The sequence below is a fragment of the Mustelus asterias genome, chromosome 16, assembly GCF_964213995.1.
Source record: "Mustelus asterias chromosome 16, sMusAst1.hap1.1, whole genome shotgun sequence".
NCBI classification, from domain to species: Eukaryota; Metazoa; Chordata; class Chondrichthyes; order Carcharhiniformes; family Triakidae; genus Mustelus; species Mustelus asterias.
The window spans coordinates 61,283,984-61,356,072 of NC_135816.1; the positions used below are offsets into that span (position 1 = coordinate 61,283,984).

General features: G+C 41.5%; 1 protein-coding gene across 1 annotated transcript; it reads left to right on the plus strand.

Annotated features, from left to right (window-relative positions):
* Positions 1-25,257: 25,257 nt before the first annotated feature.
* On the plus strand, positions 25,258-55,791 carry LOC144505202 (pantothenate kinase 3). Its single transcript, XM_078231173.1, has 7 exons — positions 25,258-25,754; positions 39,322-39,674; positions 42,171-42,424; positions 43,254-43,430; positions 45,454-45,577; positions 51,534-51,659; positions 53,191-55,791. Exons 1-7 carry the CDS (start codon positions 25,727-25,729, stop codon positions 53,239-53,241), a joined length of 1,113 nt encoding a protein of 370 aa, XP_078087299.1. The 5' UTR covers positions 25,258-25,726; the 3' UTR covers positions 53,242-55,791.
* The last annotated feature ends 16,298 nt before the right edge of the window (positions 55,792-72,089 follow it).

The window sequence follows — 72,089 nt, forward strand, 5'->3', positions numbered from 1 at the left end:
CAACATTTGGAAAGCCCAGGAAGAATTTAAGAAAACAAAAGTTTCATTTAAGAAAAATATACTCTAGAAGCTCAAAACCATACAGGAAAACAGTCCACTTGACCGCCAAACAGTCTGCCAGCTTAAACATGCACCACAGCATATGAATAGAATAGAACAATACAGCACAGAACAGGCCCTTCGGCCCACGATGTTGTGCCGAGCTTTATCTGAAACCAAGATCAAGCTATCCCACTCCCTATCATCCTGGTGTGCTCCATGTGCCTATCCAATAACCGCTTAAATGTTCCTAAAGTGTCTGACTCCACTATCACTGCAGGCAGTCCATTCTACACCCCAACCACTCTCTGCGTAAAGAACCTACCTCTGATATCCTTCCTATATCTCCCACCATGAACCCTATAGTTATGCCCCCTTGTAATAGCTCCATCCACCCTAGGAAATAGTCTTTGAACGTTCACTCTATCTATCCCTTTCATCATTTTATAAATCTCTATTAAGTCTCCCCTCAGCCTCCTCCGCTCCAGAGAGAACAGCCCTAGCTCCCTCAACCTTTCCTCATAAGACCTACCCTCCAAACTAGGCAGCATCCTGGTAAATCTCCTCTGCACTCTTTCCAGCACTTCCACATCCTTCTTATAGTGAGGTGACCAGAACTGCACACAATATTCCAAATGTGGTCTCACCAAGGTCCTGTACAGTTGCAGCATAACCCCACGGCTCTTAAACTCCCCCCTGTTAATAAAAGCTAACACACTATAGGCCTCCTTCACAGCTCTATCCACTTGAGTGGCAACCTTTAGAGATCTGTGGATATGGACCCCAAGATCTCTCTGGTCCTCCACAGTCTTCAGAACCCTACCTTTGACCCTGTAATCCACATTTAAATTTGTCCTACCAAAATCAATCACCTCACATTTATCAGGGTTAAACTCCATTTGCCATTTTTCAGCCCAGCTTTGCATCCTATCTATGTCTCTTTGCAGCTTACAACAGCCCTCCACCTCATCCACTACTCCAGCAATCTTGGTGTCATCAGCAAATTTACTGATCCACCCTTCAGCCCCCTCCTCTAAGTCATTAATAAAAATCACAAAGGGCAGAGGACCAAGCACTGATCCCTGTGGCACTCCGCTAGCAACCTGCCTCCAGTCCGAAAATTTTCCATCCACCACCACCCTCTGTCTTCAATCAGATAGCCAGTTACCTATCCAATCGGCCAACTTTCCCTCTATCCCACACCTCCTTACTTTCATCATAAGCCGACCATGGGGGACCTTATCAAACGCCTTACTAAAATCCATGTATATGACACCAACTGCCCTACCTTCATCAACACACTTAGTTACCTCCTCAAAAAAGTCAATCAAATTTGTGAGGCACGACTTGCGCTTCACGAATCTGTGCTGACTATCCCGAATTAATCCGCATCTTTCTAAATGGTCGCAAATCCCATCCCGAAGGACCTTTTCCATCAATTTACCAACCACCGAAGTAAGACTAACCGGTCTATAATTACCAGGGTCATTTCTATTCTCTTTCTTAAACAGAGGAACAACATTCGCCACTCTCCAGTCCTCTGGCACCATCCCTGTGGACAGTGAGGACCCAAAGATCAAAGCCAAAGGCTCTGCAATCTCATCCCTAGCCTCCCAAAGAATCCTAGGATATATTTCATCAGGCCCAGGGGACTTATCGACCTTCAGTTTATTCAAAACTGCCAGTACATCCTCCCTCCGAACATCTATTTCCTCCAGCCTATTAGCCTGTAACACCTTCTCTTCCTCAAAAACATGGCCCCTCTCCTTGGTGAACACTGAAGAAAAGTATTCATTCATCACCTCGCCTATCTCTACTGACTCCATACACAAGTTCCCACTACTGTCCTTGACCGGCCCTAACCTCACCCTGGTCATTCTTTTAGTCCTCACATAAGAGTAAAAAGCCTTGGGGTTTTCCTTGATCCGACCCGCCAAGGACTTCTTATGTCCCCTCCTAGCTCTCCTACGCCCCTTTTTCAGCTCATTCCTTGCTAACTTGTAATCCTCAATCAAGCCATCTGAACCTTGTTTCCTCATCCCTACATAAGCTTCCCTCTTCCTTTTCACAAGGCATTCCACCTCTTTCGTGAACCATGGTTCCCTCACTCAGCCATTTCCTCCCTGCCTGACAGGGATATACCCATCAAGGACACCCAGTATTTGTTCCTTGAAAAAGTTCCACTTTTCATTAGTGCCTTTCCCTGACAGTTTCTGTTCCCATCTTATGCCCCCTAATTCTTGCCTAATCGCATCATAATGACCTCTCCCCAATTGTAAACCTTGCCCTGCCGTACGGCCCTATCCCTCTCCATTGCAATAACAAAAGACACCGAATTGTGGTCACTATCTCCAAAGTGCTGTCCCACAACCAAATCTGACACTTGGCCCGGTTCATTTCCCAGTACCAAATCCAATGTGGCCTCACCTCTTGTCGGCCTATCCACATATTGTGTCAGGAAACCCTCCTGCACAAAAACTGCCCCATCCGAACTATTTGACCTACAAAGGTTCCAATCAATATTTGGAAAGTTAAAGTCCCCCATGACAACTACCCTGTGACCCCCACACATATCCATAATCTGCTTAGCAATTTCTTCCTCCACATCTCTATTACTATTTGGGGGCCTATAGTAAACTCCTAACAACGTGACCGCTCCTTTCCTATTTCTAACTTCAGCCCATATTACCTCAGTGTGCAGATCCCCCTCGAAGTGCCTTTCCACAGCCGTTAAACTATCCTTGATTAACAATGCTACTCCTCCACCTCTTTTACCAGCTTCCCTACACTTAGTGAAACATCTATACCCCGGAACGTCCAACAACCATTCCTGTCCTTGTTCTACCCACGTCTCCGTAATGGCCACAACATCATAGTCCCAAGTACCAATCCACGCCCCAAGTTCATCTACCTTGTTCCGGATGCTCCTTGCATTGAAGTAGACACACTTCAACCCACCTTCCTGTCTACCGGTACCCACCCTTGACCTTGATACCTTCCCCAATACCTCACCACCCTCAACACTGACTTCTGGACTACAACTCCTTTTCCCACTCCCCTGACAAATTAGTTTAAACCCCCCTGAAGAGCCGTATCAAATTTCCCTCCCAGGATATTGGTGCCCCTCTGGTTCAGGTGCACCCCGTCCTGTTTGTACAGGTCCCACCTTCCCCAGAATGTGTTCCAATTATCCACGTATCTGAAACCCTCCCTCCTACACCATCTCTGCAACCACATGTTTAACTGCACTCTCTCCCTGTTCCTCAACTCGCTATCACGTGGCACCGGTAACGTACCAGAGATGACCACATGTTTTGTCTTGGCTCTCAGCTTCCAGCCCAGCTCCCGAAATTCCTGTTTTAAATCACCGTCCCTTCTCTTACCTATGTCGTTGGTACCAATGTGTACCACAACTTGTGACTGTTTCCCCTCCCCCTTAAGAATCCGGAAAACACGGTCCAAGATGTCACGGACTCTGGCATCCGGTAGGCAACATACCATCCTCGAGTCTCTTTTGCTGCCACAGAACCTCCTATCTATCCCTCTAACTAACGAGTCCCCAATAACTATTGCCCTCCCACTCTCCCCCTTACCCTCCCAAGCCACAGAGACGGACACAGTGCTGGAGATCCTCTCACTGCGGCTCACCACTGGTATGTCATCCCCCTCAACCGTATCCAAAGCGGAATACTTGTTGCTAAGGGGAATGACCACAGGGGATCCCTGCACTGACTGCTTCCTCCCAGCCCCTCTCACTGTCACCCATCTATTTTCATTCCTCAGAGTAACTGTATCCCTTAAGCTTCTGTCTATGGCCAACTCTGCGTCCCTAATGATCCTAAGTTCATCCAACTCCAGCTCCAGTTCCCTAACACGGTTTTGGAGGAGCTGCAGATGGGTGCACTTCCCACAGGCGTAATCAGCAGGGACACTGACGTTGTCCCTCACCTCAAACATAGTGCAAGAGGAACATTGCACTGCCTGCACACCCATCCCCTCTAAGTACCTTGCCAGTACCAGGTAGAAACAGCAAAAATGAATTAAACTCACCCCTGCTCGCCCTTTCTGCCTAAGCCCTGTGAGCCAAAGCCCTTACAGCTTTCACTGGGTGCAGCATGTACCATCTACAGTGTGCATTGCAGCAACTCACCAAGGTTTATTTAACAGAATCACCATGACTTCCCAGAAGGACATGGGCAGTAGGTACACATACATACCATCAACTCCAAGATTTGGTCCAAGTCACACATCATCCCTTCTTCACTGCTGTGCCAAAATCCAGGACCTACCTCTGTAATATCCTTGTATCTTCAAAAAACACAAACACACACGCGCGCATGCGCGCGCACACACTGCAATGGTTCAGAAAGCCATGCACCATCACTTTGTCAAAGGCCAGTGTGTGTGTCTGGTGAAGATATTCCTACAAGAATGTTACAGAAAGATGGGCAACAAATGTAGGCTTCGTCAATATCACCTACGTATGACTATAACAAAAAGCCCTGGAAGATAAGGTTTGATGCAAACAACAAGTCATGACAAAAGCACACATTCTTTTAAATGTTCTATATCTAGATCATAATATCATAAAGGCAGGTCCATGCAATGCCAATCAGAGATGGCCTTGAGTACCCAGCTGTCCTACTTTTAAAAGGGGAAATATAACATTATGGAAAGAAGAGAGTCAAACTGAATGTCGCTATCCTCTCATCATCTGTCCGTAAGCAAAGGTGTTTTTGAATTATTTTTAAAGTAGGCTTGGCTTGTTTTGCAAAACCTTTGTGTGCATCAATTTTATAAGTAAGATGTAGCAAACTCTCTCTGATTTTAATTCAGAAGGTTAGTTTATTTCACATTTTAAACACTGAGGATGGGGATGTTTGAAATTCAGACACATACAGTGAGGGGACAGAAAAGCAAGAGTTTCAGAATTATGGATAACAATAGCAAAAGAAATCCAACAGAAATGAATATTGGTTCACGAGATTTACAGAATCCAGAAAGTCAAAGTCAAGAGGGTGTTCTCTTTGAACACCAGGTTAAAGTCCAACAGGTTTATTTGGTAGCACAAGCCACAAGCTTTCAGAGCACTGGTTGTTCATCAGGAGCAGCGCTCTGAAAGCTTGTGGCTTGTGCTACCAAATAAACCTGTTGGACTTTAACCTGGTGTTGTGAGACTTCTTACTTTGCTTACCCCAGTCCAACGCCAGCATCTCCACATCATGTTCTCTTTGTGGCAGAGTTCAGTTCAGATGAGTTCCTTGTTGGAGATAGCAGCATGAAAGTCCTTGACAATGGATTGAGATGTTTTAAAAATAAAACAGTCTTCACTAAGATGAATGGTAGAGCAAAGTGTGCAGAGAACATTGAATATCTGCAAAGGGATATGGATAATTTGCGTGGGCAAGGTTCTGGAAGATGGAGTACAACGTTGGTAAATGTGAAGTCATCCATTTCAATAGAAATAACAGCAAAATGGATTATTTAAATGGTAAAAAATTGCAGCATGCTACTGTGCAGAGGGCTGTCCTTTGTGCATGAATCACAAAAGTTGGTTTGCAGGTACAGCAGGTAATTAAGGCAAACGGAATTTTGTCCTTCATTGTTAGAGGGGTGGAATTTCAAAACAGGGAGGTTATGTCGCAGCTATATAAGGTGCTTGTGAGGTCACACCTGGAGTACTGTGTACAGTTTTGGTCTCCTTACTTGAGAAAGGATATACTGGCACTGGAGGGGGTGCAGAGGAGATTCACTAGGTTGATTCCAGAGTTGAGAGGATTGGCTTGTGAGGAAAGACTGAGTAGACTGGGACTATACTCATTGGAATTTAGAAGAATGAGTGGAGAATCTTAGAAAAACATAGAAAATTTTGAAGAAATAGATAAGGTAGAAGCAGGGAGGTTGTTTCTACTGGCGGGTGAAACTAGAACTAGGGGGCATAATCTCAAAATAAGGGGAAGCAGATTTAGGACTGAGTTGAGGAGGAACTTCTTCACACAAAGGGTTGTGAATCTGTGGAATTCCCTGCCCAGTGAAGCAGTTGAGGCTACCTCATTGAATGTTTTTAAGGCAAGGATAGATAAATTTTTGAACAGTAAAGGAATTAAGGGCTATGGTGAGCAGGCGGGTAAGTGGAGCTGAGTCCACGAAAAGATCAGCCATGATGTTACTGGATGGCGGAGCAGGCTCGAGGGGCCAAATGGCCTATTCCTGCTCCTAGTTCTTATGTTCAGGGAGTTAAGAGATGGTGGCCATTGCTTGGTCAGCCAGGAGCCCTGCTGTTGTATTTTTGAGGTTGAAAGAATTAGCAGACGGATCTGTGAGGTTAGAAGTGTAATATTAAAACTGTCCAAGAGGCTAGAAGCATGGCCTATGATGTGACCCAGTAATGAGTTAATTGCAGTTTCCGTGCTTCTGGCCAAAGTCCATTGTTTCTCTGAGTGTCTGTTAACATCTCTTCAGGTATCACTCATTTGATGTCTCTATCTTTGTATTCATCTCACCTGGGGAACTAATTCATCTGTTAGCCTTCCAGTTTCATGATTATAATGTGGCCTTACAATGAGGTGTGAGCCTGCACAACAATGATGGTGAAATTCCTTTGTTCTTGTAATCTCTGTTGGAAATTTCCAGAACAGATGCACAATCTTGAGTTACGTGACTTGTTGCAGCCATTTTTTGATTCAGCAAAAGTCCATTTTAAAATAACACAAAAATAAAGTTTTGATATACACAGTTTTGATCTTCCTTCATCTCTTATTCGCATGACAAACAAGTTACCAATGTGATGTCAGACTAACTTCCAAGTCTTTTTGTTAAACTTGAAGGTGAATCAAAATTTTGAATAAAGTATTAGATAGCTGTTTTTAACAAAACTCCTGCTAATTAATGGTGCCATCATTGATTGAAGGTTCAGTCATATTCAGGTCCAGTCATTGCATCACAAATGTTAAGTGATATCAGTTTGGCTTAGTAGTGCTCATTCCTCTGTATGAGGTCACAGGTTCAGGCCCCACACCTAAAACTCCAGTGCAGTACAGAGTGAGTGCTGCATTAACAGAGGTACCAACTTTCAAATGAGGGATTAAACTGGTCTTTTTTGAATGTTCAGGATAGAGTAAAAGGCCCAGTGGTATGATTCAGAAAACAAATTAGAAAACTCTTCCAATGTCTTGACCGCAAATTATCTCTTTGTCAACACCATCAAAAGCAAGCTAGTCATTTAACTTGTTTCACTTCATAGGACTTTGATGCTGTATCGGCCTACATTATAACAATGACTAAACTTGAAAATAATTATTTGGCAGTAAATGCTGTGTATATATAAATGAAATTTGTTTATTATAATAATACCAATTGGAAAATCTAGATAATCATCCAGAATCTTATCTAGATTAAGATATCCATTGTCTGTTATGATATGACATCAGGTTAAATTGATCGGAAACATATATTCTGGATATTTAATCCCATACAAACTAGCTAGTACTGGTTTCAAACAACAGTGAAATCATAGTTATGTCTGATGCCAATTAGTAATGGGATGCTATCGGAATACAGTTGAGATTGAGATTTTTAGATATTAAAAGACAAGACTTCATGCCAATGAAGACAAGGTTGGCTTTAGCATTTACTAATTACAGAAATTTGGATTAAATTGTTAAGTCATTTTAAGGCAAAAGCAAAGTAGTATAGATGCTCAAAATTTGAAGTAATGTTGAAAATGTTGAATTAATTAAATTAAATTTGAAGTAATGTTGAAACACATAATGTTGAAAATACTCAGCAGGTCAGTAGAGTCTGTATCTGTAGAGGAGGAAACACAGTTAAAATTTCAGGGTATTGACCTTTCATCTGAAACCTTAACTTTGCTTCTCTCTTTACAGGTGCTGCCAGACCTGCAGAGTACTTCCAACATTTTCAGTTCTTTGTAAACTCCTTTGGTATGGGTATGACAGTACAGGTTAGTTGGCTGGACGGTTGGTTAGCGACACAGAGCAACACCAACAGCGCGGGTTCAATTACTATACCGGTTAAATTATTCATGAAGGCTTTCCCCTTGCCTGAGGGGTGGTGATCCCCAAATTAATCACCACCAGTCAGTTCTTCCCCCTAAAAGGGGCAGCAACCTATGGTCATCTGAGACTACGGCGACTCTACCTTATCTTTACATGTCCCAAACTAAAACATTTTTTTTTTAATGTAATCTTTGATAGATTGTAATTATTTCTGATCTGGGGAAAGGTTATGAGTAATATCCCAAGGGTCAACACTGGGACATTTAATGGATTCAGAAGCGCGCCTCAAATCACACTGAAGAAGCAGGCCAGCTGAACCTCAACAAATAGACTGAAAGTACAAAGTTAGACTAATTAGGGAAACTTAACACAGACAAGAGAAAAGTGCTCCACTTAGGAAGAAAATTTGGGCATTATAAATATACTCTGAAATGTTCTGAAATAGTTTTGGATCAATTGAAAGAAATCTGGGGTTTATTCAATAAGTCTAATCACTGCGGAACAACAGACAGAATAAATACACGACTAAAAGCAACAAGGGGAAGATATGTTTAACTCTAATGTCCTGGTCAGAATCTTATCTTCATCATAATATCTGGAGGTGGGAGAGAAGATAGGTCCTTAGGATCAAAGAACTGAGGTATGAAGGGCATGGATAGTTACGTGGGACTGGGATATTATAACAATTACTGAAACATGGCTAAGGGAGGGACAGGACTGGCAGCTCAATGTTCCAGGGTACAGATAGAGTCATAGAGGTTTACAGCATGGAAACAGGCCCTTCAGCCCAACTTGTCCATGCCACCCTTTTTTTTAAACCCCTAAGCTAATCCCAATTGCCTGCATTTGGCCCATATCCCTCTATACCCATCTTACCCATGTAACTATCTAAAATGCTTTTCAAAACACAAAATTGTACCCGCCTCTGCTACTTCCTCTGGCAGCTTGTTCCAGACACTCACCACCCTCTGTGTGAAAAAATTCCCCCTCTGGACTCTTTTGTATCTCTCCCCTCTCACCTTAAACCTATGCCCTCTAGTTTTAGACTCCCCTACCTTTGGGAAAAGATATTGACTATCTAGCTGTTCTGTGCCCCTCATTATTTTATAGACCTCTATAAGATCACCCCTCAGCCTTCTACGCTCCAGAGGAGAAAGTCCCAGTCTATCCAGCCTCTCGTTATAACTCAAACCATCAAGTCCCGGTAGCATCCTAGTAAATCTCTTCTGCACTCTTTCTAGTTTAATAATATCCTTTCCATAGTAGGGTGACCATAACTACACAGTATTCCAAGTGTGGCCTTATCAATGTCTTGTACAACTTCAACAAGACATCCCAACTCCTGCATTCAATGTTCTGACCGATCTTCACCACTCTGTCCACCTGTGACTCCACTTTCCAGGAGCTACGAACATGTACCCCTAGATCTCTTTGTTCTGTAACTCTCCCCAATGCCCAAAGAGGGTGGTTGTAGAGGGTTGTTTTTCAAACTGGAGGCCTGTGACCAGTGGTGTGCCTCAGGGATCAGTGCTGGGTTCACTGTTATTTGTCATTTATATTAATGATTTGGATGAGAATATAGGAAGCATGATTTACTAATCATGCCTCGGGCAACTAGGGATGGGCAATAAATGCTGGCCAGCCAGCAGCGCCCATGTGGCTCTGGAGTCTTATGTAGGCCAGGCCAGGTAAGTCCAATGCCGGTATCTCCACATCATTGTTATTTATTGAGTAACATCAAAAACTGTATTTTCCTCACATTTGTTCAGAAGTGCAATAGTACACCATGTTTTATGTATTACAAGCACGAATAATCTCCCCAGAAATCTTTCATTTATGTTTCAGCTTTTTTATTAGCTATCTTTCTTGGAAACCTAATAAAATACGCTGATCATTTTAGTGTACCAAGGTCACTGCAAATAAATCAATTGTTTCAAAGATCCTGAACTTTACACATGGATCACATTCCACATGCTTGATTGCTACTGTTTTGTTTACCAAAGTGCATCAATGCCAATGGAAATTGCTGATATTTTCACTCAAAGAACCAACCCACAGATAATCACGAGCATTGCGAGCTACAGTATTCTGTAGCGCTTCCCTAAAGGACATTAGTAAACCAGATGGGTTTTTCCAACAATTGACAATGGTTTCATGTTCATCAGTAGATTCTTAATTCCAGCTTTTTTGTGCAGGTGTGGCCGATTTCATCTATTTTACATTGATAATACTAGCTCAAACAAGCAGAAATGCTTGTCCTGGATGGCTGCATTGAACAATTGTGCTGGCACATTTCTTTCCAGGTGCAGAAAGGGAGAGGAAACATGGACAGATCCAAGGTTGGCCAAATATTTTGATTTTGTCAAAATTTGAATTTCCCAAAATTTTTCACAAAAGAAATTTACTTTTTGTTTAGTCCGTCACCTTTCCCCACCCCTACACATTAAAATTAGGACCAATGTCTCAAAAATTTCATCTGAACGTGCGCACCCATCAGTTTATCAATATCATCCAAAAACATGTTTTGTTATTTATCAAGTCTCACAACACCAGGTTAAAGTCCAACAGGTTTATTTAGAATCACAAGCTTTCGGAGCACTGCTCACCTGATAAGAACGTAAGAACATAAGAAATAGGAGCAGGAGTAGGCCATCTAGCCCCTCGAGCCTGCTCCGCCATTCAATAAGATCATGGCTGATCTGATAGTGATTTAGTTCCACTAACCCACCCGCTCCCCATAACCCTTAATTCCCTTATTGATCAGAAATCTATCTACCTGTGACTTAAACATATTTAACGAGGTAGCCTCCACTGCTTCATTGGGCAGAGAATTCCAGAGATTCACTACCCTCTGAGAGCAGAAGTTCCTCCTCAACTCTGTCCTAAGCTGACTCCCCCTTATTTTGAGGCTGTGTCCTCTAGTTCTTGTTTCCTTTCTAAGTGGAAAGAATCTCTCTGCCTCTACCCTGTCGAGCCCCTTCATTATCTTATATGTCTCTATAAGATCTCCCCTCAGCCTTCTGAACTCCAACGAGTACAGACCCAATCTACTCAATCTCTCCTCATAAGCGTAACCCCCTCATCTCCGGTATCAATCTGGTGAACCTTCCCTGTACTCCCTCCAAGGCCAATACATCCTCCCACAAATAAGGGGACCAAGATTGCACACAGTATTCCAGTTGTGGCCTCACCAGTACCTTGTACAATTGCAGCAAGACCTCCCTGCTTTTATACTCCATCCCCTTCGTGATAAAGGCCAACATTCCATTTGCCTACTTGATCACCTGCTGCACCTGCAAACTGAGTTTTTGTAATTCATGCACAATGACCCCCAAGTCCCTCTGCACAGTAGCATGTTGTAATTTTTCACCATTTAAATAATAGTCCAGCATGAAACAGCAGTGCTCCGAAAGCTCATGCTTCCAACTAAATCTGTTGGATTTTAACCTGGTGTTGTGAGACTTCTTACTGTGCCCACCTCAGTCCAATGCCAGCATCTCCACATCATTGTTATTTATTGAGTAACATCAAAAACTGTATTTTCCTCACATTTGTTCAGAAGTGCAATAATACACCATGTTTTATGTATTACAAGCACGAATAATCTCCCCAGAAATCTTTCATTTATGTTTCAGCTTTTTTATTAGCGATCTTTCTTGGAAACCTAATAAAATACGCTGATCGTTTTAGTGTACCAAGGTCACTGCAAATAAATCAATTGTTTCAAAGATCCTGAACTTTACACATGGATCACATTCCACATGCTTGATTGCTACTGCTTTGTTTACCAAAGTGCATCAATGCCAATGGAAATTGCTGATATTTTCACTCAAAGAACCAGCCCACAGATAATCACGAGCATTGCGAGCTACAGTATTCTATAGCGCTTTTCTTTGCTGCAGATGGCAGCGCCAACTTCAGCAGGAGTTCTGTAAAATATATAAAAAGTGCTTTTTCCTGGAGCAGCATCCAGTGGCAGTAGCCATTGCCATTATTTGTTATACAGCGGTCCGAAGATATTAAAGTTCCACCCTCACTTTCCAATATTTGCGTTTCATTTGGTCAAATAAAGAAGTCACAACTGGAGGTCATGGAATACACAGTCAATACAGAAACTATTTTTATGAACTTACATAAAATGTTGCATTATGCAAATCATGTAATGCATGCTAATGAGCTGGATTCTCCAATCTCATCTGTGGCTGCCCCCCCCCCCCCCCCCTGCAAGTGAAAGGGGAGAATTTGACATTCCAGTCAAAATTCCATTCAGCAGCACCAGAGAATCCCAAGCTGTGAAGGAGGATGGAGATTTTCGGTGAATATTTATCAAAACTGTCGAAATCTCGACTTCCGAGTTTGATTTTAACACAAACACACATTAACACAAGATACTTAACCAACAGATTGTCTTTACTTACTTGCTAGCAAGGGGAGAGTCTTGACACAATGAGTCAACAACACCGCTCCACCGGACAAAGAAATCATCCTGGTTTATACAATTCTGCAGCTCACAGTCAGTTAGACACAATCCAATCAAAAGTGTTACAAATGATATACTTTACATATTGATCCAATAGAAAAAATACTGAACCACACTGATCTATGAGATCACGATACCTCGTGGGACACCCCATTATATCATCCTTACGCCTGTCCTCTAGTCTCTTCGTCAGACATCATGTCTTTATTTTGATAGCAGCCTCACAAAGCATCTTCACTAAAACCGTCTCACATTGGCATCCTTTAATTGACAAAGGAGGCCTACAAAAGCCATTAGTATTTTATGGCCTTTTCAGTGAAGTTAACTGAATCTCTAAGGAATGTGGTCAACACAACTTGCCTTCAGGATGTTTCTCAATTATAGCCCTGATACGTTTGTTTATTGCCAACATAATGAAACACATGTATATATTGGTTAGGTTGATTGGCCATGCTAAAATTGCCCCTTAGCGTCCTGAGATGCGTAGGTTAGAGGGATTAGTGGTAAATGTGTAGGGATATGGGGGTAGGGCCTGGGTGGGATTGTGGTCGGTGCAGACTCGATGGGCCAGATGGCCTCTTTCTGCACTGTAGGGTTTCTATGATTCTATGATATTGCTTATCGATTCAATTACTGAGCTTTTTATCACTACCTACAATTTTAAGGGGTGTATCATGTTTCTATTAATTCTTGTCAGTTCCCACTAAGTCCTCTACCATCACTCTTTCATTAGCTAAGACATTAACATGTTTCTGAATCTCTTTTGATTAGAAACTGTGAAGGCAGCTTCATTAAAACTCACTCTTATATCAGTTGTTTCTGATAAGGTGTCTGGTGAGGCAATTAAGTGTTCTTTATGGCCTTGTGATTCCAACAGTTGGGTGCTTTAAAGGACTGTACATAACATATGTTTAGTATCAAAGGGCACTCTGTAACTGTGCATCTAAGTTTCTTTGTTTAACTTCTAAAAATGTATAGAAAATATATTTATATTTATGGACTAATTAAAGGTATTACATGTACCTTTAAAACTACAAAGTATTTAAAACACCTCTCATTACAATTGCGAACAAACTTGCTCCCCATCGATGTAGAATTCACTTGAAATCAAAGTTGATTAAACAAAAACGCTACCAGAGTCTGGCAATCTTATAGCAGTAAGAAGTCTAACAACACCAGGTTAAAGTCCAACAGGTTTATTTGGTAGCAAAAGCCACTAGCTTTCAGGGCGCTGCTCCTTCATCAGGTAAGTGGGAGTTCTGTTCACAAACAGGGCATATAAAGACACAAACTCAATTTACAAAATAATGGGTGGAATGCGAGTCTTTACAGGTAATCAAGTCTTAAAGGAACAGACAATGTGAGTGGAGAGAGTGTTAAGCACAGGTTAAAGAGATGTGTATTGTCTCCAGACAGGACAGTTAGTGAGATTTTGCAAGCCCAGGCAAGTTGTGGGGGTTACAGATAGTGTGACATGAACCCAAGATCCCGGTTGAGGCCGTCCTCATGTGTGCGGAACTTGGCTATCAGTTTCTGCTCAGCGACTCTGTGCTGTCGTGTGTCGTGAAGGCCGCCTTGGAGAACGCTTACCCGAAGATCAGAGGCCGAATGCCCGTCACCGCTGCAGTGTTCCCCAACAGGAAGAGAACACTCTTGCCTGGTGATTGTCGAGTGGTGTTCATTCATCCATTGTCGTAGCGTCTGCATGGTCTCCCCAATGTACCATGCCTCGGGACATCCTTTCCTGCAGCGTATCAGGTAGACAACGTTGACCGAGTTGCAAGAGTATGTACCGTATACCTGGTGGATGGTGTTCTCACGTGAGATGATGGCATCCATGTTGATGATCTGGCGCGTCTTGCAGAGGTTGCTGTGGCAGGGTTGTGTGGTGTCGTGGTCACTGTTCTCCTGAAGGCTGGGTAGTTTGCTGCGGACAATGGTCTGTTTGAGGTTGTGCAGTTGTTTGAAGGCAAGAAGTGGGGGTGTGGGGATGGCCTTGGCGAGATGTTCGTCTTCATCAATGACATGTTGAAGGCTTCGGAGAAGATGTCGTAGCTTCTCCACTCCGGGGAAGTACTGCACGATGATGGATACTCTGTCCGCCGTGTCCCGTGTTTGTCTTCTGAGGAGGTGAGTGCGGTTTTTCGCTGTGGCGCGTCGGAACTGTCAATCGATGAGTCGAGCGCCATATCCTGTTCTTATGAGGGCATCTTTCAGCGTCTGAAGGTGTCTGTTGCGATCCTCTTCATCTGAGCAGATCCTGTGTATACGGAGGGCTTGTCCGTAGGGGATGGCTTCTTTAATGTGTTTAGGGTGGAAGCTGGAGAAGTGGAGCATCGTGAGGTTATCCGTGGGCTTGCAGTACAGTGAGGTGCTGAGATGACCGTCATTGATGGGGATGCGTGTGTCCAAGAATGCAACCGATTCCGGAGAGTAGTCCATGGTGAGTCTGATGGTGGGATGGAACTTGTTGATGTCATCATAGAGTTGTTTCAGTGATTGTTCACCATGAGAACAAAGGAAGAAAATGTCATCACTGTATCGAGTGTATAGCATCGGTTGAAGGTCCTGTGCGGTGAAGAGGTCTTGTTCGAACCTGTGCATGAAGATGTTGGCAATCTTATAGTAGCCCTTTCTTTTCTATCTTTCTACAAAATACATGAACAATGTATATAAAATGTATGAATATACAGTTCTTGTTTGTTATTTATTGTGTTGTGTGAACATAACTAAAAATTTAAATGATGATTTTTTTACTTTTATAAAACCAAAGCACCACCATTTCAACACAAAACATGTTAAACTTCCTTTGAAATTGCTCAAGGAGCCTTTAGTCTGACACCATCATGAGTGGGGCCACAGATTACAAGCAATCTCCAAGCAAACTGCCAAGCAAAGTTATCATGTTTCCTGAAGTACAAACAAGATGGATATCAAAAAGATGTGCATTTACAACTGAGAAATGCATTTACCACAATTTATGAAAAAACTTATGCCCAAGATTGTCTTGAAAATATAAGGGTATGCTCAACGAGGGTGGCACAATGGCTAGCATTGCTGCCTCACTGCACCAGGGACCTGGGTTCAATTCTGGCCTTGGGTGACTGTCTGTGTGGAGTTTGCAAGTTCTCTCTGCATGGGTTTCCTGCGGGTTCTCTGATTTCCTCCCACAGTCCAAAGATGTGCAGGTTAAGTGCATTGGCCATGCTAGGTTTCCCCACATTATCCAAAAATGTGTAAATTAGATGGATTAGCCACAGTAAATCATAGAATCATAGAATATGTGGGATTTCAGGGATCAGGTGAGGGAGAGAACCTGGGTGAGATGCTGGAGATGTTGGAGAGTTGGTGCAGACTCGATGGGCCGAATGACCTTCTTCTGCACTGTGAGAATGCTTCTATTCAAATGGGCAGGAGGTGGACAGGAATAGTTTGTGTGTGTGTGTGTGTGTGAGAGGCACAATAAAGATATTCAATTCCATTCTTGGCTCATATTTCAGTGTTGCGTATTCTAGGAATTAGCAATTTTCGCAATTTTAAAAACCCAACAAAACCTTTCCCTCCCCACCAAGTGATTTGAGCAGAAACAATGTGCAGCGAGCGGTACCAGGAAAAAACAGAGGAATGGCACTAAGCCATGATGCTCATTTTGGACAGCCAATGCAGACACAATGCGCTAAATGGCCTCCTCTTGTGCCACAAAGATTCTGTGATTTAGATCACTTTCTTCCTGTCCCCTGTTACAATCTAAGCTATGAGAATACTGTATGACAGTACACCGGACAAACAGAAAAAAAAATTAGAACAAAAAATAAACCCATAGTTTTACACAGCCCTATTACGTGTGCTTCCTTCTGCTGCTTTATTGATTTAACCTTCTCCCAGATGGAACTATTTTTATTCTTTCTGAATCATTCTTTTTGAAAGAAATATCACTGACAACTGTGCAAGCTGCATTACTATTAAAAATGCATTAACTCACAAGGCAACCAGCTGCTTCACTCAATTGCCATGGCAGCACTTGTGACTGACACACGTTCTGTTGTTCAATTGCTCCACAACAACTGGGATTATAAAGACTTTCTCAGTCAGTTCAGCAGATGCATTCGCTATTTTGAAAACTCTTTTGCACATTAGTAATTGATTTTCCCACCATCAATTTATAAGGCAGACACCTAGACTACCTTAACCTTTGCCTGGGAAATAAGTGCAACAACAAACTGATACTTGCAGCTCCATTTATTTCAAGGGATAGCAAAATCAGATTTGGTGTAAATCAGCATTCTGCCAATGTGCTTTTGGACCCAATGTGTCAGTGCTTGCCTATCGGTGAAATTAGACTTCCTGAGGTCCAACAATTTGCACAGGAATGGAGATATAATATAAGCTGGGTATGTCAGGCAAACCGCACACACACTGCAAGCTTCAGCATCCTGACAAAACTGGAAATTATTGAACCTGAATTTCGCGGAGTGGGTAGTTCTGCAGGGCGCAAGGCCGGGTGGTGCAGTCAGGGGCGGGTAGAGGGAGAGACAAGGGGGCAGATGAGGGGGGCAAAGGTGGGTTTTGACTTTACCAGGCATGTGCCTAACTTAATTGGTACTAAACTGACTTTCTACTCAGTAAAAAGGAATTGCTGCAGGAGGACCTTTTAGTAAACGTGAAGCAAAGATAAAAGTACAAGTTTTAAGTTTATTTATTCGTCACAAGTAGGCTTACATTAACACTGCAATGAAATTTCTGTGAAAATTCCCTAGTCGCCACGCTCCGGCCTGTTCGGGTACACAGAGAGAACTTAGCATGGCAAATCACCCTAACCAGTACGTCTTTTGGACTGTGCAAGAAAACCGATGCACCTGGAGGAAACCCATGCAGGCACGGGGAGAACGTGCAAACTCCACACAGTGACCCAAGCAGGAATTGAACCCAGGTCCCTGGCACTGTGAGGCAGCAGTGCTAATCACTTTGCCACCATGCAAACCCATAAAAATCAAATTAAATCTGGCAGCGGTGGGATTAGAAACCACGCCCCTGCAAAGACTGGAACCTTAATCAACTGCTTTAGACCGCTCGGCCACGCTCGCTTGCCTTGGAGAAGTATAGAACTTTACTAGTATAGTACAAAGTATAGTACTTTGTTTCACGTCCTTTTTTTTATTATAGAAACCCTACAGTACAGAAAGAGGCCTTTCGGCCCATCGAGTCTGCACCGACCACAATCCCACCCAGGCCCTACCCCCATATCCCTACATATTTTACCCACTAATCCCTCCAACCTACACATCTCAGGACACTAAGGGGCAATTTAAGCATGGCCAATCAACCTAACCCGCACATCTTTGGACTGTGGGAGGAAACCGGAGCCCCCGGAGGAAACCCACGCAGACACGAGGAGAATGTGCAAACTCCACACAGACAGTGACCTAAGCCGGGAATCGAACCCAGGTCCCTGGAGCTGTGAAGCAGCAGTGCTAACCACTGTGCTACCGTGCCTGGGGCTAATATATTTTGTGCCATTAGCACAAAATAATTACAGGAAAATTGGGTGAAAGGAATGTACGTATGAAAGGGAGACAATGTTTTTCCATTACCAGTTCCTAAGTGAAATCATATTAAAAATCATTTTCACAGATTTACAAACACAAACATGATCTAAATCAATAACAGCTCTACCTTGACTTGGGAACTCTTTATGTTGCATGTGGTGAAACAGGTAGAAAATGCTCTACTCCCTGATATTATTTGCTGTGTGATGTGCCTGCGTGCCATTGTAATATTAAAGTGCTCAGTAGAGCAAGAGCGAATGTGGGGCTGAAGAATAGCACCGCCCACAGTATGATGTGTGCAGTCACGTTGTAACAGACTCTCAGAGAACAGTCTAGAAACACAACTCTGTAAGCAAACAACCAGCCTGCATACTAGAGCAGCAACATGCATGACCATGCATTAGAACTGTAAATGGTAAAAGATTACCAATAAAGAGTTCATGCTTAAACAAACACCACAGCAGTAAGACACTATATTAAAGAACCCACCATATTATGACACTTTTCACTTCAAGCAACAGAAATTGCATACATTTTTAAACCACATATTCCATACGCAAACGGCACGGTAGCACAGTGGTTAGCACTGCTGCTTCACAGCTCCAGGGTCCCGGGTTCGATTCCCGGCTCGGGTCACTGTCTGTGTGGCGTTTGCACATTCTCCTCGTGTCTGCGTGGGTTTCCTCCGGGTGCTCCGGTTTCCTCCCACAGTCCAAAGATGTGCGGGTTAGGTTGATTGGCCAGGTTAAAAATTGCCCCTTAGAGTCCTGAGATGCGTAGGTTAGAGGGATTAACAGGTAAATATGTGGGGGTAGGGCCTGGGTGGGATTGTGGTCGGTGCAGACTCGATGGGCCGAATGGCCTCCTTCTGCACTGTAGGGTTTCTATGATAACCCTGTCTCATTCTATGATACGCGAGGCTGCATAGTTCTGGGCAAAAAACTGAGTAATACAGAGAATCAGAGTGCTTTTAAAGTTAGGCGGCTCAGGAGAATCAAGTTCGACTTTACACATCCTGGTATTTTATACGTGTTGCTTAAGCAATAACTACTGGTATTTGGGTAAATTTCCCAACAATGAAAATGAATAACAGTGAGTCATTAACCCAATGTCCTGCACCAACTTTATCACCTCATATTTCAATTTATACTCCTCCAAATCTGGCTCAAACTTCCGGGGTCTAACATTCAAAGATATTACACATTTAATTATTAAATATTGCGTTTTCATTTATAGTATGGCAAATATTAGTCATACATCAAAGCATCACGCACATATTCAAAAGTAAAAGCTGTCTCACCTAATTAAGTTCAATGGAAGAAACACATTGTTAACTAAATGATGTCAATTGCCTGGAATATCAAGTAAATAAGAAATTCTCCTGATGAATAACTGCAAACAATTATAACTAAATTGACAAAAGGAGAAAGTGGATTACAAACTCTTAATTCCCAACTCCCTCTGCTCTGATCCTCCATTCATTATACCCACTGTGCTGCAGTCAACCTACTAAACTATTTCATTGAGCCCGCATAGATTCATAGTACAGTAGTGCAGCACAGCAGGATGACATTTAGATCATCATAGCAATCCAATTTGTCCCACTCTCTCATTCTTCTTATCCCTGTAAATCTTTCTCCTTTATCAAGGTACCTTTTGAAGGTTGTTATCAAACCTATATCCAACACCCCATCAGGCAAATCTGAACTACTGATATGAAATGGTTTCACCTCATATCATCTCTGCTTCTTTCATCTTAAATCAGTGCCTTCTGGTTATCAACCCTTCATGTCATTGGAAACAGCTTCTTTTTATTTGCTCTATTTAAACATAACATGATTTTGAACATCTCCATCATGTCTGCTCTAAGGAAAAGAACCCCAGCTTCTTAACCCCTTATCCCTGGAACAATTGTAGTCAATCTCTTCTGCCCTCTTTCCGAAGCCTTCCCTTTCATCTTAGAGTGTGGTGCCCAGAATAAGCTCAATACTCCAACTAGACAGGCTTAAACTGGCATTTTACATCAATTTAGCACAACTTCCTGATGTTTGTACTCTATGCCTCTATTTATCAAGACTAGAATCCCACATATTTTATTCACTGCTTTGTTGACATTGTCGTGTCATCTTTAAAGATTTGTGCACAGATATCCCCACTGTGTCCTTTTCTTGTGAAAACAAAGTTATTGCAGATATCAGAATTCTGGATTACACACAAAGTGCTGGAAATACACTGGCAGAATCCATGAAGAGAGAAACAGAGTTAATATTTCAGACTGATGACCTCTTTTGAGCCTCTGCTAAAATTGTAACATTTTATTGTGTTTCCTTATTTTTCTTAACAAATTATATCACCTCAAACTTTTCCACTTTAAATGTTATCAGCTATGTGGCTACTCATTCCATCTGCATTCAATCCCCATCCCTGAATTGACCCTTGCTCCCTATAAATTGATCGATTGATTCTCAATACCAAGTGCAAAAGGAGTACAGCCTTTTTGCATCTAAGATTAAGGCCATCTGTGCAATTCTCTGTTTATTGGCTTTCTCTCACCCAATGCTCTCAACTTCCACTTCCCCCAATAGTGCACCCTTCTAGAGCCTGACCATAATTGCAGCCCTGAACCCCCAGTCACTTTGACTTTCTATCCTACTTCCCACCCTTTCGTTCAAACTTACCCACTCCCTCCCAATTCCCTGAAACCCCCCTGATAACCTAGCTAGTTCTGTTGGTCCATGCAACAATTGACATTGCTAACAGCTGTTTTCTTTCTGCCTTCATTCACTTCCATTTAAGACTGTGGTTTAGCTCGCCACTCAAAAATAAATCTACCATTAGCCCATCTGTCATTTCTATTGACTATCCCATTCCCTTTTCTCTTCAATGTCCTTGAGTATGTTGTCATGTCTCAGCTCCATGCACATCTTTCCATAACCATATTGGAATGCTTCCAGTCCAACCTTTGCCTTTATCACAGCACCACATTTCATCCTGACCGAAGGAGCGGGACCTGGGAATAAAAATTCAGCTAATTCCAAAGCCCCCCATGCTGACTTTCAATAATTTCTGTCTTGCTCAAAACACAGCTGCTTATATCTTATCCTGTATTAAGCCCTACCTGACTGTCACCTCTCTACAAACTAATCTACATTGGTTACCCTTCACCAATTTAATATCCTTGTATTTGGTCTAAACCATCTCTATGACCTTGCTCTTCAACCTTGTTTAATCTTGTAATATAAGCCTTACTTGTGACTAATAAATAAACTTTACTGTATTCCTGCCCACACCTAACCAGCCATCTCTCCTAATCTTGTTCCCATGGATCACTTAGGTCTTTGTAAACAATCACTTAGGTCTTTGTAAACATCTTGGAATATTTGCTACATTATATGTCAATGAAATCCAGCACAAGAGGTTAAGCAAAATGTTATAATGCACATATATAAATAGATGATAGTGGGAGATGTGGGACAGAAAATACACCAGACTTCTTTAAACAAGTTTTATAAAATGATAGGAAAATACTATGCCTTTTAGTATCTATTAAACATGTAATATTTACTTTGTCTGTCGTGACATGTTGCTGCAGGGAATTTAGTGTACTACATCAAGAAGAATCTGTATCATCTTTAGGCAATAGTCCAGCAAAGAACCACATTCTTTATCCTGCACTATCCAGAGAAAATCCAAGGTGGCACAATGAAGTAGGGTAGGAATCACAAATGCTTGTTGCCCAAGAAAGATATGAGGGAATTATATTTCTGCTCTACCAGTCAATTTCATAAGAATCCCAATTTTAAGAAATAGTCTTTAATGGTTTAAAGTTTTAAAATAAACAACTGTAGTGGATCAGTTCAACAACACAGTGATACCAAATATTCCCAAAGTACTTGGGACACTACACTTATTGAGTCATTTATGACATAAAAGGTTTTTCTGCCCATCAAGTCTATGGCAGGTCGTTAAAGCACAATCCAGTTAGTCCCATTTCACTGTTCTAGTTCTGTAGCTCTCTACATTTTTCTTTGCAAGTGCCCATCCAATTTCAGTTTAAAATCATTGACTGTCGCCACTTTCACCACCCTCATGGCAGCAAGTTCCAGGTTATTGCCAATCACTGCATAAAACAGTTCTTCCACACATTCCTACTGTTGCCTAAAACCTTAAATCTGTCCTCTAACCCTCAATACCATTAGCTAATGGAAATATTTTTAATCTTGTAGCTAGAATCCCCCAACCCTGGAACCATTTTGGCAATCTGTTCTGTACCCTCTCAAGGCCTGCTTTTTTCAAACTAATTCTTGGGGTGTGGGTGTCACTGTCGAGGCCAGAATTTATTGCCCATTCCAAATTGCCCTAGAGATGGTGGTGGTGAGATGACTTCTTAAACCGCTGCAGTCCATGTCATAGGCACTCCCACAGTGCTGAAAGGAAGAAAATTCCAGGATTTTGATGCCATGATAGTGAAGGAATGTCAATATATTCCCAAGTCAGGATGGCGTGCAGCTTGGAGGGGAACTTCCAGGTTCTGGTGTTCCCATGTGTCTGCTGACCTTCTCCTTCTACATGGTAGAGGTCATGATTTTGGAAGATGTTGTCTGATGGAGCCTTGGTGAATTCCTGCAGTGCATCTGAAGATAGTACACATGGCTGCTACTGTGTGTCAGTGGTGGAGAGAGTAAATATTTGTGGATGGGGTACCTGTTTTGTCCTGGATGGCGTCAAGCCTCTTGAGTGTTATTGGAGCTGCACTTATCCAGAGACCTTGACATCCTTTCAAAAATGTGGTGGCCAGAATTGGACTCCGTACTCCAGCTGTGGACTAAAAAGAACCTCCTAAAGGTCCAGGATTAGGTCCCTGCTTTTGTATGCAATACCTCTGTTTATGAAGCTTAAGATCCCATATACTTTATGAACCACTCCCAATATGTCCTGCCACCTTCAAAGATGTGTACATCTATCCTTCACACTCTTTTGAACTGTGCCGTTAAGTCTATATTGCACCTCTCTATTCTTTCTGCCAAAATGCATCACCTTGCACTTGCATTAAATTCTATTTAGCACTCGCCTGCCCTTTTTGCTAGCCTGCCCTGTTGTGGTCAATTTGTGTAATCCTCCCTGTTTGCTATTCCTCTAACTTTGGTATCATTGGCAAATTGATAATTTACCCTGTATTCCAAGATCCAAGTCATTGATTATATATCAAAAAAGAACAGCAATCATAGCACTGACCTTTGGGGCACAGCACTGTACCATCGTCCAACCTGAAAAATAATTAACCACTACCCACTGTTTTCTCTCCTTAAATGAAGTATTTTCAAATCGAACACTGACCCTTCTATTAAGTGAGCCTCAATTTTCTCATTTCACCTGACAAAGGATCAGCACTCCGAAAGCTTGTGATTTCAAATAAACCTGTTGGATTGTAGCTTGGTATCATGTGACCTCACATCTTGTTAATTTTATTAAACGGCCTTTCATGCGGCACTTTGTCAAATGTTTTTCCGTTTTACTGTTTTTCCTTCTAATGACAACATACATTGCACAGTGGTTAGCACTGCTGCCTCACAGTGCCAAGGACCCAGGTTCAAATCGTGGTTTGGGTCACCGTCTGTGCGGAGTCTGCACATTCTCCCCGTGTCTGCAGAGGTTTCCTCCGGGTGCTCCAGTTTCCTCCCACAGTCCAAAAGACGTGCTGGTTAGGTGCATTGGCCATGCTAAATTATCCCTCAGTGTACCCGAACAGATGCCGGAGTGTGGCAACTAGGGGATTTTTACAGTAACTCCATTGCAATGTTAATATAAGCCTACTTGTAACACTAATAAATAAACTAACTTCAACTTTCTATTACATAGTCCAATAAAAAAAGACTTAACAGTAACATTTCCGAACCATAAAAAGCTGTTCTATTTGCATAAGTGCACAAAATAAAATACCATAAGCACTGCTTTCGTTGATGAATCTTGTGTCTTCACCTCACTTTCTCAACCTCTCCGCAAGCTCATTACAGGGAACAGTTCTCACCTGTCAATCGGAGCTGACCGGGGGCACGTGATGCTTGCGCGGAACTGCCTGGGATTGTAGTTCCCATTGGGCTCAGCAAGCAAAGGGAGCGCGGGCTGGGGGAACTACATTTGATGTGGAGATGCCGGCGTTGGACTGGGATAAACACAGTAAGAAGTTTAATAACACCAGGTTAAAGACCAACAGGTTTATTTGGTAGCAAATGCCACTAGCTTTCGGAGCGCTGCCCCTTCGTCAGGTGGAGTGGAGAAATGCTCACAAACAGGGCATACAGAGACACAAACTCAATTTACAGAATAATGATTGGAATGCAGTCTTTACAGATAATCAAGTCTTAAAGGTACAAACAATGTGAGTGGAGAGAGCATTAAGCATAGGTTAAAGAGATGTGCATTGTCTCCAGACAGGACAGTTAGTGAGATTCTGCAAGTCCAGGCAAGCTGTGGGGGTTACAGATAGTGTGACATAAACCCAAGATCCCGGTTGAGGCCGTCCTCATGTGTGCGGAACTTGGCTATCAGTTTCTGCTCAGCAACTCTGCGCTGTTGTGAGTCGTGAAGGCTGCCTTGGAGAACGCTTACGCGAAGATCAGAGGCCGAATGCCCATGACCGCTGAAGTGCTCCCCAACAGGAAGAGAACACGGGCATTCGGCCTCTGATCTTCGCGTAAGGCGGCCTTCATGACACACAACAGCGCAGAGTCGCTGAGCAGAAACTGATAGCCAAGTTCCGCACACATGAGGATGGCCTCAACCGGGATCTTGGGTTAATGTCACACTATCTGTAATCCCCACAGCTTGCCTCCTGGACTTGCAGAATCTCATTGGCTGTCCTGTCTGGAGACAATGCACATCTCTTTAACCTGTGCTTAATGCTCCCTCCACTCACATTGTCTGTACCTTTAAGACTTGATTACCTGTAAAGACTCACATTCCAATCATTATTTTGTAAATTGAGTTTGTGTCTCTGTATGCCCTGTTTGTGAGCATTTCTCCACTCCAGCTGACGAAGGGGCAGCGCTCCGAAAGCGAGTGGCATTTGCTACCAAATAAACCTGTTGGACTCTAACCTGGTGTTGTTAGACTTTTCTTGCTGGAACTACATTACCCAGAGGTCGGTGCGGCGCAGCGTTGGGGAGGCGGTGACGTGGGTCGGAATGTAGCAGCGTTCCAATCGAACGTTGCCCGGAGCCGGGGGAGAGGCAGCGAGTTATTGATACAGCTCGAGCCGCGCCCAGGTGAGCAGCATCGCAATCAAGCTGCAGGAGGACCGGCTGCGAGCTTCCCTTCTCCCCGAATTGTGCTCTCAGCCCAACAGGGGAGAGGGGGACTCTGCCGCCGCGGGCTGAGTGCCGTCCTTCCGCAGGGCGGCCGCATTGAAGAGGAGGAGGGGGGTAGAGGAAATGATCGGTGCAGGTACCGGCTCCCTGTCTGCCATCTGACTCGATCCGACGACACGACACCGGTTGGGCGCCAGGTTATCGTCGACCGATCGACTGCGCCCGCCTTTCCTCCCTCCCCCCGCGGCCGATCCCTCCAACCCACGCATTTAAAAAGAGGCCGAGTCGAGCAGGGTGGACTGTCAAAATCATCCGTGTGTCTGTCGAAACAGCAACATGAAGATCAAGGACGCCAAGAAGCCTTGTGAGTTATTAAATTGTTAACCCGTGTTTCCCCAGCAAATAACATCGTAACAAATTCGAGTGTAAAACTGGGGGGGAGGAATAACAAATTATTCCGTATATTTGACGAACAAACAGTCAAATGTAGTTGAAATGCGCGATGGGACGGATATATGTCCCTGGCTTATATCTGAGAGGAAAAAAATAATTGGATACATTGCAATGAAGTGATCGTAAGCATTGAAATGAAACGACGTACGAGAACCATCTTTCAGGAAATAGCCATTTATAACGCTGATTTCCCCCCTTCAGGAAGTCGAGTCACGATAGTAACGGAAGAGACGCTTGTGTTCTCAATTTTGAGAAGCCTGCACATTGGTCTCATTTTTAAGTGATCACTGTGCACCAGCTCCATTAGCTCCCTCGATTTTACTGACGTAGGTGCATTTGACATCTCATTTTTTTTTTGTCTTTCCAAATTCGTTGGAAATTTTACTGGGAAGGGTTTGTTCGTCTTTTTTTTATATATATATAGCCTCATGTGTATTTAAGTGCATTGTTCCGACACTGCATCAGTTGCTGTCTTAATGATCAGTCAGTGATCTTATTGAAACTTACAAAATCCCTAAGGGGCTGGACAGGGCATAAATACAGAAAGGACGTTTCCCCTGGCCGGGGGTGGCTGGGTAGTTGTTGAGGGGTGATTCTAGAGCCAGACTCGGAAAAGAGGTAGGTTATTTAGAACAGAAATGAGGAATTTGGAATGTTTGTGCCAGCGAGCTTCAGAAGCTGAGTAATTGAGTATGCTCAGACAGTGACTGATAGATTTCCAGTTGCTAATAGCATCAAGGAATATGGGGCTAGTGTGGGGATAATTGCACTGAGGTAGACAATCTGTCATGATCTGAATGAATGGCAGAGCAGGCTCGAGAAGCTGAACAGCTCACTCCTATGTTTTGAGGTAATGTGCTTTGCAATGTTTAGCAATTCATATGGTATCATAACTGTATGATCTGTTATAACATCTGTCTGTAAAGATAATATGGAGGAATATGCTTTTCAAACTCCCCTTGAATGTATATCACAACTGTGGGTGTTTTTGTGAATCTCCTCTGTCATGTGATTGTAAATCTATCCAATTAAAGATGTTAGTAATAAACAATTTTTGTTACATAAAAGAATTAACCCTGCACCTTGATTATTTAATAAATGAGTGTTTGCAATTTAAATAAAAGCTTAAATAAATGCTGAGTATTAACACAATGAAGCACTAAGGTTTTAAATACACTTTGTATAACTATATATTTTTTAAATTCTGATTTAATTTACTGCACTTATTGTCAGGTTAGTGTGAATTATACTTCTGAGATGTTACAAACAAATCATGATGACATATTCAAATAAGTGACTTTGAAGTAATTTTTTTATGAATGAATACTTTAAGTATAGTGGTAAAGTAGCAATTAAACCCATGATTTAAGAAATTCAAAATATCTAGACTTGTAAATTACAAGATTAATTATGCATATTTAAACCACTGATGTCCCATCCTTTAAATTTATTTCCAAATGTACAAACTAGACTGAGCGGCATGGTGGCACAGTGGTTAGCACTGCTGCCTCAAAGCACCAGGGACGCGGGTTCAATTCCAGTCGGGGTGGAGTCTACACATTCTCCCCGTGTTTCCTCCCACAGTCCAAATATGTGTAGGTTAGGTGGATTGACCATGCTAAATTGCCCCTTAGTGTTCCAAGATATGTAGGTTAGGGGGCTTAGTATGGTAAATGCATGGGAGTGGGCCTGGGTAAGATGCTCTGTCAGAGTCGGTGCAGGCTCAATGGGCTGAATGGCCTCCTGCCCCATAGGGATTCTATGGAATGATTCACAGATTTGTTTTCTAGATTGATTTACTTATTTCAGTTTAAAAATCCAGCAGAATATTTTGTTCTAAATTATTCTCATTGGTGGGAGAGTGGCTAGTATTGGTTATAGCAAGAATTTCAAATTTCTTCATTGTTGGTGATGGATAGGTTGCCTGATCAAACGAGCTGCTTTGTCCTAGATGGCGTTGAGCTTCTTGGGTGTTGGAGCTGCACTCATCCAGGCAAGTGGACAGTATTCCATCACACTCTTGACTTGTGCCTTGTAGAGTACATAGGCTTTGTAGAGTCAGGAAATCATAGAATCCCCACAGTGCAGAAGGAGGTCATATGGCCCATTGAGTCTGCACCGACTCCCAGACAGCATTATCACCTAACCACGTGTATTTACCTTACTAACCCCCCTAACCTACACATCTTGGGATATTAAGGAACAATTTAGCATGAGGAATCCACTTAACCTGCACATCATTTGGACTAAATGAGTTAACTTGATGCTGAATTTGCAACCTCTAACCCCCTCTTGCAGCCACGGCATGTGTATAGCTGGTCCAGTTCAGTTTCTGGTCAATGGTAACCATCAGGATATTAATAGTGGGAGATTCAACAATGGTAATGTTGTTGAATGTCCGGGACAGGTGGTTCAGTTCTCTCTTGATGGAAATCGTCATGCTTGGCACTTGTCTGAATGTAAATGTTACTTCCCACTTATCAGTCCTGTTATCCAGGTCTTGCTGCATATGGACATGGGATATGTCAGTATCTGAGGAGTTGCAAATGGTACTGAACACTGCAATCATCAGCGACTATCCCCACTTTTGACCTTGTGGAGGGGAGGTTATCGATGAGGACAGTTGAGCCTAGGACACTACCCTGAGGAACTCCTGCAGCGATGTTCGGGGGCTGAGATTATTGACCTCCAACAACCACAACCATTTTTATTGTGGTAGGTCAGGCTTCAACCAGTGGAGAGTTTTTCCCCGATCCCCGTTGACATCAGTTTTGCTCGGGTTCCTTGATGCCACACTTGGTTAAATGCTGCCTCCCACCTCTTGAATTCAGCTCTTTTGTCCACATTCCAACTAAAGCCATAATGAGGTCAGGTGTCAAGTGGCCCTGGCGGAACTCAAGCTAAGTATCAGTTAATGCTGAGCGTACTGCATGATACTGTCGATAACCCATTCCATCACCTACTGATGATTGAGAGTAGACTGATGTGGCGGTAATTAGCTAGATTGGATTTGTCCTGCTTTTGTGGAAAAGACCTGGGCACTTTTCCACGTTATCAGATAGATGCCAGGAGCTGTTGTGGAACAGCTTCAGCAAGGATGCAGCTAGTTTTGCAATGCAAATCTTCAGTACAATAGCCAAGATATTGTCATGGCCCATAGCCTTTGTTGTATCCATCATCTTCAGCCATTTCTCGACATACTGTGAAGTGAATCAAATTGACTGAAGACTGGCATCTGTGATGTTTGGAGTCTCGAGGAGGCCGAAGTGAATCATCCACTCAGCACCACTAGCTGAAGCTGGTTGCAAATGCTTTAGCCTTATCTTGCTCTGGCATTGAGAGGGGGATTATTTGTATAGCTACTGCCTCCTATTAGTAGTTTAATTGTCCACTACAATTCATGACTCGTTGTTGCAGTACTGCAGAAGCTTTGGTTATGAGCTTGGCACTCTTATCACATGCTGCTTCGGCAGTTTGGCATGCATGTAGTCCTGCGGTTTTGTTTCACTAGGTTCACACCTCATTTTTATGTATACCTGGTGTTGCTTCAAATATCTTGCTCTCCTGCACTCCTCCTTGAACAATGATTGATCCCCAACTTGATGGTAATGGTAAGGTGGGGGGATATGCCAGCCCATGAGGTCACAAATTGTGGTTAAATACAATATAGAAGCAAAAAGATGTCATTGATGTGCATGCTCTGCCTGTGGTTGGATAAGTAACAGAAGAAAAGGGCAGCCCCCTTCAACTGAACTGGTTGAAGAGAAATTATGTACCACTGCCAAGGCCAGAGAGGATCTCATTTGGGACATTGGTTAGTGCCATTTTACTGCTGTAATAGGGTTGGAAATTGAATTGGAGCGATTCAAACCAGGATTTGTAGGAAAGATGTGTACTAGTTTGAGGAATCCAGTTCAAGAACTGGAGAGGAAAGGGAGGTGGGGTGACTCTTTTTACAAGGAAATGTTGACAGTAGTTGAGAAGTTTGATAATGTGATGTGGTAAGAGGTTAAGTCACTATACTCCCAGATGACTATAGGCTGCTCTCCCCTTTGAGGGGGAAGCTGCCCCACCCCCGGTGATGCGATATGAGAGAGAAGGCAACACCCGAAGAAAGGGAACCGTTTACAATGCTAACTAGGATGGGAACTCTGAAGAGAAGTTGTGGTCAGAAGTTGAATCAGGGAAGAGGGTATTATGGACAGATGAGATTGGAGCGGACAGAAAGAAGAAAAGGTAGAAAGATTGGCAAGTTCAAGGCTGGGGCAGAAGTACAGAGTAATCCTGGGGAAATTTAACTATTTGGGCATGAGAAGAGGTGGAGTTGATCTCAGTCTTGATGAGAGAAGTCCATGCTCTTATCACTTGTTTCAGGTGAGGTTTAAAGAAATGATTGGTAATGTAGAAAATGAGTTGGGTGTTTTCTTTGCTGTCCAGTGTGACCTGTGAGTACTGGGTGAAACTTGATGAAGCTTAATATGGTTCAAACAGATCATTCATAGCATCGCAACAAAATGCAATAAATTTTGTTTTATTCCAGTATTGGTATAGACATGTGTTTTGTTTTATACCTTTCTCAATGGTGGTGTTTTTATTCATCCGCCAGGGCCACTTGGCACCTGACCTCATTATGGGTTGTGAGCATCACTGATTGACAAGACCTGCCTTTATTGTCCATCCCTAATTGTCCTGGAGGAAGTGGGAGTGAGCTGCATTCTTGAACTACTCCCATGTGCTGAACATACCATAAAAATTATATTATTGCAAAAGCTAAATGTCTTGCTGCACGTGAAAGCTATTTAATGTAACAATTGCAACAGCCTGGAATCTTGGGGTTTGTACTCCTATTAGATCCAATATAAACATTAGCCAGTTCATTAAATTGTTTATGCACATAACTCTTTCACACAGTGCTGTTATTCGCAGCTTTAGGTCGACCTCTGAAGCTTTGAAAAATCCTTCCAAAAACGAAGATTGACTTACAAGCCAAACATCAACAAGGGATTTTTTTATCCCTATACGGGATAGGCCAGCATTTGTTGCCCTTCCCTAGTTCCCCTTGAGAAGGTGGTGGAGAGCTGCCGCCTTGAATTCTGCAGTCCCTGAGGTGTAGGTACGTACACTGATACTGGGGAGGGAGTTCCAGGATTTTAACCCAGCAACAGTAAAGAAATGGCGATTATATTTCCAAATCAGGATGGTGAATGACATGGAGGGGAACCTCTAGGTGCTGGTCTCCCCCGGTATCTGCTTCCTTTAAATGGTGGTGGGTTTGGGAGAAGTTGCCTATGGAGCCTTAGTGAATTCCTGCAGTGTATTTTGTAGATAGTTCACACAGCTGTCAGTGTTGGAGGGAATTAATGTTTGTGGATGGGGTACCAATCAAGCGGGCTGCTTTGTTCTGGATGGTGTCGAGCTTCTTCAGTGTTTTTGGAGCTGCAGTCATCCATGCAAGTGGAGAGTCTTCCATCACATTCCTGATTTGTGCCCTGTCGAAGGTGGACAGGCTTTGGGGAGTTAGGTGTTACTTGCTTCCTAGGTTACTTCCTAGCCTCCAATCTACTGTTGTAGCCACGGTATTTATACGGCTCATTTAGTTCAGTTTCTGAAAGTAAATACGTTAATTCATCCCTATTGGGAGGTACTGAAAAGCTGTTCTGTGGGAAGATGACAAAACTGAACTCTACACTTTTGGGAAGGAGGAATATTTTCAAAATTTTATTTGATAAATTCAGTTTCTGGTGCCTTGCAGTAGACGTTTGTACCAAAACAAAATAAATCACTCTCTGCCAGTCTAAGTGCACTTGTGAAAGAAAGTGAGAATGTTCAAGCCCTTCCTTCCTCTATTATAATCTACTAACAGTAAAACAACATGAGGGAGCATCAATCTGTAGTTGACTAATTGACGCAAATGTAACTCCATAAAAACATGTGCCTGCTTTCAAATCAGTTAACATTGTGCACTTTCAGTTGCCTAGTAATACCCCTCAAAGACACTTAGATGAACAGAGACTCAACTCCCAACTTTTTATGGCGCTTTTAAAGTCCACCAGTGCCCCACCTTGAGGTTCCAGGAATAACAAGATCCCTGAAAAACGATTGCAGGCGCCAGCATCCCCAGAGCCAATGTGATAAAATGTAATTGAAAACAGAAAATGCTGGATTAACTCAGCAGGGCTGGTAGCATCTGTGGAGAGAAAGAGTTAATGTTTCTAGTCTAAATGGCCCCTCTGCATTTCAGAATTTATTTCAGATTTCCAGCATCATTTTGCTTTTATCTGAGTGATAAAATGTACACAAGCCACCCATGGAACTTTGTCCACTGAATGGTTTTGCAGTTCACATAAAGCAGAACAAAAAATTTTACATCCATTTTTATTGTGAATTCTCAACATGGTTTCAATAAATAATTTTAAAAAGTTGTAAATCTTTTTTTAATAAATGTAGCTATCAATTTCCATGATGATTCCCCATGGTACGATTGAGCTCATACTGCATTTCAAAATTTTCTATAGATACCGATGCTTTAGACACAAGTCTAACTCAAAGTAAATTTAGGAAATTTATAAGCAGAAAAGTAAGGAGGGTGTTGGAGTAGATGGACTCGTGTGTGCCGAGTATAGACCTAAGCATGTTTTTGGCACTGAAAGTATGGAGTTGTCTTGTGCGCCAGATCGACTTGTATGCTGCAATCCACTGCGGTTAATTTATCTGATTTGATCCAGTTCATTTGCATGTTTATTCACTTGTGTTATCCAACAGAGAGTCACTGCACTTTGACCTAAAATAATAAACAGAACGCAGTCAGTTAAGATTGAGGAATTAAAACCAGCTGAGATCTAAACATCTTTGCTGTTTTGTAGTTTCCTTTGTTATTTAGAAATAGTCAACCAGAAATGGGAAACAGTGATCAAAGGTTGATATTGTTTAAATCTGTAAAAGGGTCTAACCCAAGTGTTATCCCTCTTCAAGGGCCAATATATAATCTTCAGCTCAAGGGTGTAACCATAGAAAGCTGCTTACTATCCTGCTGTAGTGATTTTCAGTGAGTGCTTCTGGTCAACACATGGTGAATGTTTCTCAATTAAATCTTGTTTGAGGCTGTATATTTGATGAATTAATGGTTTCATGGACCGGTTAGATGCCTTTTTGGCTAAAGGAATTGAGGAAAATGTCAGAGTGGTTAATTTCTGCCAACGAAATGAAGAAAGATTTGCATCTTTACAATGCTTTCAACAACCTCGGGACTTCCCAAGACGCTTCACAGCCAGCGAAATACTTCTGAAATATAGTTACTGTTGTAATACAGGAGATGTGGCCTCCAGTTTGCACAGAACTACGTCCCAGAGCAGCAAGTGTTATAATAATCAGATGATCTGTTTTAGTGATGTTGGCTGAAGAATAAGTATTGATCAGCATTCCTTAGTTCATTAAAATAGTGCCATGGGATCTATTCCATTAACTCGAGAGGACAGACGTGGCCCCCGTTTCATGTTTCAACTAAAAGACAATGCCTTCAGCAGTACAGCGTCCCTCAGTCCTACATTGCATGGTCAGCCGAGACTCTGACCGTCCGTCCTTGGAGTGGAGCTGAAACCCATAACTTTCCGAAACTGGGCAAGAATGCTACCGACTTCGCCAGAGCTGTCTCGTGGAGCTCATGGATTCAATGGCTCTTTTCTATTTTATGTTTGAAAAAAAATATTCTTTTACGTTTTCAGTGTGTGCCAAACATTTCATTACTTGTGCTGTGTGCACAGACTAGTTGACATGGCCTTTGTACAGAATATTTATTAAACCAGCAAAAGAATCTGTGCTCAAAGGCTTAATCAAGATCAGTGGATTTATGCTCTCTAATCTATTTGCACAGCACAGACCTGATTTGAAGACACTATGAATTTGTGGGTTTAAAGACAGGGAAATGGCTTTGGACAGTTGTGTTTAGTTAGTACTGTAGAATTATTTAGAGAAATGCTCTTTCTTTGCCCTCAAATGATCAAGTTTGTTCTAAAAACATCATGCTAGATGAGCAAAATTTAAGTCGGCAATGGTGAAAATGTTAACATGAGAAATACCACACCAGACAGAAAAGTGATTATTTTTCTTGCCCTGCCGTGCAAGGCATTTATTTGTGTGGTTCTTTCCCAGCATTAATGCTGAATCAGTGAATAATGTATTTACACTAGGGCAATAAAATCATTTTATCTGACCTGACAACGAATAATTTGTCATAAAATTGCTCAACTTGTTTTCACTGTTAATGGTGACACTTTGTTACATTGCAACACATTTTCCTTGGCTGTATAGATTGGCAACTCATTTTAAGATCTCCACCAATGATGTTTTGGAATTAGCTGCATGACGAGGTTAAAAATTTCTTCTCCCATCCCCAATCCATGAGTTATCTCTGACTCCCTTGTCACCCTTTCTTTCCTAGTTCCAAACTAGCCAAGTTAGTAATAGGTTCCCTCTACTTGGGGTAGTCCCTCCTTTTCAACATCTCATCGTCACTGTCAAAAACTCGCCCTCGGGCATCCCTCTGTTCAGATCTTACTAATAACTATTCCATTGACAAATTACCTTTCCTCTCCAAGGTCTTTGATCATGTTGCTTCTCAATTCAGAGCCTATCACTCATGCATCTCTTTCAATGTATCCCTCCAAACTGGATTCTGCCCCAACAATAGTGCCAAGAGCCCCAAATGATGTTCTCAACCCACAAATTCATATGATGACTCATCATGGTGTTCAATCCCTCTTCCACATCTCTGCAGTTTCTGACTTGGTTGATCATGCCATCTCCTATCATTACCCAGCCCTGCAGGACTGCACGCTTTGGTTTCATTCATTTCTAATGTTGGCTTCTGATTTCATCCACCACCCTCTCTCCCTTCTCATTTACATGATGCTCTTCAGTATGACCATTCGCAGATGTGTGCCATTGAAAAGAATTTCCAATTTTGCCGCTAAGTTTTCAATGAAGTGCAATAGGAGGAGACACTTGGAGTAGGTTTTTAAAACAAAACAGCCATACAATTATAGATTTTATCCTTCTAAACTAGTCTGTTTGTTGAAAGCCTATTGAACTGTATCATTGACACTTTTCAGGTGCTTGTGGCTGTGATAGTAATGGGAGCAGTTTGAGGTGATGAGACCACATTGTGCAATGTGTAGTGGAATATTAAAGTAGAATAAATTTAAGTATGTTTTCCCCTCCCATTTATATTAAGTATATTGAACAGAAATATAAGATTTATTTTCTAAATACTATGTCAGGCAGTGTAGTTATTAATTAACTCCTAAACAATGTGCTTCTCTTCCAATGAAAATTTTAATCTTATCTATCAAAGACATTTTCTTCAAACATTTGCATACATGTTTTCTGTCTCTAGTTTCCTCTCACGCAAGCTAAGATCTTAATGAAGCCAAATAGTTCAATGTGACCAGAGAAATCTCCCACTTATCGAAGGAACAGTATTTACTTTGGAAATGGGAATAGGTGATTAATCATACAGCCCAGTGATCTTGGTGCACCTTCAGTAAGATCACGTTTGATCTACCACTTTCTGACATTTCCCTCCCATGTTTTTACTCCAGTCACATCCACAAACCTAGTTCTCAGTCCTAAATGATTGAGCATCAGGGACATTGAGTCCAGCAAGTCTGTCAGCTCTCTGCCAGAGCAATTTGGTTAAATCCCATTTCCCTACAATTACCCTGTAGTCCAGCAATTATTTTCCCTTTGGGTGCTTATCTGAACCATTCACTGCCTGGAGAGTTTTTCCCTGCGTCACCTTTAATACTTTGCCAATCACCTTAAATCTGTGTTCTCTACTTCTCCATTGTTCCACCAGTGTGAACAGATTCTCCCTATCTACTGTGTCTGGATCACAACATTCTCCCTCAACCTTCCCTTCTCTAAGGAGGACAACAACTTGGAAACATATATGAAATAGCGATGAATAGACCATTTGGCCTCAAGCCTGCTCTGCTATCCAATAAGATCATGGCTGATCTGTTTGTGTTGAGTTCCACATCTAACCGTCCCCCCACTTCAAAAATTATTCAGTGACCCCGCTTTCACTGCCTTTGGAGGCAGAGTGTTCCAAAATTGCGCAACTTGAAAAAAATTCTCATCTCTGTCTGAGAAGCGGGACCCCCTAAATTTAAGTGTCCCCTAGTCCTGGACTCGCCCACAGGAGGAAGCTTCCTTTCACCACCCACCTTGTCAGCATAGTTCAGGATCTTGTATACTTCAATCACTTCACTCCTCGCTTGTCTAAACTCAAGTAGAAATAAGGCAAGTTCATTCCAGACATCAATCGCGTAAACCACCTCCCAACATATTTACATTCCTCCTTAAACAAGGAGACCAAAATTGCACACAGTATTCAACTTCAGGAAGCAAAGAGGAGAACGTGTCCCTGTCTACATCAACAGGGACGAAGTAGAAGGGGTTGAGAGCTTCAAGTTCTTGGGTGTCCAGATCACCAACAAACTGTCCTGGTCTGTGTCTCTCTCTCTTTCCCCCCCCCCCCAAATGCCGACACTAGTTAAGAAAACCCACCAACACCTCTACCTTCTCAGAAGACTAAGGAAATTTGGCATGTCAGCTACGACTCTCTCCAACTTTTACAGATGCATCATAGAGAGCATTCTTTCTGGTTATATCACAGCCTGGTGTGGCTCCTGCTTCGCCCAAGACTGCAAGAAACTACAAAAGGTCGTGAAGATACAAAAGTCTTGATCACGTACTAACTGACTCAAGAACAGCTTCTTCCCTGCTGCCGTCAGACTTTTGAATGGACCAACCTTGCAATAAGTTCATCTTTCTCTACACCCGAGCTATGACTGTAACAGTACATTCTGCACTCTCTCGTTTCCTTCTCTATGAATGGTCTGTATAACATGCAAGAAACAATACTTTTCACTGAATGCTAATACATGTGACAATAAATCAAATAAATTTGAGATACGGTCTCACCAATGTCTTGTACAACTGGAGCATAAAGTCCTTACTTTTAACTTCTCCAGTCTGTCTAAATAACTGAAATCCCTCATCCCTGGAATCATTCTCTTGATTTTCTTTTCAGCACTTTCTGTAAAGCCTTCATAAAATGCCAATTCCGAATTGGACACAACACTGTAGTTGAGACCAAACAAGTGTTTTGTAAAGCTTACTTATAACCTCCTCGCTTTTGTACTCATAATGCTTCTGTTTATAAAACCCAGATTTTGGGTGCTTTTTTAACCACGGTCTCAATCTGCTCTGTCATTTTCAATGATTTCTGTATATTTATCCCCAGAGATCTCTATTCCTTCACCCCCTTTATTTTCTTTTACCTCTCCTTATTCTTCCTATCAAACTGTTCCCTCTGTATTAAATTTCAACTGCCATTCTGTCAGCCTTTCTATATCCTCTTGTAGTCCTTCACCGTGTTCTTCTCATGGATCACTCTTTGGAGTTTTGTGTCCAGTAACATGAGTCTAAATTGTTAACATACATCAGGAAATGCAATGTTCCTAGTACAAATCCCTAGTGAATCCCCACAATGAAGCTTCCTCCAGTCTGAAAAACCACCATTCACCACTACTATTTCATGTCATTCAACATACTGCCATTGGCCACACCTTTGCTGACAAGCCCATTATGTCTGGTACTACTTTAAATGCCTTTTGTAAGTCCATATACAGTATATCAGTTGCATTGCCCTCATCAACCCTCTCTTTTACCTCAACAAAGAACTCAAATCAAATTACTAAAATATAATTTGCCTTTAACATATGCGTTGGCTTCCCTTAATTTACATTTGTCCAAGTGACTGTTTAAATTTAGTCCCAGATTTATCATTCCTAGCATATTTCCAACTAGCAGCTTTAAACTGACTGGCCTGTAGTTGTTTGCACGCTTTTGAGTGAAGAAATTTTTCCTTGTCTCATTCCTCAGTGGTGGGCTCCTTATCCTGAAACTGATTCCTCTTCTAGACTTCCCAGCCAGGGGAAAGAACCTCCCTGCACCTACCATGCCAAGCTTTTTAGGAATCTTGCATGTGTTGGGCCGAAGGGCCTGTACTGTGCTGTACTGTTCTATGTTCTATGATCACCTACCATTCTTGTAAACTGCAGAAAATATGGACTCCATCTCTCCTCATTGGACAACAATCTAATTCCAGGGATCAATCTAGTCAACATTTGTTGCAGCTTCCACCCCACCCCCAAGGGCAAGTTTATCCTTCCTTAGGTTGGGATATCAAACTATACATAGTAGCACAGATGTGGTCTCACCAATACTTTGTATAATTTCATTTGATTTTCTTACCTGACTAAACCATAAAGAGTAAGGTGCATTGTTTATTACCCCCTTTATGGTGTTGAAGTGGGGGTGCACAACCATTTACCTTGAAATGTTGAACTTGATAAAAGCAAGAAACTGCAGAAGCTGGAAATCTGAAATAAAAACAGATAATGTTGGAAAAGCTCAGCAGGTCTGGCAGCATATGTGGAGAGAGAAACAGAGTTAACGTTTCAAGTCTGTACAGCTCCTCAGAGCTGAGATTGTAAGTTCTACCATCCCAGAAGTGAAGTTGGAAATAAAGTTTGCTTTAACTGCATGCGCAGATATTTAACTTCATGATGTTCCACATGCGCGGTCCCAGTAATTGTACATTAATTAAACTTGAGATTGCTTGGCTGAACTGCACACTGATTCAGTGAAACACATCCAGTTCCTTCATTTTTGTGTACCTCGTCTTCATGCTCCGGGCATCCCTTTGGATACCGTGGGCACACTTTCTTACTGGCCGTTCACGCCACGCTCCCACTGCATTGAGGTGGGAGAATTTGGCGCCCAGCCGAATCTCCATTCACTGAGTGGGATGGGAAAATCATGCCGGCGTGGACAGTGGTAACATTCGGCCTGATTGTCCTTTTCAAAACAAAACCTATCTTCTATTCAACATTTTAAGGTAGATTGTGACTTTCTAATGCTGCATATTCCAGCACTGCGAATTGCAATTGCATGAAAATGAAGGACAAGAAGAATAATCGGAATTATGGCAGTGTTTTTTTTTTCAGACACCAGATTTACTTTTCTTATTAATTGACAGAATTGAGTTCTGTACAGCGTGTGATTTTGTTTTTAAATTGCTCAAGTGTTGAGAATAAAGCTTGTAAATATGAGCATCGGGAGAGTCTTGGGCCCCTTAACAATGTTGTCAGGCTCAATAGTGGCTGAAAGATTTGTGGTTATATTGATCAAATTGAATTTCAATTTAATCCTGTGGTTCGTCTAAAAAAAAAAAGCCCTCCACAAAACCTCTAATAAAGGACTGATTTCATGTGCTTAACACAAATTCTTTCTGCCTTTAATTATTTATCTCAAATTTGTTCTGCTGCTCAGTGTTGTGTGTGGGTTTTTTCCTCTGGCATTTTTTAGATTTTCGCATCTGTAATATAACATATTTTGTCATTTCTTTGCAGCATTCCCGTGGTTTGGGATGGATATTGGTGGAACGCTGGTGAAATTAGTTTATTTTGAACCAATTGATATCACAGCTGAGGAGGAGGAGGAAGAGGTAGAAAGCCTAAAAAGTATTCGCAAATACTTGGTGTCAAACGTTGCCTATGGGTCCACAGGCATCCGAGATGTGCACCTTGAGCTCAAAGACTTGACACTTTGTGGCCGCAAAGGAAACCTGCACTTTATTCGATTTCCCACACATGACCTACCTACCTTCATTCAAATGGGGAGAGACAAGAACTTTTCGACACTACACACCGTGCTTTGTGCCACAGGAGGGGGTGCTTATAAGTTTGAAGAAGAATTTCGTACGGTAAGAAATATGTTCGTGATAAAGGTCCACTGCATTGCTGCAGATTAGAATGATTTTAATAAGGTATATTCATCATTAGGAATAGAAAAAAATCATTTTGTCCCTGGTTAGTTCTATCTGTATCCCATTTCTGGGTGTTGGGTGATCAAACATGGGTGCAGTGCCACCCTATTATTAGCCTAGTGACACCGTCTAAGGTTTGTGCCTTCAGGAATGACCACTTGAATGAAATGCTCATGAACTGCTAGGCACCCACCGTCTCAAACCAATGAATGAACACATTACTTGGCATATTCCAGCACAAGTGCTTAAGAATTCTTGAAGAATTTTAAATATCAATATTCTTCATCACAGAGGAAGAGGGTAACACATTACTTAGCACTGCTGCCTCACAAGTGCCAGGGACCCGGGTTCAATTCCGACCTAGGGTCACTGTGTGGAGTTTGCATGTTCTCCTTGCGTCTGTGTGGGTTTCCTCCGGGTGCTCTAGTTTCCTCCCACAGTCCAAAGATGTGTGGGTTAGATGGATTGGCCATTCTAAATGGAGATTAACAGGGTAAATACGTGAGGTTACAGGGATAGGGTCTGGGTGGCATTGTGGTCGGTGCAGACTCGAAGGACCGAATATCCTCCTCCTGCACTGCAGGGATTCTATGATTCTAATAAAATAAAATCCAAGTGTTTTTATTTCTCTAAACTAATCTTTTTTGCAAAACTGTGGAACTGTTTACAAGGGTAAATTCACCAAACCCACAGCCCCAGCATGGAACAGCTCTAGAAAGGAGCCCAAGTTAATCAGCACTGTGGACCCCTTGGGTACATCCAACGAGTGTTTAAAACCTAATCTTGGCATCACACTTCTCAATATATCTAGTATGGGATCAGCCATGATGGTATTAGATGGTGGAGCAGGCGCAAGGGCTGAATTGCCTACTACTCCTCCTAGTTCTTGCGTTCTTATTCTTTCCTTTTGCCCTGCAATTTAAGCCTTGGCTCCTGACCTCAACAATAACAATTTGAGTTGACAGTGGACCATTGCGTCATTGTGATAGTTTGGAAGCAACTAGCTGTGCTTTGAAAGTGGGCAGTTGTAGTGCAATTCATAGTTTGCTGGGATCTCTGTTTTTACCCCCCTTGATCAATCTCTCTGTCCTCCTTTGCCGAATTCTAATCTGCTACTTTTTCTAGCACCTTTATTATGACTCCCCTTTGGCTATCCTTATTGTAAGCCATGGGTTGGGCTGTTTTTCTGGTTTTATTTTTGCTCCTAAAGGAACACAATTGTTTCATTTGCCTTAGTTCATCAAAAATTTGCCACTGACGTGTCTCTTACTGAAGTTCCCCAATGTAGCATGACCAACACATAGTTCCCTCGTTTAAACTTGGGAACCGAGTTTCGGATTGGACGACTTCACTTTCCATCCTAATGAAGAATTCTCTCATGTTATTGTCACACTTCCCTAAAGGACCATACACAACAACATTACTAATTAACCCCTTCTCATTGCACAAGACCAAATCAAGGATAGCTTATTCTCAGATTGAGTTTTTTAAAAAACCATCTTGTGCACAATCCTGGAATTAATTTGCTATCGCATTATTGCTAATTTGGGTTACCCAGTCTCTCTGTAGGTTGAAGTTACCCATGATTACTATATCACCCTTGCTACATGCATTTCTAAGTTCCTGTTTAATGCCATCCCCTACCTTACCACAAATGTTTGGAGGCCTGTAGGAAACTCCCACTAATGTTTCCTGGTTGCTTCCACCTGGACTGATTCTATGCTTACTCTTGCACTGAGTTAAGAACATAAGAAATAGGAGCCCGCCCCGCCATTCAATAAGATCATGGCTGATCTGAAGTGGATCAGTTCCACTTACCCGCCTGATCCCTATAACCCCTAATTCCCTTACCGATCAGGAATCCTTTACTAACAATGCCACTCCACCTCCTTTTCTTTTTGCCTGATTGAAGACATAATTAGCGCAAAGGAAGATGGTTGTGTTGCTGGAGATCAATCATCTGAGTCTCTGGTCATCTTTTGCCATCTCATTTTTAAAATGACTGTTCCATTATTTTAAGCAATTTCATTATGATTGAGGCTGGAAGGTGTGCATGAGTTGATTAGTTGCTTTTGTTTTTTTTTAAATTACTTCCAACACGTAGTATCACCATCTGGTTCCTTCCTATCTTCTCCTGGCTTTCTTTATCCGTCATTGTTAAAATTTAATTCATTTTATGGGAATGAACCCTGAACCTTTTTTTGTTCCTTGCACAGAATTTCCTGTTGCAGTTGATTTGTCAGAATTAAAAAGGACCAATTTACTATTTTCTCATTCATTTTTGAAAATAGATAAAAATGACTGGAAAACTTGGGCAAACAATTTCTTATTCTGAAATAAGTGCTGGAGATTGATCTTGTTTTCCTCTAATTCTGTCAGGCATGGATCTTGTACTGACCTTCCAGTGACACTAATAGACTTTGTTTATTTCAGATTGGTAATCTGCAGCTACACAAACTGGATGAACTGGACTGCCTGGTCAATGGCCTTTTGCACATTGACTCTCTCAGTTTTAATGGCCAGGCAGAATGCTATTACTTTGAGAATGCCTCAGACCCTGAGAAATGCCAGAAGATGCCTTTCAACCTTGATGATCCCTACCCTTTGCTTGTGGTGAACATTGGTTCAGGTGTCAGCATATTAGCCGTGTACTCAAAGGACCATTATAAGAGAGTAACTGGAACAAGGTAAAATGTTACAGGATTGCAGTAAGTTATGGGGGGGAGTTCTCCGGCCGTTCATGTCGGTGGGATTCTCCGGTCCTGTTGGCAGTGCACCCCCCCCGCCTGTGGGTTTCGCAGCGGCATGGTGTGACTTCAGTGGGAAATCCCATTGATAGTGGCGGGACTAGAGAATCCCATCGCCAGCAAACAGCACACCACGCTGCTAGGAGACCGGAGAATTCCCCCCTCCATGTATGGTGTGTCCGTGATTGTTGCATCTCCTATGATGGCATTAGAACAATGTCTTTCTGGCTTCCCTGCCTCATGTTAAGTGACTATGGAGCAACTGTAAAGTGAGCAAGCCCTCGGACATGCTATTGGTTGCCCAATAATTTTTTTTAGAATTAATTTTCAAATATTTTAGTAGAGGCCATAGTCACATCACTGAACATAAACATTTAGCCTGTGTACATTTGTTGTATGTCACCTTACTGGACACTCGGGTGAAACAACAAAATAATTGTATTTTTAAGCCATGTTGCTGGAAGCAGGTTCTGGCCTCAGACCACTACCTGAAGCATAATGGCATTACCAGGAAGACGCCTCCATCCACAAACTAGGCAAAACCAGTAAGGCCCTGTATTTTTTTTTTAAAAAAAAAAACAAAATCAGTGTGACTTGGCAAAAGTCGAAGCTCAAATGAAAGTAATAAAAAACAGGCGGAATGTTATAAAACCAGAGAGAGGAGTTCTCCAACATCTTGTCAGTTTTACCCATTGTGTTGCTCACGTGACTAATCTAAAATGCCAGTGTCACCTGATATGTTGACTCTTTTTTTTCTTTTGGTTTTTAGTTTAGGAGGTGGAACCTTCCTGGGTCTCTGCTGTTTACTTACAGGTTGTGAGACTTTTGATGAAGCCCTTGAAATGGCGTCAAAGGGTGACAGCACCACGGCTGACAAACTAGTGCGGGACATCTATGGGGGAGACTATGAACGTTTTGGTTTGCCGGGATGGGCAGTTGCATCCAGGTAGGTACAAATGATGATTGACTAGTTCTTTAAACACCCAGAGCCCAATATCTCTAACTTCCATGAAGCATTGCAGTTTTCAAGCAATAGTTTACACTGCATACAGAAATTAGGAGGATTTTGTTTTTTTTACAGGTTGCCTTTTGGTCGTTTGCACCAATAACGATACATGTAAACTGCTTTTTTTTTTCAGGAGGATTTAATTTCTAAGGAGTGATTTTTAATAATAGAACAAGGCTACGAATGTATAGGAGAGGCATGTCAGCAAATCTCTGCTAAAGGGTCTCACCTGAAATGTATAGGAGATGTGTCTTTACAGATAATGGATCCCACCTGAAGTGCCAGCCAGCCTGACTTTGATGTTAACAGACTCACTCTTTATTTCTAGCACCTTCTGTATTCAACACTTGCCATCTTGTCTCCAAGGAACATTTTTAATATTGATTGGTAGCTGTTAAAGATCATAACCATGACTAAGTGTTTGAAAATGCTTCATTGCCAGCCTACATGTCGCAGGGGAGAACACCAAGCCAGGAATGGCAGGTGCAATAAGTCAATTATTAAATCCTTTATCGATTAAAATGAAAAATCAAACTATGTTTAAAGACTACAGCCCCTTATCAGTTTAGAATATTAAACTATAGACCCACAAATGCTATTAGGTTAAAAAATATTGTATCATTAGTCATAAACTTTATTTACTGCTGTTATGTTTGCATTTTTGTAATAGTCACAGATATGCAAGATCCAGGATGGTCATAAGAGCAGATCTTTTGCCTCTCTGAAGTAAACAAGACCAAATCCTTTTTTTCAATTTATATTTAGGTTCTGTGGATTTGGTTGACCACTGCCTCAAATGTTATGAAACCAGAGGTTCCCCGACAGCTTGTCAATTTTGCCCAATATGTCACTGAGCTATAGCGAACAAGACAATTTTGGATCTGCTCTAAATCAGCTGATGCAGGTGTCAGGTGCTCCAGTTAGCTTGATCATCCCTGTGTCAGTCATAATAGTCACCAATGTTCTCCCACCAAGCTTCATGACTGTGTAGCAGCATATTATACAGTTCAACAAACAGACTCTAACTGGAACAGAAAATTAGGAAGAGCATTGGTTCCCACTTCTGTTTACTGTCCAGCAATCCCTGCTGCCAGTGCCTAACTACAACAGTCAAGTAAAGACAGAATTGGAATGATTTCATATCCCTACCAGCTCAATAGGGCATTGATACTCATCTTTTGCTTTTGAGGCTTACACATGTATAATGACAACTTGGGCTAAGATACCAGGGTTGGATCACTCACCAGTCTTTGTTGGCGATGCTCTTGATAGTCCAGAGGCTTGCACCATATGTCCTTTCTGCCAATGCCCCTGAATTCATAGAGAATCATAGAATCCCTACAGTACAGAAGGAGGTCATTCGATCCATCAAGCCTACACTGACAACAATCCCGCTGAGGCCCTACTCCCGTAACCTCATGCACTTACCCTGCTAATCCCCCTGACACTAAGGGACAATTTAGCATGGCCAATCCACCTAACCCGCACATCTTCTCAATTGCTCAAAGCATTCAGAGTTCCAGAAAGGTTTACAAGTGATCTGACATTAGAGTCTCCAGGGTTCGACTTTCCTGTTAAACAGTGGTCTATGGCACAATCTCCATGCAACAATTTTACATCACCTCTACAGATGGAATTTCATAGGCAGGCCCCTGTGGTTGCCTGGATTAGACTCTTCACCACCTTGAATGAATTTGGCCTACAAAAATGCACCAAAGGATTCAAGACAGTCCACCTAACAACACAGTGCTGTCACTTGCCTGCCTGACATGGACTTCTAAAGCTGCAGGATGCCATATGCAAGAAGAAGGAGCCATATGGTGCCCAGCATCTTCAGAATTGTATCCCAGCAAGGAGTCTAACTCTAGGATCAGGAGAAGCTGAAGTAAAATGGCCAATTTTGTTTAATTGTAGAATACTAAATGGGTTCTTAAACTATTAATAAACTCTTTTTCTCTTGTAGCTTTGGCAACATGATTTGCAGGGAGAAGCGAGATTCAGTCAGCAAAGAAGACCTAGCAAGAGCTACATTGGTCACCATCACAAACAACATAGGATCCATAGCCCGAATGTGCGCACTGAATGAGGTATAGCAGTTCAGTCAGTAGTTAATTGTTTTGATAGTTGGCTTTACTATACTGTATATTGTGAAGCTCCTGTATGAAATCAGTGTTCGATACCGTTCACAACTCCTGCATGCAGCAAGACCTGGTTAAAGTTCAGGTTTGAGCTCAGCCATAATTAATTGTACCAGGAAAAATATCTTTGCTTTCACAAATCACTGCACCCTCCCTCAACACCATCAGTGTCCTAAGGGTTACTGTTAGCCAGACGACCAGAAACTTGACTGGACCCGCCATGTAAAAACTGGTTACAAGAGCTAATCAAAGGCTGGGAACTGTGCAGCAAGTAACTCGCCCTTCTGCCTGATTTCCCAAAACCTGTCCTCCATCGAGAAGGCACAGGTCAGGACTGAGCTTGACAGGATGAGTGCAGATCCAACAAAACTGGAGAAGCTTGACACCATAAAGACAAAAGTAGCCTGCTGGATCCGCATCCCATCCACCAATTTTAAACATCCACTCCCTCCACCACCGCATAATAGCTGCAGTGTGCACCATCACCAAGATGCAGTTCAGCAACTCACCAAGTATCCTGCAATAGCGCATTCCAATCCTGCAAATTATACCACCTAGAACAGAAAGGGCAGCGGAAGCTTGGGAATGCCACCACCTCCAAGTTCTGCTCCATCACGACTTGCAACGAAAATCACCAATTCTTCATTGTAGCTGGGTCATAATCCTGGAACTCCCTCCCTAGCAGTCCTGGAGATGTACTTCCACCACTTGGACTGCTGTGTTTGTTGAAGGCAGCTCACCGCCACATTCATCAGGACAATTGGGGATTGAGGGCTATAGATAGGCCTAGAGGTAGGGATATGATCAGCGCAACTTGTGGGCCGAAGGGCCTGTTTGTGCTGTGGCTTTCTATGTTCTATGTTCTAAAAACCCTTGCCAGTGATGCTCTGGTCCAAAGAGCTAATATACAAAGAAAAATACAACAGATCTTAATTACATGTTTCCTATGTGCTCCCTATTTGATGTAATGTAAAGGTTGAGGGGATTCTGTCTGCTCAGTCCATGCAGTTAATGATCAGAATCAAATTAAGAGGAAACAAACTTTAAAATAGTTGAATGTATACAGCTTTTATAAAACAAAATCTCTTAATGTGAGTGCATGTAGTGTAATATTGCGGGAAATTATGTGAAGAAAAGAATGCTAATATATTTGCTAAGCTGCTGATATCTTGCCTAACAAAGTTGCTTTTCTACAAGTTCACATCACCTCTCTCGTGACAATGAAATTCTTTAAAGTTAATTAATATTGATTTGGTGAATGCAGCCATCAGCTTTGCACACTTCAGAATCCGATAAATGACCAGTTTGTTTTTTGGGGAATGGTGGTTAAGTCTCAGTTTAGCATCTCATCTGAAATGCGACATTTAATTAGCAACCAATGTTGCTCAGTTGGTCTCACGTCGGTGGTTGTGGCTTGAAACTCATCCCAGATATTTGAGCACAAAAGTCGAGGCTGACTCCAGCGCAGTGCTGAGGGAATGCTGCAATGTCAGAGGTGCAGTCTTTCAGATAAGATTATTGCCCCCTCGTGGATGTAAGAGATCCTGCAGCACTGGCAGACAGGTTTTCCTTGGTGTCTCGGCCAACATTTATCCCTCAATCAATTAATATCACAAAAAGAGATTATCTGGACATTTTCATATTATGGTTTGATTTGGAATCTGCTGCGCTAATTGGCTGCTGCTTTTCCTATCTGGCAACAGTAACTATCTTTCAAAAAATACTTCACTGGCTATAAAGCGATTTTGGGATGTGCAGTGGCGATGAAAGACACTTTATAAATGCAAGGTTTTTGAAAATCTTTTCACTGGAATGTCAGATTGGAGTAAGTGTTCAAATCCTGAAATGAGGTTTAAATGCAAAACCACGGGTGAGAATGTTAAGCTGACTCTTGCCTTAATATATCCTGAGAGGAAGGAATTCACATATCTGGCATGAGAGAAGCTATGCAGGAGAAATTTCTTTTTCGAATCTCCAATAACTGTCGAATCTGTGAGAAGAACTTAAGATTCTCTGTACTTTCGGCTTCTTTACAGTGCTGCCTTGTGACGTGAAGATCAAGCAGCATTGTACAGGGCTATGAAAGCTCCGAGACCTCACATCGTTGAACAATTTTAAATTGTCTGTTCTCTTGATCTGTACTATCTCTACTTTTACCCTCTACCAAGCTACCTAATTCTCTACGTCCAGTGCCTTAGTGATGGAAAATATCTCTGTATAAACAAGAAATCCGGATATCTGCATATATTGACTATCAGTGGAACGGCCATTTGTTAAACTTCCATTTTAAGTCGCTGCTGTATTTGGTGAAGTAATCATGGTTTCATTATTTGAATATGGTGAGAATTGTGAGCCATCCTACAACCAATTCATCAGACAAGTGGATCCATATTTCAAAAAGGCTGATGTGTTGTTAATCTTGAAAGTGTTGCTTATGTTCTGCAAACATAAGACCAAATAAATAGGAACAGGTGTAAGCCATTTGACCCCTCGAGCCTGCTCTGTCATTCAATAGGATCATGACTGATCCGACATTCCTCATGTCCACTTTCCTGCCCTTTCTCCATAACCCTTGATTCCCTTACTGATCAAAAATATGTCTATATCAGCCTTAAATGTACACAAGGACACTACCCCCACAGCTCTCCGTAGCAAGGAGTTCCAAAGACTTGTAACCCTCAGAAGGCTCACTCTTAAATTGGCACCCCTTTATTCTGAGACTATGCCCTCGGGCCCTAGACTCTCCGATGAGGGGAAACTTCTCTCAGCATTTACCTTGTCATGCCTCTTAAGAATCCTATATGTTTCAATGAGATCACCCCTCATTCTTCTAAAATCCAATGAGTAGAGTCCCGACCTTTTTAACCCAAGACAATCCCTCCATACTGGGAATTATGAACTTTCTCTGAAATGCCTCCAATTAAATAACATCTTTCCTTGCATAAGGGGGCCAAAACTGCTCACGGTACTCCAGATGTGGTCTCACCAATACCTTGTACAGTTGCAGCAAGATTTCCCTACATACTCCAACCCCCCCTTGAAAATAATTAGCCTTCCTGATTACCTGCTGCACCTGTGTGCTAGCTTCCTGTGTTTCGTGCACAGATACCCCCAAGTCCCTTCGTGTTGTGGCTTTCTGCAGTTTTTCTCCATTTAAATAGTACTCTTCTTTTGTTCTACCTTCCAAAATGAATAACTTCCCATTTTCCCATATTATACTCCATTTGCCAACTTTTTGTCCACCTTAACACTTTGTAAGCTGTTTGTATCCCTCTCAAAACTTGCCTTTCCACCTACTTTTGTGTTGCCTGCAAATTTGGCTGCAGTACATTTGCTTCCTTCCTCCAAGTTATGAATATATATTGTAAACAGTCATGAACACTGATCCCTGTGGATCCCACTAGTCATGATGTGGAGATGCCGGCGTTGGACTGGGGTAAACACAGTAAGAAGTTTAACAACACCAGGTTAAAGTCCAACAGGTTTATTTGGTAGCAAAAGCCACACAAGCTTTCGAGGCTCTGAGCCCCTTCTTCAGGTGAGTGGGAATTCTGTTCACAAACAGAACTTATAAAGACACAGACTCAATTTACATGAATAATGGTTGGAATGCGAATACTTACAACTAATCCAGTCTTTAAGAAACAAAACAATGGGAGTGGAGAGAGCATCAAGACAGGCTAAAAAGATGTGTATTGTCTCCAGACAAGACAGCCAGTGAAACTCTGCAGGTCCACGCAACTGTGGGAGTTACAAATAGTGTGACATAAACCCAATATCCCGGTTGAGGCCGTCCTTGTGTGTGCGGAACTTGGCTATCAGTTTCTGCCCAGCGACTCTGCGCTGTCGTGTGTCGCGAAGGCCGCCTTGGAGAACGCTTACCCGAATATCAGAGGCCGAATGCCCGTGACCGCTGAAGTGCTCCCCAACAGGAAGAGAACAGTCTTGCCTGGTGATTGTCAAGCGGTGTTCATTCATCCGTTGTCGCAGCGTCTGCATAGTTTCCCCAATGTACCATGCCTCGGGACATCCTTTCTTGCAGCGTATCAGGTAGACAACGTTGGCCGAGTTGCAAGAGTATGTACCGTGTACCTGGTGGATGGTGTTCTCACGTGAGATGATGGCATCTGTGTCGATGATCCGGCACAACTGGATTAGTTGTAAGTATTCGCATTCCAACCATTATTCATGTAAATTGAGTCTGTGTCTTTATAAGTTCTGTTTGTGAACAGAATTCCCACTCACCTGAAGAAGGGGCTCAGAGCCTCGAAAGCTTGTGTGGCTTTTGCTACCAAATAAACCTGTTGGACTTTAACCTGGTGTTGTTAAACTTCTTACTGTGATCCCACTAGTTACAGATCGCCAATCTGAAAATAAACCTCTTTATCCCCACTCTGTTTCCTGCCCATTAGCCAATTTGCTATCCAAGCCAATATGCAACCTCCAACACCAAGGGCACTTATAACTTAACCTTTTGTGAGAATCTTGTTGCGTGCCTTCTGGAAGTCCAAATACAATACATCTACTGGTTTCCCCTTTATCCACTCTGGTTGAGACTTCCTCGAAAAACTCTAAATAAATTAGCCAGACACAATTTCCCTTTCGTGGAGCCATGCTGACCCTGCTTGATTAGATTGTGATTTTCCAAATGTGCTGCTGTTACTTCCTGAATAATTGATTCCAACATTTTTCCAACCATAGATATTAGGCTAATAGGCCTATAGTTAGCTGCTTTTTGCCCCCTTCCCTTTTTGAATAAAGGCGTCACATTAGCAGTTTTCCTATCCTCTGGTACTTCTCCAGAATCCAAGGATTTTGGAAAATTACAACTAATGCATCGACTATCTCTGTAGCAGCTACTTTTAAGATCCTAGGATACAAGCCATCAGGACCAGAGGACTTATCAGCCCCATTAGTTTGTCTAATACCACTTCCCTGGTGATGGTACTTAATTCCTTCCTTGTATTCTTTAGTATTAACAGGACATTAGCAGTATCTTCCACTGTTATGACTGAAGCAAAATATCTGCTTAACGCCTTTTGCCTTTCCCTGTTCCCCATAACTATCCCCCAGATTCATTTTCTTAAGGGACCTGTGTTCACTTTGATCTCTCTTACTGTAAGTTTTTAATATTCCTTGTTAGTTTCCTCTTGTAGTTTATTTTATTTATCTTTATTATATTTTTAGTCCTCCTTTGTTGGACTCTGAATTTATCCCAGTTTTCAGGGCTATCACTGACTTTTGCCTCCTTTATATGCTTGATGCTATAGCGGTACATGCTGTTTTTGCTAACAACACCACATCCTGATTCCAAGAATAAATGATAAGCAACATTGCAAATGATATTGTCAGGAGCCCAGTTCAGCTTTGCAAAATGTCCTGCAGCTAGACAAACCTTTGCAAGTGTAATTTTTTGTCATCTTCAGTCTGATTCAAACTTTAGATACAATCGGTGAAAGATTATCAGATTGAACATGTATTTTTTTTTCAGTTGGTCTGTTTTCTTCAAGTCCAAATTTAATTTAATAGGCTTCTGGAGGTGGAAATCCTGAACCGTGTACTTCTCAGGAACACATTCAATTTAAAATATTTTGTACCTGGTCCCATGGACTAATTTGTCCATTACGGTCAGAAGCAGAAGAAGAGTGCATAGTGCGGAAAGCAGAGCAAGATGACAGTGTTTACATTGAAGGGTTATTCTGCAAAACAAAAGATTGCTTCCTTCATCGGCTCTTTGCTTTCTTGGGTTGGAGATGATCAGTGTGTCTGTAAGCAGAACACCATTTTATTCACAAGCTGTTATCTTTGGATCGCTACACTCTGCGAATACCAGTGGCTTCCATAGCTTTGAACTCGGGCGAATCAAACTCTTGTTTCACAGCTTCATAATCTTTGTTGTTTGCAGAAGATAAATAGAGTTGTTTTTGTTGGCAACTTCCTACGCGTCAATACACTGTCGATGAAACTCCTGGCCTATGCACTGGATTACTGGTCAAGGGGTCAGCTGAAGGCATTGTTTCTAGAACATGAGGTGTGTGCTTTACCAGTTATTCTGTGTATTTGAAGGTATTCATCTAAAATGATTTGATCCTGCTTGTTTATTTGATGGTGTACATTGTGAATTTCCAAAAAAAGCGAAGCAATTGCCCCTTTGTCAATGAGTTACCTAACATGAAACAGTGGCAACCATTCACTGTCCACTCAGTAGTAAAAATAATAATTTGTTCTTGGTTTATGAAATGAAAGCAAAACAAAATCTCTCCCAGTGCAATCTGCTATCGTATTCAAGGAGTAATTCAATTGGTGTGAAATATTTCATGCTGCTTGATCTTCACATGGACCTGTTGCGATGAAAGTGGGTATTATTGTTATGATTAGACATCGGGCAATTTAATTCTGAGATTTGCTGTGATAAATGATGAGGTAGTGGTGTAGAAACGAGTGAATCATTCTTGCATTTTTGGAGTACATATGTTCTGTTTTTAGGCAAAACTGAGTGCAGGTCTTGGAGTAAGCTCAAGGGTAGGGGGGTGTGGGGCAGGTAATCACATTTACATCAGAAACCAAACTGAATAAAATAGGAACATCCAGGGATGAGAAGACTTGAGGGGGGGGGGGGGGGGGGTGTTGCTCACTGTCCATGTCTGCTACTATTTAGTACAGATCAGTTAGGTGCTAGATTTGATGTGCAAAATGTGCTGAATAACTTAACTCAACCTTGTATGCAACAGGGACACTATTCTTGGTCTTTTTGCCCCAGGCTACAGAGAAGGAAAACCAGTAGGCCCATCAACCCTTTGGTAAAGTCCTTTAGGCCATTCAAACAGTTGTGGGTGATCTGACCCTTAACTCTATTGCCCTGCGTTTGATCCATATCCCTTGACCATACTTAATAAAAATAAGATCATCTGAGTCTTAACAATTCCAGGTAACCCAGCATAGTTTTAGGGGAGAGAATTCCAGATTTCCACTACCCTTGTGAAAAAATGTTTTCTGATTTTCCTGAATGGCCTAGCTCTGATTCGAAGATTGTTCCCTCTTTTTCTGGATTCACCTATCCGACACAGAGCTTCTCTGCATCAAGTCTATCCAATCAATTAAAAAAAAATTAAACAATAATCTGGAGGAGAGCAATATATTGCGAGTGAACCATTGTGGGATAAGAAGGCAGAGGATTAAGAGTGCAAAAAAAATGTGACCTGAAAGATGAATTTGGAGTGGAATCATCGGCAAAAGGATGAAAACGTGTCAATGATGAATGTAGGAGGCCTGTAAGAGAGAGGACAAAGCCCTGTAGAATTCTGCAATAAACAAAAGTTATTGAGACACATCTTTGGACACTAAGGGGCAATTTAGCAAGGCCAATCCACCTAACCACATCTTTGGATACTAAGAACAAGAAATGATGGGAGCAGAAACTAACTTATCAGAAGCACAGTTTTGCTTGGGAGATTATGGGGTGTTGTATTTTAATGTAAGAATGCTGCATGAAATAATAAGGAACTTTATCATATGGAAATTCTGCTGCTTCTCACTAATTATTCTTCCTTTTTAAACTACAGGGTTACTTTGGAGCAGTGGGTGCCTTGCTTGGACTTCTCAATTCCACTTAGAAGTCATGGCTTTCTGTATCCTGGTGGTTTCTGAAGAAATACAAACATCTGCATGATGATTTTGAAATGGAAAGGTTCATCCAGGGTAGTAAAACCTTGTGAAAATCTGTGACAAAATTGAGCCACACAACAGGCTGTTTGTATTACTAAAGTATTCTTTCTACTTGAATAGTGAAAAATCTTAACAGGTTTTTTTTTTAATTGGGTCCAATGTCATTGGGCATTAAGCCACAGCATTACTTCTCAGCATAACACTGCTTCCTTTTAAATACTTCCTTCTATTGCACCATCAGCAAAAGGTTGTTCTGTTTTGTTAATCTAATCGTGAATTACCCTTTACCCCATTCAAATGGTCTCGAAAATACCCATGAGCCTATACACATCAAAACCTTCCTTGGACTTACTGGACTCTCAGTACTGGCTAATGATTATAGAAAGATAAGCACTGAGTTTCACAGGTGGAATAAATAAATTGTGTGCAACAGTATCTGGAGGTGAGGAGTAATTCACCCAGAGGGTTAAAGCAATGCAAGAGTCCTTGCTTTGTAACACGGATCTGTTTTAAACACATTTTATTTAGAGAACGCTCTGTATATAAGACATATAATATTGCTCAAAGTTGCCAGATTCTGGCAAAAATAATCACAACTAAAGTACGACCCCCTTCTCTCCAGGGAGGCCCTGGTATGTATTCATGTACACACCAAAAGTGGCTTTTATTTATTTTTTTAAAGTAGTTGTTAATTTTATTCAGGAAATGTATGTATTTTATATGGGAGAGGGTGGAATTCTCCCTGTATGTGAAATCACTAGAAATACTTCAATCTCTAAAACGCCTTAAGCCCGCACCAACAACAGGTGCACACTATCATACATCCTTAATGGGAAGCAGGGGAAACTATACTTGTGTTACCCCGCATTTGCATATGTACTTTTTGAAGGTAATGATTGCTGGATAAGTTGTATCTAGCCAAGTGGTCCAATAAACCACCAGAGTGGAGTTTGAGTGAGTTTACTGCTCATTGTCTAAGGAATTCTATTGGGTCACCGCTTGAAGTTCCTCGAAGGTATCTATTTTAATACATATGTGAAATTTATAAGTGTTAATTTAGTGTTGGGTCGTCTTTGCTGAGAGGTGCAATAGTCAATGACTGGTGCCTTCTATATTAATGTATGGTGATTTCAGACTGAGTGGCTAATGATTGTGAAGTACAATAATTGCTGGAAAAGTTGGTAATAACCAGCTGATTATTAGGAAGTGATGCAGGCAGTATTATATATACCCTGATTGTGTTTCCTTCTGCTAATTGGCTGCTATTGTCAGTCCCATCAATTGTACAGTGATTATGTGCCAAATGTTCAGCATAGTTTTCACCACCTCTCACTTGTATCTGGAGCATGCTCCTTCCTATTCTAATCTCGGTTAGAAAGTAAAACAACCAGTTTAATGAAATGGCCATAAATTTTATTTTGTGATTGTGTCACACAGTCTTTGTTTTCAATGTCTGTGATTTTAAATTTTTTTTCCCAATGAGTCTGCTATGTACGCAAGTGGAACTTCCTTGCTCTGATAGCAGAGAAGATCCCATTAATTGATGGGAATTTAGCCAAGCTATTAATGGGCTTCAAATTTTGACCTTGCATTTACAGTGCAGAAAAAAGCCCAAGGTATGAAATTGAACTTAAATACAATGTAAATACCAAAAGAAACTTAAAGGCAAAGAACAGAGACCTGGATCAATGTGACACACAACTTTGTCCAACATGACTTGCATGTGATGCACCTCAATTTAAGAGGGGCCTTTTTTGTTTATTCATTCTTGAGGTGTGGAGCACTGACAAGACCAGCATTCATCGCAGATCCTTACTTTCAGCTGGATGACTAGCTAGGCCATTTCAGACTGCATTTAAGAGTTTACCACATTGGTGGACTGGAGGTGCATATAGGCCATACTGGATAAAAATGGCACAATTCGTTTGCTTAAAAGACATCAGTGAGCCAGTTGGACAATCTGACTGTTTATGATCACTTTTTTGTCTGTTTCAGTTTTTAAAAAAAACAAAATTCCATATTTCTCTTTGAACTGAATTCTAATTCGCAATCCTCCATGACCAACCATGTTTAGCGTTGGTCCAGACCTTACTCAGCCATTAACGTAGGATGACAGGAGTGAAAATAATGGAAGTTCCACGACACTGTACATTGTTATTATTCCCATTCCAGCCATAGTCTTTTTGATCAGCATGGCTCATTTCAATGTAACCAGCATATCGTGTGCATTTCAAATTGAAGTCTCCAATGGCAGCTTCTAAGGATATGTAACGTAACACAGGCTAGACATGAATCTTGTTTGACAATGTTTCTTATTAGTCTAATTTATTTTAGTTTGGGAAAGAGACAATTATACCATATCACAGCAACTCAGTGGATCCCGTGGTAATAGTTTCAGCACCTGACGATGATACAATCTTGAGCAATTTGTAAGTTTTTTTTTCTGTTTTTGATCTTCCCAATGATTAAATTGATAGAAAATATTCTCTGCCTGAAGTTAAAAAGAAAGTTTTCAGTGAAAGTGAATTAATGCACGCAACAAGAAAATCTACAATAGGTGACTCTCAAGACATGTTTATTTAGGAATATGTAATAAACCCCAATGTTTTACTGGGCTCTTGGATTTTACTGTGACTACATCTAAATGTACACACCGTAGAATCTTCCAGCACACAGGGCAGACAATTCATTGTAACTCTTTTGAGGGAGTTATTTCACTTTGCTGTTCTTTCCCTCATGACTTTGCAATTTTCTACCCAGCAAGTATTTGTCCAATTCCTTTTTGAAAGTTACTGTTGATTCTGCTGCCATTATCCTGTGCTCATAACACAACGGTAAACATTCATTTTTGACAGTGTAGATTTTTCCCGTCACTAATCTACTCGCATAGCACAGCTATGGCACTGGCTTAAAGAAACCTACTGGAGTATTAGCAACAGAGGGCACCCAATTTTGTAGACCGTGCACTGGTAAGCCACATTCAAAAGAGATAGCTCTGTAATTGTGGCTTGTCCTTCACCTGTTAATGGGAGAGGTAATTTTTAAAAATCTAACCTCTGTTATGGTCTTACAAAAGAAAAATACAGCAGATGCCGGAAATCTGAAATTAAAAACATGAAAATGCTGGATACTCATCAGGTCAGACAGCATCTGTAGAGAGAGAAACAGTTAATGTTTTGGATTTAATGACCTTTGTCAGAACAGTTGTTTAAGATGATAACTCATTTGCCACTGGATGGCACTATTGCTTCTGTTCCAGACAATGCATTCTGAGATGCATGACATTGATGTGGCTTAAGAATACAAAATATAAGACATGTATAAAGGAAAAACTAGTCCAATCAGGCTAAATCCTTTCACAGACTTCATGTGATTGGCCCCAATTCCCAGAGAAGACATATAACAGGAAACGATCTTTCCAGGTACCCCAATTGACAGCAATAGTTGACATTTTATAAAGCAATTTTAACAGAGCAAAACTCTTCACAGTGGCATAATCAGACAAAAGTCAATCTGCACCAAAAGAGAAGGCACTAGGACAGATGACCAAAGGAAACGGTTTTAAATCATTTAAAATAAATGAAGGAATTGATTGACTGAGATTCAGTGTGTGTTTCGGGCCTAATCATCTGAAGGCATGTTCCTCCGTGGTGGGGGTGCAGGAAATGGAGAAGTCATGATGTCAGAGTTGGAGCAACTCAGAGCTCTCTTCTAGCACTGTAAAAAGGTAACAAGGGGGAGGGGGTGGGGGGGAAGAGACCATGGAGGGATTTAAACATGGTAATTCTATTTTAAAATCTAAGGGTTGGGAGTGAATGCAAATGCACATAATGTATAGGCAAACAGCATTTTGTGCAAGTTCTGCTGGTTTTGGACAAGCTCAAATTCATGAAGGACGAGAAATGGGAGACCAGCCGAGAGAATATTGGGATTGTTGAGTCTGTCTGTTAACAAAAGCACGAATGGGGGTTTACAGCAGAAGTTGGGCTGAGGTAGAGGAGGAAACGGGCAACGTTAGGGGTGGAAGTGGGTGATCCTTGTGATGAGGAAGATGTGGGATCAGAAGCTCTGAGTTGAATAGAACGCAAACTGTTCGGCTCAGCCTTGGTGGCAGGGAGAGGGCTGGCACTGATGGCTAAGGAATATGAATTTGTGGTCGAGGACCATCGTTTTGGTTTTCTTGTTGTTTAATATGACAAAATAAATGAGCATAACTAATGCAACTTGTATATCAAATATGTTGTATCCTATCTGGTTCTATCGGTGCTAATTTAAACTCCCTGTTTTGGGGTTTCATTATAGATCTTCATGTGTCTTTCAAGTTGGAGAATGTTTCCTTGGCTTCTAAAGCTCCTATTTCAACTATCCTAGACTTTGAGTCCATTTGCAATTAGGTACTGCTCAGATCAGTCAGTTGAGCATTTACTGAAATATCTATTTAATTTTTTAAAGTTCATTTATTCACAGGAATAAGATTAGTAGAAGACATTAAAACTCAATTAACAGGTAAATAATAGAAGGGACTCAACTACACCAATCAAGAACAAATTAATTTAAATTTCAGATGTCTTTAGAGAGTTTTATTAATAAAATGGATAAGTGAATTATACAGCATACTAATTTCAGAATATTGAAACATTCCTCTGACTTTCATAGCAAAGTATTTATTTTAGATTTTTTTGATTTTTTTTTTGTCATTATAAAATGTTTTTCATTGCCTGTAGGTACTGCAGTTTATGGCATTATATGTCAATATTTGAAGCTTTGAAAAGTCCTTCCAAAAATGTGTGGACTTAAATGCTGAGTGAAAAATGTCTTGGTTTTGGTGTATGTGCTCGTCACTTTGAAAGACAAAACCATTTCTGTTTCAGTTGCCATGTGCAGACTGCTGTGTGAACATGTCAAATTCCCGCCCATCTTCTTGGCAACATGGTCCCTATCGCCTGTTTAATCCCATGTGCGAATTTATAAGAGGAGAATAACCCTAAACATGTATTTCATGAGCTAAAAAGACGGAGGTCAATGTCCAATGCTAGCATAGCCTTAAATATTCATTAACAGCTGAAAAATGGGAGGGGTCAACTTTTATGGCATCCAAGAACAGGAGTCATCTTATACAGTTAGTTGACTTGTATGCAGCAACTTACAGTAGATTCTACAATAGATACTAATGTAAAAGGATGGTTTTAAATCGATTTCCAGAATAGTCTTGCCCCTTCCCCATCCCCAATGACGAGCTTGAGCTATGATCTAGTTTTTATTTCTGGATACCACAACAGGGTTTAAGAGACAACAGCTGTTTCACACTCTTGTCCTTCCTGGTGAATTTCGATAGCTGAGGCCTTGGTCTTTGCTGCAAACATATGAGGAAACAATTATGTTAGACATGACCACCACCTGCTGAATGAGGAAATGGGACCAAGCAAATTACTTTACTTTCACTTGCAGAATTTCGAAACCACTTCACATCTGATGGTGTGGCTTGTTCAGAAGATATCTGTTAAGTCACTTATGTGTTTACCTCATTTTCCTTCAGTGTAAATTGCTGGTGCATTTATCTGTCATTGAATCTGGAGTTCAGTTCACTATGCGTGGTAACGTTTGTGTTTTTTCTGTTCAGTGCAATATTGTTGTCAGAATACTGGATCAGCAAAACATTTTGCCACGTGGAATTCTGATATCACTCGAGGCTTGGTGCCGTCTCTGTCCACTATTGTCATGTAAATTCTTATGTCCGTTTCTATATTCCTTTATTAGAAACTACCTATATAGGCTTGTCATGCTAATTACACCCTTCCACCAGTGGAGATACTTCAGCACTATCCATGGCAGGAGATTAGAATTAGTGTCACACATTTACATAGACAATTTCCAGATATGGGAATGTGTAACAAAACAGTATAAGTGAGGACAGTGTATGTGAGACTTTAATTTGGGGACTTAACTGCCTCTGCAAACCAGGGTCCCTGCCATCCAGCCCAGCTTTATCAACTGTGCTTTATACTGACTCCTTATGCTCGCCGTAATGCAAGGTAGAATAACCTTTTAACTTTTTTCACAAAAAAAACAACATATGGGATCTTGGGCGATTTAAAATTTATACAAGTACAGAAACTAGAATTCTATGAAAAGTTTCCATCGCAGCTGCAGAGTTCAAGCTGCTAACCACAACAAAATCTTATTCAGAATGCATTGAATGAAGGAGTTGCAGTGGCATTTCAGACAGTTAGCTGAATTTTACCATGATGCAGTAATGCATGCCTCGGGGCACACAAGTATTTTATTCATGTAGTTGTGCAAATGGGGTAAAAGGATCCTTTGAAACATTCTCTACCTAAAGGAACTATATAAGGCTAGAGTAATTGAACTTGCGTAACCATAGTGATTTTATAGGTGAAAGTAATACCTGGATTTTATTTTGTTCAACAATAAACCTGTTTAACATGATGCAATGCATGCAGAGAGTGCATTTCCCACAGTTTTCAGAGTGCCATTTTAGTATAAATGGACATCCAGTATGTTGGTTTTGTAACTGTTAAAGTTGCTTAAAGGTTCATCACTAGAATGTATGCCCGTGATGCAATTATATCTGCAAACATCAAAATGCAACTAAACCTGACAATACTCTGCCTTAGTATTTGAATATTTGGCTGGCCTTTATTGAATATCTCTGTTCTTTGGTGTGGTTACACTAATTTGCAGCACTGAGTCAGTGGAATTTAGTTCAGCATAACTTTTCAAGGTTTTAATTCGGTCTTTGAGAGCTGTAAGATTATTTATAGTCTTTGGGTGTTTTTAGGTGAGGCTTGTTAGAACATTTTCTGCCACCATCAAATTCACAATACAACAAAAAAATAGAATGAAAGTGTTCTGTTGAATCTATTTTTACATCTACCTCAAATGCTTCCAGTAATGTCTGTCGCAATAGTGGTTTTATTGCGCAAATATTCCTGAAACAATTTGCTGACATTTTTTCCCAAAATAGCCTCTGTACCACTGAGCAAAGTGGTTTTGCTTGGTGAAGCTTCATTGTAGAACTGATGGCTGATTTGTATAATAAACTTGCACCACCTGGAGAACTGGACTCAAAATCATTTCATATTATTTTGAAAGCTCAGCAAGTATAATTTCTAAATCTACATGTCACTGTTGCAAATTGGATAGTGCAATACAGTTTTTAAAATCTTACCTTCCAAATTAAGTTGGGATTGTGGTTTTTGGAGCGCATGGAATAGAGTTGAATTACATGTGGGATATATGTTGAAAGGTGGGTGGACCTCAGATTTATGAACATGTTCTTGTTCCTCATGGGTAAAAGCATTGAGGTTAGGTGGGAGAACAGTCATCTGAAAGCATGTGTTACTTTTGGGAGCAAATCCTGACCCACCTTCACAGGTGTGGATCTTGATCTAGAGGACAACTAATTTTGAAATAGGGACCTGTTGATTTGCATTAATCGTTCCATGCATACAGCTTACATTTCAGGTCATGTATAATTTAAACCTTACTGATGAAAGGACAGGTGGTGTGAACAAAGTCATTGCTGGCTTCTTGTCTTTTTTTTTTCCTGCATTTATACTTGGCCCTGTGGATGAGTGATGAAAGTTGATTATTATTGGTGAGGGGCTGTGAATGAAGAAAGCTATAGTCAGTCCAGTCAGCTGCAGACATTAAAGCCTAAAGAAGAACATCGTTTGTGACCTTGAATTTGAAAGGCCTGAACTAATGTAACTCGTCCAGGCATTTCCTGATTCACTTGACAAATCTTGGATAAAGTTTGTGATCGTGGATGTGTCAATTGTCTTTGACCTCTTGTACTTTTAAGCTCTTGTTTATGAATGCCTAGAAGGTGGAAAGGATGAGGGAACTCAGGCCTCCATCCCTAATACTTACCGTACCTTCCAAAATTCTTAAAGCCTTTCTTCTTTTGAGAGGGGAAAAGCAAATTTTGGAGATGTTCTTGAACAAGTTTCGGCCTCTCTGTTGATTCAATAGGACACTTGGCTGAGCCATTAGTTAACCGATGTCTAACTAAAATGACAGCAATTATGTTAATGTGGTGTCACTATAGTCTTGTTACCAGTTGGCTGGGCTGCAAGGACCATGATCTATGTGCTAAACCACCTGCTAATTTGCAGTTGTCTTCAACTGAAGGATTAGAACAGTGTAAAAATTGGAACTGAATTTATCTACACTAAAAGCTGGTGACTGATTTCAATTACAGCAGCTGAACTTGAATCGTTGCTGTAGTTGAATACTATTGTAAATTTTAATCTTTTTGAATCTTTCAATCTTTTTTTCTCTCCCTCTCACCACCTGTCCCCAACAATACACTGGTTTAAATCCTTAAGAAATATGCCTCAGTTATAGTTTCGCTAAATTTATTTTGCAAATGCAGGAGCTAGACTTGGAGCAGAACTGGAGCGTCAAATCATAGTTTGAGTCCAAGATTGCCTTGTTGCTGAATGTATTGTCTTCACCTAACGGACAGATAAATGTAAAACTTCTATTCTTAGTAAAAATAGACATTTGGGCCTGAATTTTACCGCCTCGCCCGTCCTGGAATTGGGGCGGATGAGGCTCACAGAACGGAATTCTCAGTTGGCCTCACCCGAGCGAGGTTGTATAATCCCGCCCTTGGTGTCAAGTTCACACTTTTAAAATGTGATGACTGCCATTTTTTAAAAAACTAATCTCTCCGGTTCAAAACCAGGTGGGTAGCAATCAACTCAACCATTGATATCAAAGTAATGGAAGGTTTTATTTTCTCAGTTTGTATTACAGAATGCAGTTGCACAGTTATCGCAATAAATTGTTGTAAAAGGGTAACAAAAGTGGAGGTGAAAAGCAGCATTGTAGCTTCGATATATCCAGCTACACCCGACTCACCAATTTTGGCCAAGCCTATGAGCTGTAATCACTCACTATTGTCTACAAACATTTTCTGTGGAATAAACCTTTTTCAGGGACTCCCTGAAGCTGATCCCAGCTAAATGCATTACAAGACTCCAAAGGTTTACAGAAAACAAAATTATTTTGAATTTACAAAGCTTCAGGGACTTTTTTTTTATATTGGAAATACTTCAGCCTGGGAAGATAACATTTCTCAACCATGGCAAGGTACAAATGTTTAGCATTCCCCAAAAAATAATCAGCTTGCCCTTATTGTCTATTAGCCAGTGCAATTACTGAAATAAAGAGCCCATCACCAGCTGCATGAAACCAATAAATTCAAAGCATGAACTAATTGGGCAACATACGGTGAGGAACGTGAAGATTTAATATATATAAAGTTTTAATATGCAAAAGAACTTTCATGGTGCATCTTTTAAATATTTAATTTCCTTGTAATTCAGTAATTTAAAGGTTGATACGTTTGCTGAATATACAATGCTATTTAAATGACCTGGTAAAACATATGACACTGAACGTTTATACAAAAAATGGTATGTGTTGTAAAATATTGTTTAACATACAATCATTGAGATGGAAATGTTTGTTTTAAGAAATCCTTCACCTAACTGAAGCTGTGAGAATACATGTTTTATGATTCATTGTCTGGTTGCATGTATGTGTGTGTTTTTGTGCATACTTTTTTTTATTGCTTGATTTGTGAGATGACTTGCTCTTAAAAAAATGAATTCTATTTTCCTTCATGAAATTTCTAAAGGCCAAAATCTGTACTGGTAGCATTCCCATCCACCATCCAGCTACAGTCTGTTGCATGGTCTGATCTCTGTTTGCAGTTTACATTGTATTTCCTTGGTGCTTGACAAAATAAAACTCATCTCCCAATTTCACTTTTTTGGTTTGATTCCATTGTCTGTGTTCTGTTGCCTGTTTGTGCAATAGAGGCTCAGTAAGCCACAAATTGCAAACACCGCATATCTTGGAAATTTTGTAAATTACCAAGTGGTGTTTGTTTTCAACATTGTTCCCCTACATGCATCCTACTTTTAAACTCATTTATACTGAGGCCCAACCCCAGGATCGACACCAAATCCCAGTGCCCAGCTGAGTTGAGGGTGGTATGGGGTGCCAGAGGCAAGGGATGGTGAGTTTGTGTGGACCTCCTTGCCCTTCTGTCAGGCCCCTCAGTTGGACACCCCATCATTTGAAGCCACAGGCAAACCTGACTGGGTTTTGCTGGGTGGCCTTCGGGAGTCATGGGGAAAGTCCATTGAATCCCTGAGTCACGACCTGATTATTTTTTATTAATTAGACCAGTAATTAATGTCAGATTTCCTTCCCTCAAGGACATTAATGAACCAGACAGATTTTATGACAATCAACAGTAAAGTCATGGTAATCACTAGACTTTTAATTCCAGATATGTATTAAATTTCAATTCCACCATCTATCGTGGTGGGATTCAAACCCAGTCCCCAGAATATTACCCTGGGCCTCTACTTGTCCAGTGACTATATTATTACCCACCACCTCCCCCAAATCTCACTAAAATCCTATTAAATTACGGTCCACTTGGATAATTGGCTTTCACATAACTCAAATTAACCTAATAAGTGTTCTTGTCGCTGAGTGAGTAGGCAGGATTCCTGCATCAAGCCCTTCACATCCCCAAGATATTTGGGAACAGTTTTCAGAGTCAGAACTCCAATGCGGTGCCACTTCTGCTCAATTTTCCCTGCCCCACAACCCTCCCTCCCAATACTCCACCATCATTCCCAATTAAATCCAGCTCTGTGTTTGACTGCATCTGCTGCTCATCCGAAGTTGCTGTATCATCATCTCATAAATACTGACAATCTCATTCGCCTACCCATTGTTTTGAGGCCAATAAATGACCAAATAATATTGATAGTTCGAGAAAAGGCATACAACCAAACTCAGTTTGGAAAATAAGTTGATTTTGAGGGGCTACGAATGGAACTAGGGAAGGTAAATCGTAAAGAAAAAAATATTGACGGAGAACAGCAGCAGAAAATAATACCAAAAGTGATTAATAAATTTCAGGAGGATCATACTGCTCAAAGAGAGAACAAACTAGCCAAGAATGAAGGGGACGATCTTGAGCCTGCACTCTCCATGCACAGAATCGGCAGCAGAGGTCCAAGATCCGGTGAAACCCAGAAATCATGAATCTCCGACGAGATGGCCATTTCTGATTTTCATTGCCCCTTAATGAGTGAGAACCTGATTTACAGCAATTTAAATAAATTTTAATGTCATTAATCCACCCTCCCCAAATCTTCCCCCTTCACTAAACTTTTGTACATGTCATGTCAGCAAGATTTACAATGGGATCACCCAGACGTGAACCTTTCTGGGGGATTTCTTTGGGAGTGCAAAGGTATGTATAGCCCCTGGGGAAGAGGGACATGGCCAAGTGGTGCCTTGGCACTGCCAGGCTGGCACCACACCAACCTGATAGTACCAACCTGTGCCTGGGGCAAGCCTTAGTGAGAGTCTCTTGGTGGGGGGGGGGGGGAGGAGATGCCTGTGTGTAGTGGTGGAGAAAGGGGGGGAAGGGGATGCCCTTGATAACTGTTGGGGGATGCCCTTGATAACTGTTAGGAGGGTGATGGTGATGACTGTGGGGGGGGGGCGGGGGGGAGGAGAAGAGGAAGAGGTGCCATAGTTGATCACCAGTATGTTTAGACCCCACCCCTCAGGAGCAGTGTGAAACACACCACCTTGCCTTTTTCTTAGCCAAAATGTCATGAGATCTGGACAGAAAACTGGCAATGTTTCTCTGGATAGAGAAACACTAGTTTTCAGTCGAATCCCAACACCCATTTTTTTGGTAAGATTTTATCCGAATCCACATGATTGAAAAAGGAGGTAAAGAAATAATCAAAAAATCAGAAAAAAGATATAGATTAAGTCCATAGGCAATCCAGGAGAAGATGCCAAAAGGGGATACTAACAGGTTAGGAATGAATACAAAAGAAGTTAAACAGAAAAATGTTTTATTAAGGAACAGATACATAAATAACAAGGGAAAGCAGGATGTAAGTAAGGTCACTAAGGAATGCACAAAATAAACTCAGGCAATAAAGGCAAAATGGCAGAAATATTGAATTATTACTTTGCTTCAGTATTCACAAGGAAAACTAATGCAGTAGACATGGCATTAGAAAAATAAATCAAAAATATGACATTGAAGATGTCTTCCATCTATAATTAATGGTCAAACCTAGAAGTTAAAACATCTAAGTGGATTCCATCCACTTAAACTATGGTAAACTAGGGAAGAGAGGCAGTATAACATATTCCAAGATAAAAATATAATCCAGGAGCTGTAAACCAGTTAAGTTGAGGGCAGGAAAGATAATGGAATCTTTACTTGAAGATATAAAAGGAGAAATCTAGTAATTGGACATATAATTTTTTTTAAAACTGCATGGATTTTGGAAGGGATTATAGAATCTCTACTGTGCAGAAGGGGGCCTTTTGATCCATCAAGTCTTTACCAACTCTCCAACAGAGCATCCCACCCAGTCCCTATCCCTGCAACTCCACTAGTCCCCCTAGCCTACACATCTTTGGACTGTGGGAGGAAATTGGAGCACCCAGAGGAAACCTATGCAGACACGAGGAGAACATGCAAACACCACACAGACAGTTACCCAAGGCCAGAATCCAACCTGGGTCCCTGGCACTTGGGGAAGCAATGCTAATGACTGCTACCATGCTATGCTGGATGATCATGTTTCCAGCCTAATTGAATTAATTAAAGAACAGATTAGATTGGAGTAATGTAGTAGAGGTTGTTTTACTTTTCAAAAGGTCTTTGATAAAACTTGTGTCTAAGGTCAAACAAGTTCATGAAGAGTCAAGCAATTACACAATGGTGAAGCAGGTGGTGGGCAGGGAGTTGTGCTCCACAGAAACCATTGTTGTCCCTCATTTACTTAAACAATTTGGAATCGGGGGAAAAAGGACAGTTCCACAATGTGTTGAACAAATTGTGGTTATCATTGATACTAATCTCCAACAAAGTACCAAACAACATTTTCTTAAAACAAAATCACAGAACTACAGTGTAATTGAAAAATGAGTTTCAATATATGTGGTAAGTTTTGCTAGTGAGAATTAGGAGGCCACATATTTGGAAACTAAGAGTTGAAGTGAGACCCAGTGCTACATAAATTATTACAAGTAGAAACAGGGTAACAGGGCCATAAAAACAAATCTGGGATTGATTTCTAGAGCATCAGAATCGAAAAGCAGAGAGGTTAGGTTAAACCTGTATGGTATTTTGCTACAATCACATTTAGAATACCCTGCACAAGTCAGAAGGATATTGGGAGCACTAGAGACAGTGCAAAAAAGATTTTCAAGGCTGTTATCAGATCGGAGAGGATATACTCCAAGAAGACAGAATAGACCTTTCTGAAGAAAAGAGAAGGATGAAAGTGACCTATTAGAGGTATTCAACATTGAGGAAGTTTGGTAGGGTAGATCTAGAGAAGATGTTGGGGAAGTCCAGAACTCAAGATTACAAAGAATAGTACAGTACAGGAACAGGCCTTTCAGCCATCCAAGCCTGTGCCGATCATGTTGTCCTACCTAGACCAACCGTTTGTATCCCTCTACTCCCCATCTCTTCATGTGTCTATCCAGATGTCATAAATGTCGCTAACATATCTGCTTCAACCACCTCACTTGGCAGTACATTCCAGGCCACCATCACCCTCTTAAAAAAAAACATCCCCCCCGCAAATCTCCACTGAACCTTTCGCCTCCTCCTTACCTTGAACTTGTGCCCCCCTATAATTGTCATTTCTGCCCTGGGGAAAAAGCTTCCAACTGTTCACCCTATTTATACCCCTCATAATTTTATAAACTTCTATCAGGTTGCCCCTCAGCTTACGTCTTTCCAGGGAGGACAATCCCAGTTTATTCAATCTCTCCTCATAGCTAATACCCTCCATACCAGGCAACATCCTGGTAAACCTTTTCTGTCGTCTCTCCAAAGCCTCCACATCCTTCTGGTAGTGTGGTGACCAGAATTAGACGCAGTATTCCACATGTGGCCTAACCAACATTTTATATAACGAACATAATTTGCCAACTTTTATACTCGATGCCCAGTCTGATGAAGGCAAGCGTGCCATATGCTTTCTTCACCACCTTTTCCACCTGTGCTGCCACTTTTAAGGATCTGTGGACTTGCACGCCCAGATCTCAGTGTGTTTATGCTCTTTATTTTACCTGAATTTAGCTCCCACCTGAATTAGCTTGGGTCACTGTGTGGAGTTTGCACATTCTCCTCGTGTCTGCGTGGGTTTCCTCCGGGTGCTCCGGTTTCCTCCCACAGTCCAAAGATGTGTGGGTTAGGTTGATTGGCCATGCTAAAATTGCCCCTTAGTGTCCTAAGATGCGTAGATTAGAGGGATTAGCGGGTAAAATATGTAGGGATATGGGGGTAGGGCCTGGGTGGGATTGTGGTCGGTGCAGACTCAATGGGCCAAACAGCCTCTTTCTGTACTGTAGGGTTTCTATGATTCTATGAAAACGCATCACCTCACATTTGTCCAGATTAAATTCCATCTGCCATTCTCTACCCAATTTTCCAGCCTGTCTATATCCTTCTGTATTCACTGACAATCTTCATACTACCCGCAACTCCACCAATCTTAGTATCATCCGCAAACTTGCTAATCAGACCAGCTACGTTTTCTTCCAAGTCATTTATATATAACGAACAGCAAAGGTTCCAGCACTGATCCCTGTGGAACACCACTAGTTACAGACTTCCATTCAGAAAAACACCCTTCCATCGCTACCCTCTGTCTTCTATGGCCAAGCCAGTTCTGAGTCCATCTAGCTAGTTCACCCTTAATCCCGTGTGATTTAACCTTTTGTGCCAGCCTGCCATGAGCGACCTTGTCAAATGCTTTGCTAAAGTCCATGTAGACAATATTCACAGCCCTTCCCTCGTCAATCATTTTTGTCACCTCCTCAAAAAAACTCAATCAAATTAGTGAGACATGACCTCCCTCATACAAAACCATGCTGTCTGTCGCTAACATGACCATTCAGTTCCAAATATGTATAGATCCTATCTCTAAGAATCTTCTCCAATAATTTTACTATCACTGACATCAAGCTCTCTGCCAATAATTACCCAGGTTATCCTTGCTACCCTTCTTAAATAACGGGACAACATTGGCTATCCTCCAGTCCTCTGGCACCTCACCAGTGGCCAATAAGGAAACAAAGATTTCTGTTAGAGGCCCAGCAAGTCCATTTCTTGTCTCACTTAGTAATCTCAGATAGATGCCGTCTGGCCCTGGGGATTTGTCTATCTTGATGCTTTTTAATACACCCAACACTTCCTCCCTCGTAATGATGACTTGTTCTAAAGAGTTTACATACCACTCCGAGACACCATCAATCAACATGCCCCTCCCCTTTGTGACTACTGATGCAAAGTACTCATTAAGGATCTCACCCACTTCCTTTGGTTCTACTCATAATTTTCCTCCTTTGTCCTTGAGAGGACCAGCTCTTTGTCTAGCTACCCTCTTGTTCCTAACATATTATAAAATGCCTTGAGATTCTCCTTAATCCTGTCTGCCAAGGACATTAAGGGTGGCACGGTGGTTAGTGCTGCTGCCTCACAGCGTCAGGGACTCGGGTTCGATTCCCCACTTCACTCACTGTCTGTGTGGAGTTTGCACGTTCTCCCCATGGGTTTCCTCTAGATGCTCCGGTTTACTCCCACATCCAAAGATGTGTAGGCTAGCTTGATTGGCCATACTAAATTTCCCCTCAGTGTCAGGGAGATTAGCAGGGTAAATACGTGGGGTTGCGGGGATAGGGCCTGGATGGGATTGTGGTCAGTGCAGACTCGATGGGCCGAATGGCCTCCTGCCCTGTGGAGATTCTATGATTTCATGACCCCTTTTTGCCCTCCTAGCTCTCTGTTTGAGCTCTTTTCTACATTCCCCATATTCAAGTGCTTCATCTGTTTTTAATTGCCTAGACCTCATGTATGCATCCTTTTTCTTTTTGACTAGACTCGCAATTTTACTGGTCATCCACGGTTCCTGAATCCTGCCTTTCCTGTCCTTCCTTTTCATAGGCACATGCCTGTCCTGCACTCCGATCAACTGCTCCTTAAAAGATTCCCACATGCCAAATGTGGATTTACCCTCAAATAGCCTCTCCCAAACAACAGCATCCAAATCCTTCCTAATCCAGCTGTAGTTAGCCTTCCCCCAATTTAGCACCTTAACCTAAAACTCGTCCTTTTTAATGAGTATCTGAAAGTTTACGGAATTGTGGTCACTGTTCGCCACATGTTCCCCCACTGCAAATTTGATGACTTAGCCGGACTCATTCCCTAGTACCAGGTCCAGTGTAGCCCCCTCTCTAGTCGGACTATCCACATATTGTTCCAAAAACCCTTCCTGGACACACTTAACAAATTCCTCAACATCTGGACTCCTATCCCCAAGGGATTTCCAGTCAATATGAGGAAAATTAAAGTCTCCCACTACAACAACCCTATTATTTCTACATCTGTCCAGAATCTGCGTACATATCCATTCTTCAACTTCCCATAGGCTGTTGGGAGGCCTATAGTACACCCCATCATAGTGACTGCCCCCTTCCTGTTTCTGGGTTCTACCCACGGTGTCTCATTATAGGATTGTTCCAAGGTGTCCTCCCTCTGTACAGCTGTAATATGTTCCTTAACCAGTATTGCAAATCCGCCCCTTTCCCTCTGTCTCGCCTAAAACACTTATATCCCAAAATATTTAGCTGCCAGTCCTGTCCCTCTTTTAATCAAAAATGCTCCCTCCTGAACTCATACATGGCTGCACAGCAGCCCAGAATATTCAATGACCATGCAAGAAGAAAATTAAAGGTACCTAGTATTGAAATGAACAGGCTAGGCACAAGAATATTTTAAACAGGACATTGAGTCATTGATATAAACAGGCACTCATTTCTTAAGGCATTTTGGGGAAAATTATTTACTCAAGAGTGGTTACAATGTGGAATTTGTGAATACATGGAGTAGTTAGAACAAGTAACGGACACATTTAAAAGCAGCAGCTAAATAAGTACTTAAAAGAGAAAGGAAGAGAAGGATTTGAAAATAGTGGGAGAGGAAGCAGAGTGAAAGGAAACCAGCACTGAGTATAAACACTGACTTAGACCCTTTTGACCCAATGGCCTCTATTGGTGCTGTAAATTCTATGTAATGCCAGCTACGTTTAGCAATTACCCATTTGTGTACAATGCTGAACATCAGAATTTACATAGAATTCCTACTTAATTATAGAAAAATCATATTCCAGAAGCGATGTAGGCTAAAATTAACTTTATTTACAGATTAACACACAGTAGTTTTCGGCATGAATGATTTTTCCTTCAACAAATATCAGTCTTCCAAAGTCTTGTAAGATGTTATTTTTCCAAATGCCTTCTTTGCACTAAAATTGATCTTTCAGTCTCTCAGAACTTTCACTTAATTTCTTCAAAGTTGCTTCTCAGAAGCTATAGCTGTCAGATTATAAAGTCAAATTGTCCTTGTTCTTAATTGACTGCCATATTTACAATGCTATTTTCACATGACAAAGATGCAGCTTCTCCTAATATTTCTCTATGGCGAAAATACAAAATTCCTGGGATGAGCTGGCCATTTCTTTTACAATTGTCAATGCCTGCTATACAGAGCTGAGGGGTAATTGACAGTAAAGTTATCTGAACATTTCTCTGCTGGTGTTTTTCAATCTTCACAGTATTTAGGTCAAAATAATTTATCTTTTGTTTTTAGAGGGCGTGTTGGATTAAATTAATGAAAATGGGTGCATTGACTTGGCTTGTGTTGCCTTGAATGTAGGAAATTGGGGGATGAACTAATTGCCATTTTTAAGATGTTAAAAGGGTCTGAAAAGAAACTGATGGGAGAATCATGAACAAAGGGGTCGGGGGTAATCTTAAAATTAAAGTTTAGTCACTACGGACTGCAATCAAGAAATACTGGATGGGATTTTAGCACATCACTGCACCTGGCACAAATGGCGGCGACTTTGTAAAACAGTGTGTGCGGCTAGAAATCTGACTCGCACCCAGTGCCAAATGGTTTGCGATCTTCCCAGTCTCTTTCAAATGACGCGAGCCGCATTGCACCCAGAAAGTGTGCAAAGCTTTTTAGCATGAGATTGACTTGATTTCAATATCATTAGTGAGCTCGGCACACAATCATTCCCCTTTTCCGGTGGCTTCCCACCTCTCCGCCGTGACGTCACGCCGGCGCCAATTGTTACAGGTCTTTAAAAGTGTGGTTGAGGTACAGCAGTAGCGAAAGAGAGCTAGGAGGTGAGTACTGCTGAGCACCAACCTCCAGGGTGCCAGGGGGAATCAGCTGCTGCTATGGTGCGGGATAAGGTGCAGGGCTTGCATGCATAGTGGTATCTTTGCATAACCCGGGTAATTATAGGCCGGTGAGCTTGACGTCCGTGGTGGGGAAGTTGTTGGAGAAGATTCTTAAAGATAGGATGTATGCGCATTTAGAAAGGAATAAACTCATTAACGATAGTCAACATGGTTTTGTGAGAGGGAGGTCATGCCTCACTAACCTGGTGGTGTTTTTTGAAGAAGTGACCAAAATGGTTGACGAAGGAAGGGCCGTGGATGTTGTCTATATGGACTTTAGTAAAGCGTTTGACAAAGTCCCTCATGGTAGGCTAGTGAAAAAGGTTGGATCCCATGGGATAAAGGGGGAGGTGGCTAGATGGGTGGAGAACTGGCTTGGTCACAGAAGACAGAGGGTGGTAGTGGAAGGGTCTTTTTCCGGCTGGAGGCCTGTGAC

Bases quoted from the DNA above. Each gene is read 5' to 3' on its own strand.
- LOC144505202 (XM_078231173.1), top strand. From the start codon at position 25,727: ATGAAGATCAAGGACGCCAAGAAGCCTT. The intron at 39,675-42,170 runs GTAAGAAATATG...TGTTTATTTCAG, and splicing joins TTGAAGAAGAATTTCGTACG to ATTGGTAATCTGCAGCTACA. The intron at 45,578-51,533 runs GTATAGCAGTTC...TGTTGTTTGCAG, and splicing joins GAATGTGCGCACTGAATGAG to AAGATAAATAGAGTTGTTTT.